Here is a 72,089-nt window from a genome sequence, read left to right on the forward strand (position 1 = left end):
CTAAGTTAGAAAACAGCCTGCTATGTCTCAAGGTTCCAAATCCTTGTTTTGTGACTGAACCTTTTCACAAGGCTGCTTATTTATTTATGCTCATTTCATTCTGAGAACAGATGCTTAGAATGAGAATGTGCCCGTGATGTACAGGCCACTGAACTTCACACCCAGTAGTCACCAAGGAAGCAAGTCAGTAGAATATGATATATAAAATCATTCTTCCATGGGAGCCAAAAATGAACATTCTGGGTATCAATAACACATGGTAGTGTTTTCTTCTATTCTATGAAGCAGAGCTCAGAAGGTGGGCTGGCCTCCATTTTTCCTTTAATTGCTAGGTATCTACTAATATCTGACTGTAATACAAATGTGGATGTCAGTTGGATGCTAAATAAATTAGCATTTGTGGCTTTGCAATCAGATTTTAACATGCATACAAAATAAAATTTAAAAAATTCATCCTCATCTCTAACCAGACAATAGAACAAGCTCAGAAAATTATAAACGTTTACTCTGCTCTCCCATTTTCATGTTTTTGGATTTTAGCTCCCTCTTGTTTTAAACACACTAGAGCTTTTTTTCCCTCTCTATTAACATTCTGTAATTGTTATAATTGCTTAAAATTACCACCATGCTGACTGATTTCTTTACTCACCATTGCTTTTGGTAACCTACATGTTCCTTCTGGATTATTGCTAAAGGATATCCTTTCATTCTTTCTGCAAGGTTCTGTGAATAGTAAACTCTCCTGGTTATCATATAACTCTAATGCCTTTATTTGACATGGAATTCTAGTGTAATAAATATTTTCCCTCAATACTTTGGAAATACTATTCTTCTGTGATAACTGGCCAAAAGTTTATCTTTCTTTCTAGGTGAGCTCTCTTTTCTCCTCGACTACTTTAACTTTTTTCTCTTTTCCTTTGTTGTTCTACACATGTATTACAAGGTGTCTAGATACTGATTTGTTTTTTATTAATTCTGCCCGAGACTCAGCACGCAATTTTAGTTTGTATTTTCTCCTTGACTCAAATGATAAGACTTTTTTTCTCTTTAATTTTCAGGATACAGGGTTTTTTTCTGATTATATTTTTAATATCTAGTTTTATTGCACTGGAACAAAAGTATTTTTTAATTTACCGAGGTTTTTGTGTACATTTTCTTCATAAACCAATACATCCTCATTTTTTCTTTCAAGACTGTTTTTATTTTTTAATTTTTTTTTTTATTTTTTCAAGACTGTTTAATGAGTACTTGAAAAGCAGGTATATTCTCCATTTTCAAAATGGAGTTTGATATATCTGAGTTATATCTGATTAATTATGTGTTTTTTGTTTTGTTTTGTTTTGTTTTGTTTTGACACAGAGTCTCTCGCTGTCACCTAGGCTGGAATGCAGTGGTGCAATCTCGGCTCACTGTGATCCGAGTGTGAATCATTTGGTTCAAGTGATTCTCCTGCCTCAGCCTCCCGAGTAGCTGGGACTACCAGCACCCACCACCACGCCCAGCTAATTTTTGTATTTTTAGTAGAGACAGGGCTTCACTATGTAGACCAGGCTGGTCTCAAACTCCTGGCCTCGTGATCCGCCCGCCTCAGCCTCCCAAAGTGCTGGGATTACAGGCGTGAGCCACCGTACCCGGCTATGTTTTGCTTTTGTATCATCAAAAAACAGCTGGGCCATACTGAAATTGGGTAACTTGAAGAGAGTTTAATACAAGGATAATTCACAAAGTTATTGTCAGAGTAGAAGGAAAGCACAAGGGTAACTGCACAAAAGCAGTAACTCAAATATTTGGGAGTGGGAGAGTATTACTACACCTAAGCATGAAGGTGGAGGAGACAGAGTGGTTACAGACCTTGAGATGGACAGAATGTATAAAAAGGGTCTCCTGACAGGCAGCAGAAGGTTGCAGCCAACCTGTAGTGACTAAAGAGAGGGGCAAATGGAAATAAATATCTTGATCTCATTCTTCTTCCATCCTCTCTTCTATTACTAATGCACCCCATTGACTGAACCTAACCAGAAGCCAGGGGCAAGGGAACCCAGTAATGTGGATAAAGAGTTCAGCTTCCCAGGGCACCAAAACAAGGTAGAAGAGGATAGAATATAGATCTGGAGGGTCAAATTGAAGATCCAGCACAGGTCTTCTATAGCCTTCCTGATTTTCTAATAATTTGATTTACTTTGGACAATGAGCATATTTCACGCTTCCCATTAATAGTGAGCTCCTACTTGTTTTCCCCTGTAGTTTTTGGTTAAAACTAGCTTCTGCAATATAATCTGTGCATATTCTCATTGTGATTTATACTCCTAGCTTTACAAAGTGATTTTGTCCCTAAATTATATTTGATATTAAGATCACGAATCCTCGTTCTTTTGGTTTGTATTTGCCTAGTGTGCATTTAACAATCCTTTTGTTTTAACTTTTTTGAATCACTCATTTTTATGTGTCTAAATTTACTTTATGAACCACCTAGAAGTCTTTTAACATATGAATTTAGTCCATTTAGATTTATTGACATGAAAAAATATATTGTTTTATTTTTGTTGCAATGATTAATCTTATCCTTCTGTATTTATAATTTTTATAGTCTTTCACTCTGTATAGTCTTCATATTTTTTGAAGGATCTATACTCTTATACCAGTGATACCTATAACTGCAATGTGTTTCATTTTTATGTAATTTTACATATATTACAGAATTATAAACATCACACAAATAAAACCTTATATTGTGCTTCTTTCAGTTAATGTGTCAGAATACCAGTAAAGGGCTCTATACCATGTGTCCACATAGTCTTAATAATTATATTAAAAATGCCTGCATAATATTAAATTGAAATGGTGTGACATAATAATTAACTTACTGGACTTTTGAGTTTAGTCTATTTTCTTTTTTCTTTTTTTAAAAGAAGTTGAGAAATTTATTGTGAAGAAAAGGTTAAAAAATAAGCATTTATGAAAAAGCAAGTAATACAAGACACAACAGAACTAAGGAATCATTTTGTAAAGTACCTAATGTGTAATGGCTTCTGCAATAAGTCCTGCATAGATTTTATCTTTACTTCATTAGAGAAATGCAAATCAAAACCACAATAAGTTTAGTCTATTTTCTATTAAAAATAAAGCTTTTGCCTCTGCTGAATTAAGACCTGGGGTAAACCTCTTGAGCTAATTTCATGGATAAACAAAATTTTCAGAGACGTCAACAGTCCCTGCCTCATGGGAGTATTAAGAATTCATGAACTGATGCATGAAAAGGCTCTAGCCTAGAGCTAAAAATTCATAGTTTCCAGTCCATCCCTGTTTCAGCACTCACCACAAGGGAAAGGCTGTGTTCAATGTCTGGTCTAAAAGCTCCAAAGCCGCAGGGATTGCCAATCTCATCAAAGAGGACTTAGTGTATAGAAGATGCTCATTAAAATGCTCTGAAAGCATTGTAGTGCTGAGAAAAGACAGATGTCTGAATCTTCACTGGTCCACAATATTTTTCCATGTGGACGCAAGTTATTGTCTACTCTCCTTTCATTTCAGCCTGAAGGATTCCCTTTAGTATTTCATTTTTCTTAACAGCTTTAATGGAGTATGATTCACATACTACACAACTTACCCATTTAGGGTGTACAATTCAGTTGTATTTCTGTATTCACAGATATGTTCAACCATCAGCACAGTTAATTTTACAACATTTTCATCACCTAAAAAAAAAACACTTTACCATTTACTCAACACTCACCTATTTCCGTACTTATTCCCCCATTCTAAGTAATGGTTAATCTACTTTATACCTCTATAGATTCTCCTATTTTGGACTTTCATATGAATGAAATCATATAATATGTGGTCCTTTATGATTAGCTTATTTCATTTAACATAATGTTTCTAAAGTTTCTCCATATTGTAGCAGTATCAGTACTTCATTCCTTTTTATGGCTGAATAGTAGGCTATTGTATGGATATGCCACCTCTTGTTTATCCATTCATCTGATGATAAACATTTGGATTGTTTCTACCTCTTGGCTGTTTGAATAGTGCTGCTACAAACATTCATGTACAAGTTTTTCTGTCACTATATGTTTTTATTTCTCTTGGGTATGTAGGAGTAGCATTGCTGGGTCATATGGCAACTCTATGTTTGATTATTTGAAAAATTACCAGACTGTTTTCCAAAGGGGCTGCACCATTCTACATTCGCATAAGCAGTGCATAAGGGCTCTGATTGCTCCACATCCTTGCCAATGTTTATTATCTGACTTACTGATTCTAGTCATCTGAGTGGGTGTGAAGTGGTATCCCATTGTGATTTTGATTTGCATTTCTTAAATAACCAATACTGTTAAGCATCTTTTCACAGGCTTATTGGCCATTTGTATATAATTCTTGGACTCTTTGGTATTTCTTACAAGACAGGTCTGCTAGAAATAAATTCACTGTTTTTATTTCCCTGGGAATGTCTTATCTTTTCTTTCATTTTTGAAGGGTAGTTTTGCCAGACATATAATTCTTGGTTAGCAGGCTTTTTCTTTCTGTGCTTTTAATATGTCATCCTATTACCTTCTGGCCTCTCAGGTTTCTGATAAGAAATCTTATTGAAGATCCTTTGTATATGATAAGTCATTTTTCTCTTGCTGCTTTCTAGATTCTCTGTCTTCCAACACTTTAATTATGATGTTCTTCTGTGTGGATATCTTTGACTTTATCCTAATTGGAGTTTGCTGAGCTTATTAGATATGTCAATTATTGTTTTTTCATCAAGTTTGGGAATTTTTTTGCTTATTATTTCTTCAAATATTATTTTTCCCTTTTCTCTCTCCTGTCCTTCTGGGATTCTCACTATGTGTATGCTGGTTTCAGATGCTCTGTTCATTCTTTTCTTTTTCTTTTCCTTTTTTTTTTTTTTTTTTTTTTTTTTTATGAGACAGGGTTTCACTCCATCCACCAGGCTGGAGTGCAGTGGTGCAATCTCAGCTTATTGCAGCCTCAACCTCCCAGGCTCAAGCAATCTTGCCCTCAGCCTTCTGACTAAATGGGACTATGGACACATGCCACCACACCCAGCTAATATTCCCATTTTTTGTAGAGATGGGGTTTTGCCACATTGTCCAGGCTGCTATCAAACTCCTGGGCTCGAGCAATCCTCCTGTCTTGGCCTCCCAAAATGCTGGGATTACAGGCATGAACCACTGTGCCAGGCCCACTTTTCTTTCTTCTTTCTTCTTTCTGTTTCTCAGACTGCATACTTTCAATTGGTCTGTCTTCAAATTTGCTGATTATTTTGTCTTCTCAAATCTACAATTTATCTCATCTAATGATTTTTTTATTTCAATGATTGTACTTTTCAACTCCAGAATTTCTATTTGCTTTTCTTTTTACAATTTCTGTCTTTTTATTAATATTTGCTACTTTGGTGTGATATTTTTGTACTTTCTGCTAGTTCTTTAGACATGACTTCCTTTAGTTCTTTGAATATATTAGAATAGCTGATGTAGAGCCTTTGTCTAGTGAGTGAAATATCTGTGCTTTCTCAGGGATGACTTCCATTGATTGCTTTTTTCCTGTGTGTGTGTCATATTTTCTTCCTTCCTTGCATGTCTCATATTGTTTGTGGTTGAAATCTGGATTTTGAAGGAACACAATGTGGCAACTCTGAAAATCAGATTCTTTTTCCTCCCTGGGGTTTGTTGTTGATTCTATTTATAGCTTTTTTTGATTGTTTAGTGACTTTTCTGAACTCTCCTTTAAAGTCTTTATCTTTGTCATATGTGGTCACCGGTGTCTCCACTTGGTTAATTTAGTAGTCAACTAATGAATGGACAAAAAGTTTCAGTCGGGCACAGTGACTCATGCTTGTAATCCTAGCACTTTGGGAGGCCGAGGCAGGCAGATCACCTGAGGCCAGGAGTTTAAGACCAGCCTGGCCAACATGGTGAAACCCTGTCTCTACTAAAACATAAAAATTAGCCAGGCACAATGGTGGGTGCCTGTAATCCCAGCTACTTGGGAGGCTGAGACAGGAGAATTACTTAAACCTGGGAGACAGTGGTTGCAGTGAAGTGAGATTGCGCCACTACACTCCAGCCTGGGTGGCTGCGTGAGACTCCATCTCAGGAAAAAAAAAAATTATTATTAAATATTTGGGACCAATAAATCTCTTCTAGTCTTTTCTGAGAAGCTCTGCTTATGTACTTGGATATACCTTCAACACTCAGCTAGGCAGTTTACAGTTCTGCATTAGCCTTTACTTTTGGCTTGTGCAGACCCTCAAGGTCAGCCAACAGTGAAAGTTTAGGGCTTTATTAGGACTTTCTTGAGGATATGCATAGCCCTGGGCATGCAAATAGCCTTAGGCATATGCCTGGCCTTCTGGATATTCAAAAATATATCAACTTTTTGAAAGCCCCTATGAAATCACACTCGTCAGCTGCTTCTTTCCAGCTTTCTTATTAGTCTATTTTTGCTTCCACTGTTATGTACTGCCTCAAGCAGCCAAGAAGTTAAGCAACTGCCTGTAATTTCTTTTTGATAAATATCCCCAGGGATAAGGCTATTCACTCTGGGGAATCTGTGAATCAGGTAAGATACAGACAGCTTGCAAGTATGGCCTTCCAGGAATCCAAGAGGCAGGCCACAAATGGACAATTCTTGGCTGAGACTTTGAATGAGCTTCATCCCTGTTCTCCTCTCTTCAGTAGCTGCCATTTTTCTCCATCAATGGAGAACGTTATTTTTCCATACTGCAAATCTTGAAAGCAGAGAATGAAACCAGGACAAGTTTAAATTCCCTAAAGCTCACTAATTTTTTTTTTACCAAGACCCAACCATTTTTCTTGAATAAACATTCCCCAGGTTGCTGAAAGTTTTTGGTTAATTTCTAGAGTCCTGAAAAAGCAGATTATGATCATTTTTGCCAGTTTTCTCATTGTTTTTATGGAAGAGAGAGCTTTTGGAAGTCCTACATTACCATTTTAGCTCTATAAGTGTAAATTTATATAATATTCTTAATCTTCGACTTCTTCAAAAGAATCTATTATTTGTTAAACCCGAGCAACGATAAAGTTATTCTTCTTCATCCTCCTTTTCTTGCTTTGCCTCTACTATTCAATTTTAGTTAATTATATTACATTTAGGTTTGCCATTTATAGTTAATCATGCTTATGCTTTTATGACTTCATTTGCAACTTTAAATTATCTCCTTGGACTCCCATCAATTACAAACAAAGCAATTAGATATGTGCAATACTTTCTACCTTTTTTTTCCCCTCTCTCAATCAATTTTGTGTAGTTATTTTAATTTGAGCTTCCTCAGAAGCAGACTATGAGATAATAATTCAAGCGTAATTGCTTTATTTGTGAAGGTCCAAAAAAACACCAGTAGGAAGGTAAAGAAATACACAGAAAGAAAGACAAAGCAATCAATAAAAGAAATATTAAACCAGCTATCTCTGTGAGTGACTGAATCTTAATCTTGTGATAAAATTCTGGGAAAGACTGTAACACATAGGCCTTAGAGGTATCTCTCCAACTGAGATAGCCAGGTGAGAGGAGGTCCCCAGAAAACTCTAACTGGCTTGCACACTGGGGTGGAGCTTTTGGAAGTTTGTGCCATTTGCAGCAGGGAGGAGCCTGGTACCTCCTCCTCCTGTGTGGAACCTGGGATACAAGCTGTGGGCAGGAAGTGTTCTAGCAGGAACTCTGGCCTTTCAGAGTCCCTGTTCCCCCTTTTTTTCCTTTACACCCAATAAAACCCTGTCTTACTCATCATTCAAATTGTCTGTGAGCCTGAATTTTCATGACCATGGGACAAAGAACCCCGTCATTAGCTGAACTAAGAAAAAGTCCTGCAACACAAGGATCAAGGAATCTAGCGTATTTATTCATCAACTCCAATCAATCATTTGTTGAGAGTTTCTCCTTGGGGGGATTTTAATTTCTTGGCACTTCTTGAATACTGCCCTCAGGAAAAAGATGCCTATATTGGTAGATGGAAATCAGCTATAATGAACTGAAATTGGAAGGCTGTATTGATACAAATGGGACACTGACAGTCTTCTACGTGTATGATTTCCCTGTTCTTATTATACATAACTTTTACACTCTTTTATACTTTATTCCCCATATGAGTTTTAGTCTTGATTCTACTATTAAATATATTTAAAATTTGCTGTGACTTCTTTCTCTAGGATTTCCTTGGTCATTTTTTTTGTCTTAAGATTGTCCTCCAGTAGTTTTCTCAGTAAGTATTCATGGCAAAGATATTCTCTGAGTTCTTGCATGATAAAAACTATTTGTCTTTATCTTCTTATACTTCAAACACAATTTGGTTGGATAGAATATTCTTAGCTCGTGTTTTTGCCAAAGTGCTGCAGGAAGTGAGCATCAGTAATGGTTTCCTGCATCTCTTGATTACTATACTAGATAGAATGATGCCTCCTAAAAATTAATGTTCACCCGATCCTCAGAATGTGGCCTTATTCAGAAATACAGTCTTTGCAGATGTAATTATGCTAAGATGAGCTCATATTGGATTAAAGTGGACCTTACCCCAGTGACTGATGTTAAGATGAGAAAAATGAGACATACACAGAGGGAAGATGATGTAAAGAGATACGAGGGAGAATACCATGTGAAAATGGAGACAGAGACTAGAGTTGTATGTACAAGCCAAGGGACATCAAGAATTGCAGGCAACCACCAGCAGCTAGGAGAGACTCACTGAACAGATTTTCCCACAGAATCTCCAGTAGGAACCAACCCTACTAATACCTCGACTTAAGACTTCTAGCTTCCAAAATTTTGAGAGAATACATTTCTGTTGTTTTAAACCCCCAGTCTGTGATACTTTGTTATATGAGACTTAGGAAATTATTACAACTATTAAATATAACTTCCTGATTCCTTGAATGCCAGTAGCAACTTTGCCTCACTGATTCCAAATAAAGCTTTAAAATTAATTTCTTCATTTACGATTACTTTATCTTCTGTAAGTGTGCATGCAGAGTTTATACCATGTATTGTATAAGCCTGAGATTCTAGTTTCTCTTGGGTAACTCTTTATTCACAGCCCCAGGTAGATGGCTAGCTTCCTTGCAACTTTCCAAGGTTGAGGGGTAGAAAACAGAACTTACACACACATGCACACACAAACCTAGTACAATATTCTCTCCAATTTGTGGGGTGAGTTTTCAATTGTGTTACCACTCCTGCAGCTAAACTTTCAGCAGCTCTTAAGAACAAAAATAATAAAATTAATAAATATGGAAAAGAAGAGGAAAGAAAAAATACAAAGAAAAAAGTCTAAGAAAACATTAATAACATCAAAAGTATACATTATTAATCAGAAGTGAAAAATAAAATGAATTAAAATAGATAGCTCTTTAAATTGAGAGGTTATTCCAATAAAGATTAATATTGACTACTAAAAAAGTGGAAAAGGGAGACATTTAAAATAAAAGCTTACAACTAGTCAGATTAAAAGTTTAAAACTGGAGACGAAGAGTCAAAAAATAAAAATATAAGAGGCAAAGATATAGAATTAGGATAAATGGTTAAAACTAATAAAACTAAATTAAATATTCATATGTTATGCGAGAGGGACTTCTAGATCAGGCAAGTGAGGACTTCTGCAAAACTATTCCTGCATAAATATAACTAAAATATTGGCAAAATTTATTAAAATAAATATTTTCACAACTCTGGAAATTAACCAAATGCTTGCAACAATTTGAGAAGCATTAATTCAAGAAAAATTTGCTGGACCTTGATAAGAATGACAGTCTTTGTTGCATTTTAGTTTTCCTTACTTCCATCCCCATCTCCTCAGTTCCACATAGTCATGAGAATGCGTAGCCTCACAACTATGGCAGCTGAGAAAACCAGCAGCCTTACTAGGGGGATTAAACTGAATTTGGAGCTCTTAAATGTCCTGTTCTCAGAACATCCAAACTATGTGACCCATTTTGCAGGTCTACCTAGAAAAGCTTAACAAAACAGCACTATAAACCAAGTAAACCTAACATTTTCTGTTCATTCTGAAACAGCAGAAAATACATTCTTCTAAGCCACACATGGAATGTTCTCCAGAATAGACTATATGTTAAGCTATAAAAGAAGCCTCAATAAATTTACAAGAATTGAAATCATATAAATTATGTTCTACAACCACAATAAATTAAATTATAAATCAATAATAGTAAGAAAATTTGAAAATCAACAAATATGTGGAAATTAAACAACATATTCCTAAATAATGAATGAAATGAAAAATAAATTATGAGTACAATTCTATAATAATTTGAGATGAACAAAAATGAAAAGCCAACATACCTAAATATCAAAGCAGTGCTTGGAGGGAAATATATATCCGTAAATGCCTGTACTAAAAAAGATCTCAAATCATAACCTAACATTCTGCTTTAAGAAATTCCAATGAGAGGAGGAAAAAGCCAAAAGCAAGGATAAAAATAATAATGATTAAAACACTTATGATTGGAATAAAAAATAGAAAACCAATAGAGAAAATCAACAAACCTCAAAGCACTCCAGCCTGGGCGACAGAGCGAGACTCCGTCTCAAAAAAAAAAAAAAAAAAAAAAAAACATATACAAATTAAACAATGTAATACATATCATTAATAGAATAAAACACACACACACACAACATTATAATCTCAGTAAATGCAAAAAGAAAAAAAAAGCATTTGAAAAAAACCCAGCATACTTTCATAATGAAAACACTCCTCAAAATAAGAATGGAAAGGAATTTCCTCACCCTGTCACAGATTATCTATGAAAAACTCAAAGCTGACATCATACTTAATGATGAGAAACTAAAAGCTTTGCCTCTAATATCAGGACTAAGACAAAGATGTATATGCTTGTTATTTCTATTCAAAATTGTACTGAAAGATCATGACAGATCAGTGAGAAAAAAATAAAAGACAACAAAATTTGAAAGAAACAAAATTATCTTTATCCACAGATGACATGATCTCATGTAAATGAAATCCTTACAAAAATCTACTATAACTAACAAAAGAATTCAGCTAAGTTGCAAGATGTAAGACCAACAGACAAAAATCAATTGTATTGCTATACACTGGAAATGAACAACTTGAAAAGGAAATTCAGAAAACAATTAATTTATAATAATAAATAAATACTTAGGAATAAATTGAACCAAGCAGTTGCAAGACATCTGTGATAAAAACTACACCACATTGCTGTAAGAAGTAAAAGAAGGCCTAAATAAATAGAAAGACATGCTATGCTCATGGATTCAAAAACTTAATATTGTTAAGATGGCAATACCACCCAAAGCAATCTACAGATTCAGTGCAATCCTTATCAAACTCCTGATAGCTTTTTTTTTTGAAAAATGGAAAAGCTAATCCTAAAATTCATATGAAATTGCAAGTAACCCCAAATAGCCAAAATGATTGTGAAAAAGAAAAAAAGTTGAAGGATTCACACTTATCAATTTCAAAACTTATTGCAAAACTGCAGTAATTAAAACAGTATGATACCGATGCAAAAATAGGCATATTGATCAAATGAATAGAATTGAGAGTTCAGAAATGAACTCATACATTTGTGTTCAGTTGATTCTCAACAAGGGTGCCAAAACCATTCAATTGAGAAAGAATAGTATCTTCAACAAATGGTGGTGGGATAATTGGATAGTTACACACAAAAGAATGGAGTTGGATTCTTACCTCACACCATACACAAAAATTAACTAAAAATGGATCATAGACCTAGATATAAGAGCTAAAACTGTGCAATTCTTAATAGAAAACATGGGAGAAAATCTTCATTCCCTTGAGTTAGGCAATGTTTTCTTAGATATAACACCAGAAACAACAACAAAAAGAAACTATAAATAAATTTGACTTCACGAAAATTAAAACATTTTGTGCTCCCAATGATATCAAGAAAGTAAAAAGACCATGTAAAAATTGAAAAACATTGTCAGGCATCACTTAACAACAGGGGTACATTCTGAGAAAAGCATCATTAAGAAATTTTGTCATTAAGTAAACATCACAGATCGTACTTATACAAACCTAGATGGTATAGCCTACTACATAGCTGGACTATATGGTATAGCCTATTGTTTCTAGGCTACAAACTTGTACGCCATGTGAATATACTGAATATTGTAGGTAACTGTAACCCAATGGTAAGTATTTGTGTATGTAAACATATCTGAACATAGAAAAGGTACGGTAAATGTGCTATAAATGATAAAAAATGGTACACCTGTATAATGCACTTACTATGAATACAGCTTACAGAACTGGAAGTTGCTCTGCATGAGTCAATCAGTGAGTGGTGAGTGAATGTGAAGGCCTAGGACATTACTGCACACTACTCTAGAATTTATAAACACTGTGCACTTAGACTACAGTAAATTTATAAAAACATTATTCTTTCTTAAATAATAAATTAACCTTAGCTTACTGTAACTTTTTACTTTATAAACTTTTAAATTTTAACGTTTTGACTCTTTTGTAATAATACATAGCCTAAAACACAAACGCATTGCATATCTGTACAAAGATATTTTTTCTTTTTATCCTTATTCTATAAGCTTTTTTCTAATTTTTAAATTTATTTATGTATTACTTTTAAAACTTTTTTGTTAAAAACTAAGATGCAAGCACACACATTAGCCTAGGCCTACACAGGGTCAGGATCATCAATATCACTATCTTCCACCTCCACATCTTGGTCCACTGGAAGGTCTTCAGGGGCAATAACACGCATGGAACTTTCATATCCTATGATAACAACACTTTCTTCTGAAACAACTCCTGAAGGAGCTGCCTGAGCCTGTTTTACAGTGCTGTGATTTGAATATGGTTTGTTTGGCCCCACCAAGTCTCATGTTGAAATGTGATCCCCAGTGTTGGAGGTGGAGCCTGGTGGGAGGTATTTAGGTCATGGAGGCAGATTCCTCATGAATGGTTTGCTGTCCACAGTAACGAGTGAGTTTTCACTCTATTAGTTCCCCTGAGAGCTGATTGTTCAGAAGGAGAATGACACCTTTCCCCTCTCTTGCTTCCTCTTACCATGTGACCTCTGTATGTAGGTTCCCCTTACCCTTCTGCCATGAGTGGTAACCGTCTAAGGCCTTCACCAGATGCAGATGCTAGTGCCAGGCTTCTTGTACAGCCTGAAAAACTGTGATGTAAATAAACCTTTTTTCTTTATAAATTACCCAGCCTCAGTTATTCCCTTATAGCAACAAGAATGGACTAAGACACACAGTTAAAATTTTCTTTTTAAGTAGAAGGAGCATACTCTAAAATAACAATAAAAAGTATAGTATGGTGAATACATAAATCAATAATATAGTTGTTTATTATCACTATTAAGAATTATGTACTGCAGAAAATTGTATGTGCTAGATTTTTACATGACTGGCAGTGCAATAGGTTTGTTTACACCAGTATCATCACAAACATGTGAAGTAATGCATTGTGCTAAGATATTATGATGGTTATGATGTTATGATGGCTATGACATCACTAAGCAATACGAATTTTTAAGCTCTTTTACAATCTTATGGGAACACTGTCATATACATGGTCTGCTATTGACTGAAATATTGTTATGTTGCATATGACTGTATTTGCTAATCTGATAAGAGGCTCGTACTCAGGATATATACAAAGAAGCCCTACAACTTTATAATAAAAAGTAAATAACCCACTTAAAAATGATCCAAGGACTTAAATAAACATTTCTCCAAATAATATATAAAAATGGACAATAAATGGACACATGAAAAGACACTCAATATAGCTAGTCATTAGTGAAATACAAATCAAAACCACAATAAGATACAATTTGATGCACTAATAGCATTAAAATAAAAAGCACAATTAATACAATGTATTGGTAATGATATCAATAAATTGGAACCTTCATACATTGCTGGTGGGAATGTGAACTGGTATAGATGTTTTGAAAAAGTTTAACAATCTTTAAAATATTAAACACAGAGTAACCATATGATCCAGCAATTCCACTCCTAAGTATTCACCTAAGGTAACTGAAAACATATCCATAAAAAACTGTTCACAAATGTGCATAGCAGCATTGTTCAAAATAGCCAAAAATTGAAAGCAAATGTCCATCAACATGTGAATGCATAAACAGATATGATACATCCATACAACAGATTGTTTGGCTATGAAAAGGAATAAAGTACTGATACATGCTGCAGTATGAGCAAATCTTGAAAACATTATACTCAATGAAATATCCAGTCAAAAAAGACTGTAGCTTGCATAATTCTATTTATATAAAATGTCCAGAATAGACAAATCCATAGAGGGATTATTGGTCACCTAATATTTAAGTGGTATGTTTACTGGGGGTAGGGGGAGGCAGAGATTGGAAATGACTGCTAATTAGTAGGAAGTTTATTTGGGGGGTGATTAAAATGTTCTAAAATTTGATTAGCTGTGATGGTTTCACAACTCTATGAATATACTAAAAGCACTGAATTGTATGCTATAAATGAGTGAATTTTATTGTATATGAATTGCATCTCCAAAAAGCTATTAAAATTAGATAGGCTAAAGTGATTAAGGATTAAACTGAAGAATTGAAAACCTAAAAATTTTACATGAAATACACAAACTATGAATAAAATGATTTATGGAAATGTTTTTAAGGGGAAATGAAAGCACAAGATTTAGGAATTATAGAGGAAGTAGAAACAAAGCAATGTCTGTTTCAAAGCAAAGAGCACACTTCCATAGCAAGATTTTTGGTGTCATCTGTTTCCTTAAATATTGGATTATCTGGTGTAGTGGCAAATTTTATCATTGCTATGAGTCAAGGAGAAGTGAGCACCATAACACTTGTCCCCACATTCACCTCAACTCAGATGCGAAGGCCCTTTTATTTACCATAATGACAGAGCATGTGATCTCTTAAATCAAACCATTGAATCCTCTGAAGATACTTAAGACTCAGCTACTAGCAGTGTTTCTGCAGTCTTACATACAATTTCTTTTAATACCCCTAGATGAAATTATTTGTACATTTATTTTTTATTCATTCTTTTATTTACATATTTGCTTCTATTCAGTAAAAATAATTGTTTAGTGCTGATTTTATCAAGGCAAATTATCTGTAATGTGGAGTAGCCAGCTAATTAACGTAGCTAAACGTTTACTGTCTTATCACATTAGACTTAGTTTTCCTCTAAATCATATATTCGCTACATTTTGTTCTGCTTCAAGAAGAATCTCCTTGAGATATGTTAGCAACACAATGATAATTGAACAGTTTTACTTTCTCATTCATCTATTAGCATCACACACCCCCAACCCCACTCCAACTTGGCACCAATACACAGATTTGAAAAATCTCTTTCATTATAACCCAGTTCCTCTAGTGATTGAACCCTTTGTACAAAACCCAAACATCTCCCAAATTTTTCCTCAGTCTTTCCCTAAATTGAAGTAAGCTCGACCCTGATTTCACTGTCCCTGGTTACTTTACAGCTCATTTGCATGCATCTGTTTTCATTATAGCATCACTAACATGGGGGAGAGAATCATAAGCAGGACAACAAAGCATGAGTTTTGAACAGCCTTAGCATTCACAGAAACTTTTCTGCTGCTTGACTGGGCTCCCACCATTTTCTGGTTTATCTTATCTTTTGATTGTAAGAACGTATATACATAATTGGCTCTTTGTCATATTCCTATAACTCAAGTATTGAAGTTCCCTTCTTATATTTTTCTTTTTCTTTTTTCTTTCTTTTTTTTTTTTTTGACATGGAGTTTTGTTCTTGTTGCCCAGGCTGGAGTGTGGTGGCATGATCTCGGCTCACCACAACTTCCGCCTCCTGGGTTGAAGGGATTCTCCTGCCTCAGCCTCCCCAGTAGCTGGGATTACAGGCTTGTGCCACCATGCCTGGCTAATTTTTGTATTTTTAGCAGAGACGGGGTTCCACCATGTTGGTCAGGCTCATCATGAACTTCTGACCTCAGGTGATCCACCTGCCTCGGCCTCCCAAAGTGCTGGGATTACAGGCGTGAGCCACCTTGCGGCCCCCTCTTATATATTTTTGGGTAGGTAAATTAGTATTGACCTAAAAAATATTCCCCTTTATACTCATACTATTGTCTTTTGCTTTTTACAAAACCTCTCATTAAAGAAAAACTATGATTTTATAATCTTTATAAGTTATAGCTGATCAAATTATTATTATTTTTATTACTCTAAAATAATACAGTATCTTCTGCGTTTTACCAAATGTCATATACTAAAGAATCTCAGATAATAACGTGGGAGTTTCACAAATTGAACCATAATTATCTAAGCTATTCAAATATATACTTTTTAAACAAAAGTGACAATCACTATGCTAAGCAGTAGACCAAGTACAAACAATAGAACATGTTTCCTAAACTCCACTAGCTCATAATCTTTATGAAATAGTGCAGTCAGTCCTCTAGCAACAACATGAACAAAGTAGTCGAGAAGCATGAAGGAAATTGTGCCAAGAGGAGACAAGATATCTTCATGAGGAGGTTCATAATTCATCACTATAGCCCTCTAGTAAATTACAAAAATTATATCAAAAAAATGAAAACATTATTATTTTAATCATGTAGGATCTAAGTGGTTAAAAAGATACATTTCAATCTACTTTCTCTAAGGTGTCTTCTTTCCCTCTTTCTCTTTACCCTTGACTATATCGTATTTAATAACAAATATTACTGTTCTGCCAAGCATTATTGAATGAGTGCAGAACATGTGTGATTCTCTTTCCATCATTGAATTTTGAGGGCCTCTTACCTGGGTAGACACCAGTGTATATGAACTGCATTAGCTGGATGGTTGATCCTTCAAGCAGCAAGCCATGAACAATGGGCCTAAAGGGCCGTTTGACAGGTCCCGGCCACCTCTGTGTCTAGGGATTAATCTCTGGTGGATTGACAGGCAATATAAATGATATGAAATATATAGCTGATATTTTCTTCCAGAAAAGGATTTTTCCCCATCCCCCTACAACATTTGTGAAAATTCCATTCAGAAGTCAATTGCAGAAGTACTCCAAGTGGTTGCCAGGCATTTTTCCAGGGACCTATGGGAGACCCTGATCTTTGGCACTTGTCTCAGATGTAGATACCCACAAGAAATAATGGCTTGGTGACCAGTCTTTGATCAAACCTACCTCACTTGCCTTGCGGATAATCAGGATATGTCTGGATAAATGAAAGAAGCCTTTTCCTATTACATACGTTTGTAGTGCCCAAATGCCTGTCTTGCTTTTTTACTACACAATTAGAAGTAGTATATTAAGGGTTTTGCAGAGTAAAAGTTTAAGATTATATGATGTCAAACATGTACATCCTTTTGGAGCATCTGTTTCAGAAGATCTCTTGTGCCTCAGCACTGCACCCCCCAACAGACACACATAAAAGCACATTCCTTGCTATTCTATGTCCTTGTAAGCATATCCCAGTAAAGGATGGGGAAGAAATAATCTATCACTGGAAATTTTTTTCCAGCTTTGCTACTGAGCATGCTGGTGGGGAAAATAAAGCTTTAGTTAATACTCTTGCAGTAATCCCTTCCCTTTCTCTACATGAGTATTTATTTTGTTAACTCTGATTTTCAAGTGTGACAGCCCAGTGACAACACTGCATTCTGTACAACTTCCTTCCCTCCATCTTTCAATCTTAACCAACTTTAAGCCAGAAATATTCCACTGCATCCTGGGGTGAACGCCATACTGCTCCCACCCTCTTACGGTCGTAATAATATAAGAGCCACTTAGATACCATGAGAATCATTTAAAATAAGAAAAGACTCAATAAATAATCATATTTCTTACATTTCCCTTGGCATGATGTTTTTTTTTCTATAAGGGAACCTCAGTAATGAATTCTTATTTCTTCTCTTCCTTGAGCTGCTGCTATTCTAGGCAAAAGTAGCTGCTACTACTGACCTGGCGTTAAAGATCTGAGTGATAGATTACTACAAAATAGACCCCAATGAATCATACTAACCCTGAATTCATGGATTTATTCAGTCCCATCTAACCCTTTTTTTTCCGAGACGGAATCTCGTGCTGTTGCCCAGGCTGGAGTGTAGTGGCATGATCTCAGCTCACTGCAACCTCTGCCTCCTGGGGTCAAGCGATTCCCCTGCTTCAGCCTCCCAAGAAGCCGGGATAACAGGTGTGCACCACCACGCCGGGCTAATTTGTGTATTTTTAGTAGAGACAGGGTTTCACCATGTTGGCCAGGCTGGTCTCGAGCTCCTGACCTCAAATGATCCACCCACTTCGGCCTCCCCAAGTGCTGGGATTACAGGCGTGAGCCACTGCATCCAGCCAGTCCCATCTAACATTGAATGAAAACTGGCCTTATAATTTGCTTGGTCCAGTAGAATGTGATAGAAGTCATGCTGTACAAGCTCTGAACTAAGGCCCAATGAGGTCTTACATCTTTTGCTCTTGCTTTCTTAGAAACCTGAGACAACTATGCTGCAAAAAGTCTAGAATTAAAAATCATGTGGAGGGAAATGTCCAGCCCTCTCAGCTATTCCAGCAGAACTCAGACTCCACTGGCTTCTTCTGCTGAATACAGCTGTATGAGTGATTCCAGGCAAAATTCACAGAAAAACCACTCAACCAACCCATGGAATCATGAGAAATAATAAATTGTTGTTTATGTCCTTGACTACTGGTGTTTGAAATGCTTGTTCTTCGGTGCCAAAAGAAATAGCATTTGAACAGAAATTTAATTTCTTCAGCAAGGCCATTTTTACTTTCTGCAGAAAGGGTACACTCGCCAGCAGTTTTGCTATGAGAGTACAATGAACAAAGGAGACAGGGTCATTTATAACTTGACGCGTCCACCTTACTGCTGTGTCCAGTTTCCATTGGCTGGAATGGGACCTCACATTCTGTATTTGTCTTGATTGGCTAGCAACGTAGAACTTTTTAAAAGAGGCAAAGGCAGAGGAGAACAAAGGAACGAGGAAATAGCTTGTGGAATGCTGAGAAAGGTAAAAACATTTTCAAATAGGGAACAGGAACAGGCTATGACCTAATGCTTGCTTGGACTAGTATAAGCATGCCAGGGCAAATATTCAGACTAAATTGTGGGAGCTAAGAACATAAAGTACATTGATTTATTTATTACGGCTAGCAGATATTTAAGAATGTTAGCACAGGTCTTTGAATAAATTTTGCTTCTAAGAGAAGTGACTATTTATTCCTAATTAGATGGGAAGGAAAGTCTCTGTGAAGAGGAATTTCTACTTTACTTTTTACATTGGGGTGACTTGTTCTGCAGTAATAGATAACTGATACAGCTATTGTTTATAAAGATTTCAGATGCTGGGAGCTGACTTCCCTTAGAAGGTGGAACTGCATGGGCTCACAGTCACAAGGTTTCTACATGCACCCAAGGTTACAAACAGAGCTGGAGCCAAGTTTTTCATCTGAGCCTGAAAGGCAAGGTTTTACAGTGATGAATGTTTTTTTTGTTCCAGTTTGTATTAGTATGTAGAGAGTCTGAAAATGCAGCAGAAGACATGACCTGCTTTTTAAGGGCTACTGGCAAAATACCTAGTGAGAAAAGGAGAATACAAAAAACCTTTGCAACTCTAGGTAACTCTGTCCATGTTTGATTATTTCATTTTCCAATAGCAATGTCCCAGCTGTGTACCAATGTCTTTGCAGCTTATATCTGGGCTAAAACAGGAAGTCTTCCTGATTTCTCTCCTCTATCATTTTCTTATCCAACTTTGTTGGTTTTCCTGCCCAATTTATTATTGACAATGTCTCAGGTGAAGTATTTCAGTGCTTACAGTGTTGTTTATACTATTTATCACACTGGGAACCAGTGATAAGACTCTCTTTTTTTACTTTTTATTTTTTTTGATATGGAGTCTCGCTTTTACTCTGTCGCTCAGGCTGGAGTGCAGTGGAGCTATCCAGGCTCACTACAACCTCTGATTCCTGGGTTCAAGCCATTCTCCTGCCTCAGCCTCCCAAGCAGCTGGGATTACACGTACTCACCACCATGCCTGACTAATTTTTGTATTTTTAATAGAGACAGAGTTTCACCATGTTGGCCAGGCTGGTCTCAAACTCCTAACCTCAAGTGATTCACCTGTCTCGGCCTCCCAAAGTACTGGGATTATGGGCATGAGCCACTGCACCCGGCCAAGACTTCCATTTTAGAAACACAATCACTGAAATGAGGGCCTTCCCATGTAGAGAATCAGAATAGTGTCATGACACAACATATAGATTCTGGAGCCACATAGCTTGGTTTTCAAATGGGTCTGGAAGTAACCATGTGACCTAAGACAGTTTACTTAACCTCTCTTTGCTTCATATTTCTTATCTGGGAAATGGAGATAACGAATTTTATAACTACCTTGGAACTATTATAAATGTAAGTGTAAACGTGGCACTTAGTAGCTATAGAAACTTGGCTGCTAGTATTATCTTGATTATTAAGAACTTAATATAATAGAGGGCAAGAGATGTAGACCCAAGTCTTTGACAAATTAAATGCTTGACTTTGGGCAAATTAGTATCTCTCTGGGCCTCAGTTTCTTTATCTGTGAAATGAGTAAGAACCCTTTCAGCTCTAACATTCTAACAATCTATGAAAAGTGTGAGAGAAGTCTAACTTTGACCTCTCAGACAATGATCACTGAGATTAAGATATTCATTTTCCTTATCCAGAATGGGTCAGAGAAGTCTTGAAGCATAGTGTGGTCTTACACATAAATCAAGGCCTCGTTTTGTTCAGAAATGTGGATCCAATTTTAAATTGCATTTTTTTTACCTGGGCTGTGATGAATAGGAATGGTAGAAATTTAGGATTAAATAACCATCCAGAAAGGGAGGAACCACATACATACTTTTTTACTGATTTAGGAGGAATTTCAGAAGGATATTCTGAGATCAAGGAGGCCAGTACACTCAAGTAGAGGGGAAGGACGGTCAAAAAACCATGTGCATCACTAGCCAGCAGGAAAGATGGAGGAGAGGTGTTTTAATAAGACCTGAACCTGCCAGAAGAGCTACTTAATCATAGGATCAGAAAGGATACCCCTTTTCTTCCTGTGAGTTGCCTCGCATCTGTCCTCATGCCTCATAAGCAACATAATGAAATAGACATTTGTAATTGGCCCTTTGTAGTTTCGCCACACCTGTAAACCAAAGTTAGAAAAACGCTGTTGTTATACAAGAAAGGCCACTATTTTTCTTTCCTGCTTTAAACTAACCTTCACTTCTACTCTAACCCCAAGCTCAAAGATTAGATTCATATCAAGAATTATCTATCTAGGCCAGGCACGGTGGCTCACAAAGACTCTCCTTTGACCAACTTTAATCTGGCTCCTGTAAACCCTCTGCTCAACTAGGCCTGGGTGACAAGAGCAAAACTCCGTGAAAAAAAAAAAAAAAAAAAAAAAAAAAAAAAAAAAAAAACACAGAAGTATCTATCTATCTGTCTATCTATCTACCTATCTGTCTGTCTGTCTGTCTGTCTTTGTATCATTTATATTTTCAGAGCTTTTGCTGCAAATGAATTCTTCACATGTAAAAGCTCTGGTTCTTTATGAGCCTCCACTATTACACAAGGAAAGAATCACACATTCGTGGGTAAACATACACAGACACACACTCTCCTATTAATGGTCTTAAAGGCCTAGTTTTACCCTACTACAGAACTATTAAGAATCATATATGACACATGCTAGTTTTGACCTAAAAGATAGCATTACTGCAGAATAAGAATAATCAAAAGAACTCCCTCCTTTCAATATTCTTTTTCTTTTACAACCAAAGGACTCTCAAAGCCCTCCTTTTGCTAACGATGGTAAATGACCACACACAGGTTCTTCTTGTCCCTCAAGAAACCTTATTAAAATGATAACAAAACTATTGAAAAAAGGATGAACCAATAAGAATGAAAAAATGGAAATGCAAGTTATTATCAGACAAGGGATTTCAACAATTTCTAGAATATGGAAAGAGAATATAAAAATAATAACAGATAAAGCAAACAGGAGAAAATCAAAGCCTAGACTGCATACACAGGAATCGATTGCAGTGGGTAAGAGAAAAGGAGTAACTGATTTGGAAGAGACCTAGGAAAGAGTTCAACATGGGAGTTCGCAGGCATAAAAGGTGCAAGAGTTAAAAGTAATGATAAAATGAAATCTATACATGGAATTATTGGCTTCCACAGTCAGTCTCCAACATATGCAGGCAAAACAGCAAACAATATATTGTACATTTTTCGTCTTTTATCATATTGAAAGGAAGGGCTATCCAAATAAAAGAAATCAAATTATTGGGGATAAGTTAGGGCATCAGCAATGGATTAGGGTGCCCTGGAAGACAGCCTCCTCGTTCTGAAATTTGGAAGTCCCAGCATGACACTCATCTGCCTGACTGCATTCTACCTGATCCCTTTAATGTAAATTTAATGACTAACAAACCTCAGCCATTTGCAAAACATTCTTTTTTATTATTATTTTTAGAGACAGGGTCTCACCCTGCCGCCCAGATTGCAGTGCAGTGGTGCCATCAGTAGCTCACTGCAGCTTTGCACTCTTGGGCTCAAATGAGTCTCCTGCCTCAACCTCCTGAGTCGCTGACACTACAGGCGCATGATACTGCACCCAGCTAATTTTTTATTTTCATTTTTTGTAGAGATCGTGTCTTGCTTTGTTGCCCAGGCTGGTCTTGAACCCTTGACCTCAAGCAATCTTTCCACCTCAGCCTCCCAAAGCGCTGGGATTACAGGTGTGAGCCACCACATCCAGCCTGCAAAATATTCTTGGCCAGTATATTTGTCAGTGTTCTCCAGAGAAACAGAACCAACAGGATGTGAATATATGTGAATAGGATGTGCATACGTGTATACACGTGCGTGTGTGCATAAAGAGATTTATTATAAGGAATTAGTTCTAGGAATTATAGATGGCTAGTGATTATGTGAGGCTCTTATTATGGAGTAATTATGGAGGCTAACAAGTTCCAAGATCTTCAGGGTCAGTTGGCAAGCCGGAGACCCGGAACTACTGGTGTCGTTCCAGTGAGTCTGAAGGCCAGAACCAAGAGAGTCAATAGTCCAAAAGTCATCAGGCTCAAGGCACAAGAGCTGATGTTTCAGACCGAGTCTAAAGACTGAAAAAAAAAAACCAATGTACAGCTCAAGTAGTAAAGCAGGAGATGTTCTCTCTTGCTCAGCCTTTCATTCTATTCAGCTTTTCAACTGATCAGGTGGGACCCACCCACATTAGGGAGGGCAATCTGCTTTACTCACTCCAATTCAAATGTTAATCTCATCCACAACCACCCTCACGGACACACTCAGAATGTCTGACCAAATATCCAAGCACCTCATAACCCAGTCAGGTGACTGATACATAAAATTAACATTGCAGTCAGCCTTCCTGTAAATGTTAATTCTTGTATTTGAAATAAAAGCCAAGAATCTTCAGACATTAGAAAGGAAATCTAATCATGAATGCAAAAGATTAAGTTCGAGAACTAGCTTCTAGAGAGAGAGAATTTTAGGAGCAGATGAAAACTCAAAAGCACAGTGCACAGAGTTTTGTGGTGATACTGTATACATAAAATAAGAAGACAATGCAACGATAAAGAAATGATCCAAGATCAATAAAGATCTCTTTGGAATTAAAAATATGATTACTGGAATATCAAGTTCAAAAAAAAGTTGGTACATAAAGTTCAGAAAATTTCCCAGAATATTCACCCCAAAAGGTAAAGTGAATAAAATCATGAAAGAAAATATTAGAGATACAGAAAATGAGGAGTGAGAATTAACTTAAACCTAACATAGTCATCTAAATTTACTGTCAGAAGACAATGGAACAATCTTTCTAAGTATCACTAAGAAATTATTTTCTTAATAATTACAGGCAGTGGCTCATGCCTGTTCTAGCACCTTGAAAGACTAGGTCAGGAAGATTGTTTAGCCCAGGAGTTGTAGATCACCTGGGCATCATAGTGAGACTCCGTCTCTACAAAAAAAAAATTAAAAATTAGCCAGGCGTGGTGGCACATGCCTGTTGTCCTAGCTACTCAGGAGACGGAGGTAGAAGGATTGCTTGAGCACAGGAGGTCGAGGCTGCAGTGAGCCATGATTGCACCACTGCATTCCAACCTGAGCTATTTGAGCAAGATCCTGTCTCAAAAAAAAAATTAAAAAAAAAAAAAAAAAGGTTTTTACCTAGAATTCTATTCCAGCCAAATCATCATAATATAACAGTTAATAACTAACATAAATTTTATAATTTAAAAAATCATGTAAAATGCATAATGCTGAAATATTTCTTGTCTACTGCATCCATTCACAGAACTACCTCCCCCTAAAACCAAAAAAAAAAAAAAAAAAAATCTTCTGTCATTATGGTGTGCATGCTTTTAGTTTTTTTCTATATAAAGTATAAATAAATAATATTCAGTTTTGTTTTGTTTTATTTTTAACATAAATAGCAGTTTGACTTTTCAACTTAACAGCATATCTATATTTTTTCTATGTATATTCCTAGGGACCCACATCATTGTTTTTACTGCTATGTCATATTCCAGAGCACAAATGCACGACGACTTACTTAATCGCTCATTTATTAGTGGAGAGCTAGACGCTTTCCATGTTTGTTTTTTGGTTTGTTTGTTTTGGATAAACAACGCTACAGTGATCATAATTATACAAGCCTCCTAGTGCCCGAGGCTCTACCTTTCTGCAAAACATACACTGCTCTCTATTTTTTTCTTTGATCACCATAAACATTCTCAAGACCTCATTGTTTCCCTATTTTAGCTTTCTGGGAATGTGGAAACTTTGTTATGTTACACAGGGTTCCCTTCTCATCATCTTCTCTTTCCTTCTGTGTTGTGATGAGTAAGATTAAAGCGCCCTCTGACAGAAATCTCTAAACTCTCATTTTTATGATTTATTTCTGCAGGGAGACATTTACCCAGTGCTATGGAATTATGATTTTCTATCTCAGGGGACAAAGCTAGGACTAAACTCCCTGAGATTCTTTTTGCGACAAATACTTAAAGGTTAAAATCAAGCTGCTAAATCTTTACCTTTTGTGTCTGTTAGCTTTGAGTTATTTGGCAATGTGGGCTATCAGGATAAATTAGCTGTTGTAGCCATTACAACTATGAATTGGTCAACATTAAGTTCTAAACATCTATTCTAAAGAATTTCGGAGTATCCATAATCCTCCTTGCATTGCATCTTTCTTGCATAGTCTCTTTTGTAGAATTTTTTTCTATGTTTAGAGATTGCTCTTAAAGGAAAGTCACAAATAAATAAATGCATTCCGATGCCTAAATATTTCATCAATTATTTAAGGAAATGGCTAGTCGCTAACATGTATTGTAGTCTTAGATTTACTTACATGCAGTGTGTATTTAATCCTTAGTACAAATATTAAAGGTACAGAAGAGATAACTAAAGCACAGAAAAAAAAACTAACTTTCTCCTACTGTCACAACTTGTAAGTGGGGGAAACAACCTCACTATATTCACATGACCTCATTTGGTTCAATCAGCATTGTTATAGACGGAACTGTGTTTTCTCAAAATTCATATGTTGACACCTTAACCTCCAGTGTAACTGAATTTGGAGGTAGGGCCTTTAAGGAGGTAGTTAAGGTTAAATGAGGTCATGAAGGTGGAGTTCTAATCCATAAGATTGGTGTCCTTATATAAAGAGGAGAGAGCTCTCCACGTGCTTGCAGAGAAAAGGCCATGTAAGTCCACAGCAAGAAGGCAGACATTTGCAAGCCAGGAAGACAGGCTTTGCCAGAAACTTGATCTTGGACTTCCAGCCTCCAGAACCTTGACAAATACATTTCTGTTGTTTAAGCCACTTAGTCTGTAGTATTCTTTTATGGTGGCCCAAGCTGACTAATACAAGCATGATCTCAATTCAAGTACTAACTGGGCCTCTCTTTCACAGTCTACTCTTAAGCCAGTCATTTCTGTTTCCTAGATCTGTTTTCTCTTCTGTGAAATAAAGTTTGGAACAAATTATCTCATAGTTCTAAATTTTTATATTTCATTTGTTGAATACCTGCTCAACAATCTTAGTGCTGACATTAAGTAATTAAGAATTAATAAATGAGAAATTTAATATGCTCTAATTCCAACACATAAATATTTTTTAAAAAAATTTTTAAGTGAGCCATAGATGGCTGACAACCCTCCAAAATGATACATTAAAATATGTTCGTTCATTAGAAATTTTTTCTAAATGTCTACTATGGGTCAAAGAGTCTGCAAAGCAGAGCAAAACAAAAATAGATGCATGCCTTGCCTTCCTAGAGCTGAAAATCTAATACAAGAGAGAGACGGATAGGCTGAATAATAGCCCCAAAATGTCCAAGTCTTAATCTCTGAAACCTGTGCCTGTGTTACTTTACATGACAAAGGGACTTTGCAGATGTGATTAAGTTAAAGATTTTTAGATAGATTATCCTGCATTCTCTGGGTGAACTCAATGTAAATGCATGTGTCCTGTAAGAGTAAGGTAGAGAGAAATAATTCTAAAGAACAAGAACACAATGTGATAACTGAAGCAAGATTCTACACTGCTAGCTCTAAAGATGGAGGAATGGACCATGAACCAAGAAATGAAAGTTCTAGAATAGAAGGCAGGGAAATAGGATTTCCTCTGGAGTCTCGACAGAGAGTGCAGCCCTGCGGCCACCTTGATTTCAGCCCAGTGACAGTTCAGACCTTTGATGTCCAGAACTATGAAAGAACAAATTTGTGTTATTTTAAGACATCAAGTTGGTGATCACTTGTTATAGTAGTATAAATTCACCATCATAGATGTCTGGTAGTGATCTCTGCTCCCACTATTCAATGTGCTGACAGGTGCCCATGGCACACTGTATGTTTTTCCCCACATGTTGAACTATATGCTTACCATGAGTCCAACTGTGTTTGTTCCCAAATATGTTGACTCCAGAATATCCACAGTAGGGAATTTCTCAAATAAGAAGAATGGTTAGTGGCAGGCAAAAAGGAAAAAAAAAAAAAAAAGACAAATGTCCACTCTAAATTGAAAGGAAAATGCATGGCATCATGACACATACACCATGGGGACCTGAGGTTGTTAGGGGAACTGGAGAAAGTTTCCCTGAGGAAGTGAGACCAAGCTGGGATTTGAGGGAAGAACGAAAATCATCTACCCTGAGGGTAAGGCAGGAGGGAATACAGCCAGCTGATGGATCAGAAAGAAAGCCAGTGTGGTTAGAACAGGGGAACTCCAAGAGAAGCATGAACACGATAAGAAAGGAAAGCCATGGGCCAGGCCATACAAGGCTGTGTAGACCCTGTGAGGATTGTGGTCTTCATCTTATGAATTGTCGAACCCTTCTGTGGCAGGCCAGTTCTCCCTGACAGTCGCACAGACAAGCCTCCATAGCACTCCAGTTATACAGGCAAACTTCCACAGTGCTTGCCTTAACATTACGTTAATAATTAAACTTAGGGAAATCAATGTCTGGACATCAAAGCCAGAAATGAAACATATGTTCCATAAGGGCCTTGCTCTGGCTTCTCCTGAAACCTGGGGCAACTCAAGGTAATGGAGACAGCCTTACATTCCTTGTACCAGGACCCGTCTCGGGTCTACGAAACCTGGAATGAGTCAAGATAACAAAGACAGCCCTACATTCCTTGTACCAAGACCCATCTTGGGTAGAATAAATTTACTGGGGGTTTGAAGCAACTCTCTGGACTCAAAACGTGGGTAAAATAGAAGTAATCACCCGGTACCAGGGCCCACATTAAGTAGATTTAGGAGACATTTCTTAATTACCCTGGTACCGGGGCCCTCATGGATTAAGTAGATTTAGAGAACATTCCTAGCTTCTGACCTTTTACTTAAAACAAAATTAATCACCTATAGACTTAGGCAAATATGGTACTGCACACAGGCGTATAATCTAAACATATATAAGCACTGTAAAAAACTTCAGCACCCTGAGTTAGTCTGGCTAATTATTGCCAACATTTTCTCTGTATTTGGTTACAGAAATAAACTCTCTTCTTTCCCAGTCCATCTGCATCTCATTATTGGGCCATGAGAACATGCAGCTGGACGTGGTTCAGTCCTGGAACACTTCTACTGTTTGAGGTGGTTGGGGAAGAGGAGACTTGGCTAACATGGTCAGACTTGCATTTTAAAAGTCACACTCAGACTCTTTGATGGATAACTAATTAGAAGGGAAACATGAATGCAAGGAGATCAGTTAGGAGGCTGTATAAGTTGGAGATGTGATAGCTTGGACTGGACAAACAGACTGTGGTAGAAATGAAGATGATAGACAAGCTCATTATATTTTGGAGGTAAAAATCTAAAGGACTTAATGATCGCAAGAGTTGATAGAGTATGGGGATGAGGAAGAGGAAGGTTATCAAGGGTGACTCCAAGCTTTGTTGTTTGTTTTATTTATTTTGCTTGATTTTGTACCACCAGAAGGACTATGATGACATTCACTGAAATACAGCACAATGTAAAAAGACCAGGAAGGAGTTATCAAGAATTTGGCTTTGGAATTGTTAACTTTGAAAATCTTTAAAACATGAAAGTACAGTTGTAAAATAAGAGGCTATATAGGTGGGTCATAGAGCCTTGAGCATGGATAGGATGACCTAGGAGCAGAGTAAAGAGGAAAAGAGAGGAGAGCCCATTGTTGAGCTTTGAAGAAGTTTCCAAAAATTGCCAATTGGTTCAAGAAACATACAGGTGAAGAATGGGTGCTGGAAGGAACAGTAGCAATCTGATTTTTACGGTTTATGGTTTTATTTGTTTGTTAGTTTCTTTGATTGTTTATTTCAGGTTTGTATACAGACCTAACTGGTTTCTTTAATTGTTTATTTCAGGTTTGTGTACAGACCTAACTGGAAAGACTAGAGAGAAAGAGCTAAAGGCCAAGTTTATTGATATCTTACAATCTATAGTAATGAAGGATGAATAAATGCTTAGAGGACAATAACACGACTAAAAATTCATGTTATTTTAGAGAGATTCTAAGTTATGACTACTAAATTATACATAAAAAATGCATGCCTTATAACCACACAATCACACTCTGACAGATTTGAAATGTTTGCTTTTCTGTCATAAATAAGCCTCTGTGCAGTAACTTTTCTTCATATCAGTTTCTACTACATATATACATATTAATTTAATGACAGTTGAATACTAAGATCACTCAGCATAATAGATGGCAATGGCAATGAGAGAGCTGAAATAATCTGTCAATTAAAGAATATATGTTTCAGAAGTACTTAACTATGGAAACTATAATGACTCAAAATGAGCTCGTTAAAATGAAACAGAAAATGAATTCTTAACAGCTCTTCTTGGGCCAATGAGAGGGCAAAAGATCAGTCCACCACTCTGGACTGATCTGGCCAAATAGATTCAAGGCTAGATTGCAAGAAAATGCAATTGTTAATCAATATTCTCTCTTCTATGTTCTTCTCCATCAAGCTTTCTGGCACTGAAGTTCTAGCCAAAATAAGAGTTTAAAAGCAAACTATAGTACTGGACAAATGAGAGCAGAAAAATTGAGTCCACAGGTTGCTTAGACTTCTCTTCAATAGAGGAGTGTAAAGAATTTATAGTAAAACATTCTAACATAAATACTTTCATGCTGAGAATATATATTTTATTATTGCAAGTAATAATACTAGTCAACCTTGTTCACCAATTCCTATGTGCCAGGTGCTGAGCTAGTGTTCCGCACATTATTTCAGTTGATCTTTTCCACAGCTCTATCAGGAAGACATTAGCATTTATTATTTTTCTACATGGGGAAACCAAGGCTCAAGGTAGTTAAGTAATTTATCTGGGTTCATAAAGATTCCTAGTCACAGAAAAGAGGACAGAACCTGGTCTTTTCCATCCTTACTGTTTTCTTCATTAGATTCATGCCAGAAGTTATTGCCCCTTCATTAACTCCAAGTAGTATCAAAATGAGATCACCTGATATGACCCACACACATAAGGCAATGTTTCGAAAATAGGCCTTTTATTTAACTGCCAAAGTCCACAGTATTTTTCAAAATGATTTGCATCTTAAAAGGTGTAGAGTTGCGTACAAACAAGTTCAAAGCTTGAGTGAATCTTTGTAACTAATTCCCCTGAAGCAAAGAAGTCTCTGTTCTCCTGCTTTGCCTAACAACTTCAAAATTCCAGATGTCCTAGATCATCTGAAAATCACATGACTTGATGATTTTTGTCCCCAGATAGAGACAAAGGCCGTGGAAGAGTTCACATAAGGGTCAACAGTGCAGTAGCACAAAATATGACCAAGTGTCTTTCTCTCCTGATTCACAAAATGAATACTCAGATTCCTCCTACTTCCAGGGGATAGTACTGCACTAAGGATAAGTGTCCTCACAGTGTGTATTTGTGTGTGTGTGTGTGTGCGTGCGTGTGTGTGTGAGACAATGAAAGAGATCTGACCTAACTAACTCTATCTTGCTTCTAACCTCCAAGCTGTTCTGGCTTATTCCTGGGCGTAGGCCAAACTACCTTGGGAAGGAACTTAGTTTATAGTTTGAAACAAAGATGATAATAGCCCTTTCCCAAAAGAAACCCCCTTCTTGCCTGGGGACTAGACTGCCAGTGTAGGACTAACAAATTAGCCAAAAGATTAGAAATTATGGTTTAGGAGTCACGCAGTTGGAGGCTACAAGATTCAGACGCTTCCCAAATTTCTCCTGGGGATAACATCACTATTATAAAGCCTAAGATCAGTGCTTGAGATATTTTGCAGACCCCGCACTTGAAGGATCAGCTGGCACCACCCAGATAGATAAACTCGCTCATTTGATCTTGTGCTGCCACACAGGAACTGACTCTGCGCAAGAGGACAGCTTGGACTCACTATGATTTCACCTCCGAACCAATCAATCGTCACTTCTGACTCACTGGTGGCACCCCCACCCACCACATTATCCTTAAAACCTCTGGTCCCCAAGTGCTGGGGAGACTGATTTGAATAACAATAAAACTGGTCTCCCACACAGCCAGCTGTGTGGCTTACTCTTTCTCTATTACAATTCCCCTGTCTTGATAAATCAGCTCTGTCTAGGTAGGGGGCAAGGTGAGCCCACTGGGCAGTTACACTATTACTGTCAAGATCTATATACATGTCCCCTAGATCCTGGTACTAAGACAGGGTACTAGATCCTGGTCCTGACATTGAGTTGTCAGATGGTTGAAGTTTCTATACTATCTTAAGGTTACAGAAAGAATACAGGAGTGGGCTTGTGAGGGCGTTGGGGGGTGGCATCAGGCATGGGGCAGGTGGCTTCACAAGCTATGGGAGAGTGAAAGATGGAAAGCACAGAAAGCCAAGGTTGTCTTGGAATGCAGATAAAGGTCTTAGAATGCAGATAAAGACCTCTCAGGTACTCTCAGAGCTGCTCTCAGAAAAAATAGATGGTGGTAGCCCATGGTAAAGTTTATCTGTCAAACCTTAAAAGTGTCAGACTTCAGTCCCCTTTCCCTATGAGTTCATCTTTCCTAGATTCAGATAAGGAGGGCCTCAGAGAAAGCCTGCCTGTTTACTTCACTAATGTAGATTTTTCTCTACAGATGTAAATCTCCACCACAAAAGACAGCTTTTTCAGAGCTATTGTTGTGTTTGCAACTCCTCTGAACAACCATCTCAAAATATGCCAAAGAGGTATATTTTGTGGCGAAATATTCTGGTTTCCTTCACCGCTTTTTATCAGGGGAGAGAATAAATCACATGATAGAATTTAATAAATTACATGATAGAATTTAATAAATTAGGCTGCGTGAGGTGGCTCATGCCTGTAATTCCAGCACTTTGGGAGGCTGAGGCAGGTGGTTCCCTTGAGGTTAGGAGTTCCAGACCAGCCTGGCCAACATGGTGAAAACACATCTCTACCAAAAATACAAAAATTAGCTGGTCATGGTAGCCGGCACCTGTAAGCCGAGCTACTCAGGAGGCTAAGGCAGGAGAATCACTTGAACCCGGGAAGGCAGAGGTTGCAGTGAGCTGAGATCATGACACTGTGCTCCAGCCTGGGCAACAGAGCGAGACCCTATCTCAAAAAAAAAAGGAATTGGTTATAGAGTGTTTTCCAGTTATTTTTTTTAAATTAATCTCCTAAGGATAATCTTAGTACATTAAAAAGGCAAATAATACATGTATCCATTTTATGACATTGCTAGCATCAATAAGAACCATTTTGCTACAAGATCAGTCACCAAAATCAAACAAAAATTTAGGCACAGACACAATTCTCCTAACTAATATGTTCATTCTTACCAGAAGATGTCAAGAGCAAACATTTAACAAATGTACGGCGTGCCTTAGCCCTTCCCTTCACAGCCTGTCCTGATTTTCCCACCCTATCTCCACTTGTTCTGACACTGACTGGCTGAAGTTGATTCATTAAATAAATATTTATCAGGCACTTACTATGTATCAGGCACCATTATAGGATCTTGGTATACATCTGATACAAAGACCTTGATTTTCATTGAAACTTTCATTTTAGTGCCCTGAGAAAACACTTTGATTGGTGTTCATCTTCCTCTTAACAAAAGTAGTTTGTGAATCATAAAAGTGGAATGAAAGCCCAAGGAAATTATTTTTAAGCTGATTTAAATATTAAATTAAAAAAACTTGATAGTATTTTTCAAATAGACCTTCTATAGTTGCCCACAAAACATTAAAAAAAAAAAAAACAAAATTGCAGAGCAATAGATATATCTTGTTTAAAAATTGTTTCAAACAATTAAAAAAAAAAACTCCATCAAGAAGTACATACACTAAACACAGGATTGAAGGGAATACATAGAATTGATCACTTTTTTCTTTGCACAGATATTTTTTGCTTAAATTTGTTGACTGATAATGTATTATTTCTGTAAATGTTTTAAAATCCAATACAGATTTATTTAAGGCTTAATTTGACCTACTTTCAAATCATGTGGTTCATTCCTTTTTGTTAGTGTGTTTATTTGTTTTGGTTCTATTTGCACTTTCCAGAGGATATGAGAGTAAAAGTACTCTTAGAATATGTGTTTCTGAAAGATAGAATTTGTAGGACTAGGACATTCAGCAATTCTCTTTGTTATGGTCTATATCTCACTGGATGATATATGTATGATAGGAAACAGAAAAGGAATTTTAAATGAGAAAAAGAGACAGTGCAGGTTTGTTTTTTTTTTCAAATGTAAAGATACTTCTAGAAATGTCAGTTAAAATAATATAGGTCATTTAAATGTCCTTCAGAAGCAAATCATGGTTCAATTTTAGTAAAAGCACTATGTAGTCAAGATGTACTCAAAAAGCAATAGTCCATAAGATGACAATACTTTTTATGTGCATTACTGGTCTCACCTCAGTCTCCCATCCCACCTAAAACTATCCTTCTTCTATACCCTGCATTTGAAAATCACTGAAAAAAGAACACAGTTAAACCCATAATTTAAAAAAAAAAAAAAAGTTTAAAATCAAATGCTGGTGACATACTGATTAAAATACATATCAAAGTGTATACACATGCACCAATATAATACTTTGTATGTATTGTAGATTGGTGATACATTCAAGTATTTGGTAGTATTAGTCTCCTCTCATCACACTTTCTTATCAGAATTTTCCTGACTGCTTTTGATAGCTACAGAAGGCAGAAAAATCCTAGGCAGACAGGGACAGGTCCCCGGTAAAACCTGACCCTCAAGCCAAAGACAGTTTAAAGCCTTAAAGACAAGCTGCAAGTCCTGGGTAAATTCTCAGACTGGATTGAGAACCTTTCTTCCCATTTGGCATGCTTTCCTCTAATTGATCCCCACTCTTCACCTGTTTTACATATACCTACCTTTCCCTAATTGGCTTTTTACATTGTTGTGCCCACCTTTATTTTAACCTTTTTAGCATACTCACAAACCAATCAGCACACACTCCCCATTCTGAGCCCATAAAAGGCCCAGACCCATTCATACTGGGGGAGAAATCACCCAACTTCAGGTGGGGGACCACCCTCACACTGACAGCTGTTTCATCACTCAATAAAATTCTTCTCCATTCTCCTCACCCTTCAACTTTTAGCATATTCTCATTCTTCTTGGACATGGGACAAGAGCCTGGGACCCACTGAACGTGGTTACAGAGAAAGCTGTAACACCATGGCCCTCTCCCCTCTGCTGGTGGAGGGCAGCCACCCCATAAGACAGAAGCAGCAGCGGGGCTGAGCCAGCCCTAGAGCCATGGGCTGGAGCAGGGCAAGGGGCTGACAAAGCTGTTAACAAGCCTCTGTCTGTTGGGCTGTGGACAGCAGGACTAAAAGAGCCAATTAGCATGCTGCAACACCCCCTTGGGGCTTTGGGGTCCTGGGCACCCCTTCCTGGGTGCCACATTCCCTTGTCTGGATACTGGAGTCCACCACAGGAGTGGCTTGTAATACGCCTGGCCCAGCCTCAAGCACTGCACAGAGCCTGCTTCTGTACTGGTGCTTGAAATGACAGGATAGACCCCATACTTGCTCACTTACACACCCCCTCCCACTAGGATCTGAGTGCATAGTTGCAGCAGTTACAGGATCTGCACCAGAGCACGGGCAGGTGTGGACTGGCGGGCTGAGTGGATGGGGTGTCTCCTGCGGTGAACCTGAGTCCAAGTAAGGTCTGGTTGGAGGTCTCCAGCTAACAAGTGACTGAGAAAAATCCTGGGTCACTTTCATTCGCTTATTTTTCAGCATAAACTTTAGGATCAGCTTCTCTGGTTATCCTCCCAAAAATCTGTTAATGTTTTTATTATGTTAAATTAATTAAGAAGAATTGACATCTTGATGATATTGAGTGTCCTTATCCAAGAACATAGTGTACTTTTCCATTTGTTGAAATTTTCATTTGGATTTCTTAAGAGTATTTTAAAGTTATTTTACATGATTCCTACATATTCCTTTTCAAGTTTATTCTCATGTACGTTATATTTTGTTGCTATCAATATTGGCATGTGAGAGACAGTTCAATGCAACAGAATGGAATGTCCATATAGTGTAAATATACAGAAAAAAATTGTGGCATTTTAACTTAATTAGAGAAAACATAATTCATTTAAAAAATTTTAACAATCGGATGACATCTTGAAATGCTTTAAAAGTTAAATACATACATTACAAATGCATCAGAATAAATTCAAAATAGATCAAATAAATAAATTACTATAAAATAATTAATTACCAATTGATAATAATAGACTACATTATAAAAATTGAAATAGAAAACCATTTTTTAAAAAGACAACTAGGGAAAATTTCTTGCAATTCACATCACAGACAAAGAGCTAATAATATATCAATATTAGCCTAATAAATAAATAGTTTCCTCAAATCAATAAAATATAGATGAATAACTTAATAAAATTAGCAGCAGATATAATAGGTAGTTCACTATAATAAAATAACATTTAAATAAATAAGATGTTCAGCCTCCCTTACAAGAGTGAAATTATATTAAAGGAATTATATTAATATAATTAAGATTATATTAAAGGAATTGTATTAATATAATTAAGTTATATTAATAATCATATTTAAGTATATTTCACCCCAAAATATACTTTTGTGACATATTTTGAGGGCCTACAGACAGAAATAGCCCTGAAAAGTTGCCTTTTGTGGAGTAGATTTCCATCTGTAGAGAAAAGTTTATATTAATGAAATAAACAGCCAGGTTTTCTCTGTGCCTCTTCCACTTATCTTAGCAGATCTAGGAGAGCTGAACTAAACATAGGCTTTCATCTGTTCTTTCTGAGAGCTGTTACTTGTGAGTTTTCAACTATATAATAAAGCCCTTATGCCTTTCTCTCTCTCTGTCTCTCCCATAACCTGTCTTGCTATGTGACAAGCCCTTATTCTTCCTGTAACCTCAAGATGTAATAAAGGCATCGACTGGTCTCTCTTCCAAGATGGCCAAATAGGAACAGCTCTGGTCTGCAGCTCCCAGTGAGATTGACACAAAAGATGGGTGAGTTCTGCATTTCCAACTGAAGTACCTCGTTCATCTTGTTGAGACTGGTTGGACAGTGAGTGCGGCCCACAGAGAGCAAGCCACAGCAGGGCAGGGCATTGCCTCACTCAGGAAGTGCAAAGGGTCAGGGGATTTCCCATTCCTAGCCAAGGGAAGCCATGAGAGACTGTACCAGGAGGAACGGTACACCCCTGCCCGAATACTGCACTTTTCCTATGGTCTTCACAACCAGCAGACTAGGAGATTCCCTTCAGGGCCTGGCTTGGTGGGTCCACAGAGTCCACATGCCCACAGAGTCCAGCAAGCTAAGATCTATTGGCTTGAAATTCTCACTGCTAGCACAACAGTCTGAGACCGACCTGGAATACTGGAGCTTGGTGGGGAGAGGGGTGTCCACCATTGCTGAGACTTGAGTAGGCGGTTTTATGCTCATAGTGTAAACAAAGCTGCCAGGAAGCTCGAACTGGGCAGAGCCCACCGAGATCCACTGCGTCTCTAAATTCCACCTCTGTGGGCAGGGCATAACTGAACAAAAGGCAGCAGCCCCAGTCAGGGACTTATAGATAAAACCCTCATCTCTCTGGGGCAGAGCACCTGGGGGTGGGGGCAGCTTTGGGTACAGCTTCTGCAGACTTAAATGTCCCTGCCTAACAGCACTGAAGAGAGCAGTGGTTCTCCCAGTACAGCGTTCAAGCTCTGATAATGGACAGACTGCCTCCTCAAGTGGGTCCCTGACTCCCATGTAGCCTGCCTGGGAGACACCTCCCAGGAGGAGCTGACAGACATGTCATACAGGAGAGCTCTGGCTGGCATCTGGCAGGTGCCCCTCTGGGACGAAACTTCCAGAGGAAGGATCAGGCAGCAATATTTGCTTTTCTGCAGCCTCTGCTGGTGATACACAGGAAAACAAGGTCTGGAATGGACCTCCAACAAACTCCAACAGACCTGCAGCTGAGGGTCTTGACTGTTAGAAAGAAAACTAACAAACAGAAAGGAATAGCATCAACATCAACAAAAAGGACATCCACACCAAAACCTCATCCATAGGTCACCAACATCAAAGACCAAAGGTAGATAAAATCACAAAGATGGGGAGAAACCACAGCAGAAAAGCTGAAAATTCCAAAAACCAAAAAGCCTCTTCTCCTTCAAAGGATCACAACTCCTTGCCAGCAAGCGAACAAAACTGGACAGATAATGAGTTTGAGGAGTTGATAGAAGTAGGCTTCAGAAGGTGAGTAATAACAAACTTCTCCGAGCTAAAGGAGCATGTTCTAACCTATCACAAGGAAGCTAAATGCCTTGAAAAAAGGTTAAAGGAATGGCTAACTAGAATAACTAGCATAGAGAAGAACATAAATGACCTGATGGAGTTGAAAAATACAGCATGAGACCCTCATGAAGCATACACAAGCTTCAATAGCCAATTTGATCAAGCTGAAGAAAGGATATCAGTGATTGAAGATCAACTTAATGAAATAAAGCGTGAAGACAAGATTAGAGAAAAAAAGAGTGAAAAGAAAAAAAGCCTCCAAGAAATATGGGACTATGTGAAAAGACCAAATATACATTTGATTGGTGTACCTGAAAGTGACAGAGAGAATGAAACCAAGTTAGAAAACACTCTTCAGGATATTATCCAAGAGAACTTCCCCAACCTAGCAATGCAGGCCAACATTCAAATCCAGGAAATACAGAGACCACCACAAAGATATTCCTCAAGAAGAGCAACCCGAAGAAACATAATTGTCAGATACACCAAGACTGAAATGAAGGAAAACATGTTAAGGGCAGCCAGAGAGAAAGGTCGGGTTACCCACAAAGGGAAGCCTATCAGACTAACAGCAGATCTCTCGGCAGAAACCCTGCAAGCCAGAAGAGAGTGGGGGCCAATATTCAACATTCTTAAAGAAAAAAATTTTCAATGCAAAATTTCATATCCAGCTAAACTAAGCTTCATAAGTGAGGGAGAAATAAAATCCTTTACAGACAAGCAAATGCTGAGAGATTTTGGTACCACTAGGCTTGCCTTACAAGAGCTCCTGAAGGAAGAACTAAACATGGAAAGGAACAACTGGTACCAGCCACTGCAAAAACATGCCAAATTATAAAGACCATCAATGCTATGAAGAAACTGCATCAACTAATGGGCAAAATAACCAGCTAGCATCATAATGACAAGATCAAATTCACACATAACAATATTAACCTTAAAAGTAAATGGGCTAAATGCCCCAGTTCAAAGACACAGACTGGCAAATTGGATAAAGAGTCAAGACCCATTGGTGTCCTATATTCAGGAGAACCATCTTACGTGCAAAGACACACATAGGCTCAAAAGAAAGCAATGGAGGAAGATCTACCAAGCAAATGGAAAGCAAAAAAAAAAAAAACAAAAAAAAAACCAGGGGTTGCATACCTAGTCTCTGATAAAACAGACTTTAAACCAACAAAGATCAAAAGAGACAAAGAAGGCCATTACAGGGCCGGGCGCGGTGGCTCAAGCCTGTAATCCCAGCACTTTGGGAGGCCAAGACGGGCGGATCACGAGGTCAGGAGATCGAGACCATCTTGGCTAACACGGTGAAACCCCGTCTCTAAAAAAAATACAAAATATTAGCCGGGCGAGGTCACGGGCGCCTGTAGTCCCAGCTACTTGGGAGGCTGAGGCAGGAGAATGGCGTGAACCCGGGAGGCGGAGCTTGCAGTGAGCTGAGATCCGGCCACTGCACTCCAGCCTGGGCGACAGAGCGAGACTCTGTCTCAAAAAAAAAAAAAAAAAAAAAAGAAGGCCATTACAAAATGGTAATGGGATCAATTCAATAAGAAGAGCTAACTATCCTAAATATATATGCACCCAACACAGGAGCACCCAGATTCATAAAGCAAGTCCTTAGAGACTTACAAAGAGACTTAGACTCCCATACAATAATAATGGGAGACTTCAACACTCCACTGTCAACAACAGACAGATCAACGAGACAGAAAGTTAACAAGGATATCCAGGAATTGAACTCATCTCTGCAGCAAGCAGACCTAATAGACATCTATAGAACTCTCCACCCCAAATCAACAGAATATACATTCTTCTCAGCACCACATCGCACTTATTCCAAAATTGACCACATAATTGGAAGTAAAGCACTCCTCAGCAAATGTAAAAGAATAGAAATTATAACAAACTGTCTCTCAGACCACAGTGCAATCAAACTAGAACTCAGGACTAAGAAACTCAATCAAAACCGCTCAACTACATGGAAACTGAACAACCTGCTCCTGAATGACTACTGGGTACATAACAAAATGAAGGCAGAAATAAAGATGTTCTTTGAAACCAATGAGAACAAAGATACAACATACCAGAATCTCTGGGACACATTTAAAGCAGTGTGTAGAGGGAAATTTATAGCACTAAATGCCCACAAGAGAAAGCAGGAAAGATCTAAAATTGACACTCTAACATCACAATTAAAGGAACTAGAGAAGCAAGAGAAAACACATTCGAAAGCTAGCAGAAGGCAAGAAATAACTAAGATCAGAGCAGAACTGAAGGAGATAGAGACACAAAAAACCCTCCAAAAAATCAGTGAATCCAGGAGTTGGTTTTTTGAAAAGATCAACAAAATTGACAGACCACTAGCAAGACTAATAAAGAAGAAAAGAGAGAAGAATCAAATAGATGCAATAAAAAATGATAAAGGGGATATCACCACCGACCCCAGAGAAATACAAACTACCATCAGAGAATACTATAAACACCTCTACGCAAATAAACTAGAAAATCTAGAAGAAATGGATAATTTCCTGGACACTTACACTCTTCCAAGACTAAACCAGGAAGAAGTTGAATCCCTGAATAGACCAATAGCAGGCTCTGAAATTGAGGCAATAATTAATAGCCTACCAACCAAAAAAAGTCCAGGACCAGATGGATTCACAGCTGAATTCTACCAGAGGTACAAGGAGGAGCTGGTACCATTCCTTCTGAAACTATTCCAATCAATAGAAAAAGAGGGAATCCTTCCTAGCTCATTTTATAAGGCCAACATCATCCTGATACCAAAGCCTGACAGAGACACAAGAAAAAAAAAAAGAGAATTTTAGACCAATATCCCTGATGGACATCAATGTAAAAATCCTCAATAAAATACTGGCAAACCGAATCCAGCAGCACATCAAAAAGCTTATCCACTATGATCAAGTGGGCTTCATCCCTGGGATGCAAGGCTGGTTCAACATATGCAAATCAATAAATGGAATCCAGCATATAAACAGAACCAAAAACAAAAACCACATGATTATCTCAATGGATGCAGAAAGGCCATTGACAAAATTCAACAGCCCTTTATGTTAAAAACTCTCAATAAATTAGGTATTCATGGGATGTATCTCAAAATAATAAGAGCTATTTATGACAAACCCACAGCCAATATCATGCTGAATGGGCAAAAACTGGAAGTGTTCCCCTTGAAAACTGGCACAAGACAGGGATGCCCTCTCTCACCACTCCTATTCAACATAGTGTTGAATAGGCCAGGGCAATCAGGCAAGAGAAAGAAATAAAGGGCATTCAATTAGGAAAAGAAGAAGTCAAATTGTCCCTCTTTGCAGATGACATGATTGTATATTTAGAAAACCCCATCGTCTCAGCCCAAAATCTCCTTAAGCTGACAAGCAACTTTAGCAAAGTCTCAGGATACAAAATAAATGTGCAAAAATCACAAGCATTCTTATACACCAATAACAGACAAACAGAGAGCCAAATCATGAATGAACTCCCATTCACAATTGCTTCAAAGAGAATAAAATACCTAGGAATCCAGCTTACAAGGGATGTGAAGGACCTCTTCAAGGAGAACCACAAACCACTGTTCAATGAAATAAAAGAGGACACAAACAAATGGAAGAACATTCCATACACATGGACAGGAAGAATCAATATTGTGAAAATAGCCATACTGACTAAGGTACTTTATAGATTCAATGCCCTCCCCATTAAGCCACCAATGACTTTCTTCACAGAATTGGAAAAAACTACCTTAATGTTCATATGGAACCAAAAAAGAGCCCTCATTTCCAAGACAATCCTAAGCCAAAAGAACAAAGCTGGAGGCATCACACTACCTGACTACAAACTATACTACACGGCAACAGTAACCAAAACAGCATGGTACTTGTACCAAAACAGAGATATAGACCAATGGAACAGAACAGAGTCCTCAGAAATAATACCACACATTTACAACCATCTGATCTTTGACAAACCTGACAAAAACAAGAAATAGGGAAAGGATTCCCTATTTAATAAATGGTACTGGGAAAACTGCCTAGGCATAAATAGGAAGCTGAAACTGGATCCCTTCCTTACACCTTATACAAAAATTAATTCAAGATGGATTACAGACTTAAATGTTGGACCGAAAATCATAAAAACCCTAGAAGAAAACCTAGGCAATACCATTCAGGACATAGGCATGGGAAAGGACTTCATGTCTAAAACACCAAAAGCAATGACAACGAAAGCCAAAATTGACAAATGGGATCTAATTAAACTAAAGAGCTTCTACACAGCAAAAGAAACTACCATCAGAGTGAACAGGCAACCTACAGAATGGGAGAAAATTTTTGCAATCTACTCATCTGACAAAGGGCTAATATCCAGAACCTACAAAGAACCCAAACAAATTTACAAGAAAAAAACAAACGACCCCATCAAAAAGTGGGCAAAGGATATGAACAGCCAATTCTTAAAAGAAGACATTTATGCAGCCAACGGACACATGAAAAAATGCTCATCATCACTAGCCATCAGAGAAATGAAAATCAAAACCACAATGAGATACCATCTCACACGACTTAGAATGGAATCATTAAAAAGTCAGGAAACAACTGGTGCTGCAGAGGATGTGGAGAAATAGGAACACTTTTACACTGTTGGTGGGACTGTAAACTAGTTCAACCACTGTGGAAGACGGTGTGGTGATTCCTCAAGGATCTAGAACTAGAAATACCATTTGACTCAGCCATCACATTACTAGGTATACATCCAAAGGATTATAAATCATGCTGCTATAAAGACACATGCACACATACATTTATTGAGGCACCATTCACAATAGTAAAGGCTTGGAACCAACCCAAATGTCCATCAATGACAGACTGGATTAAGAAAATGTGGCACATATACACCATGGAATAGTGCAGCCATAAAAAAGGATGAGTTCATGTCCTTTGTAGGGACATGGATGCAGCTGGAAACAATCATTCTCAGCAAACTGTTGCAACAACAGAAAACCAAACACCACATGTTCTCACTCATAGGTGGAAACTGAACAATGAGAACACTTGGACACAGGAAGGGGATCATCACGCAGCAGGGCCTGTTGTGGGGTGGGAGAAGGAGGGAGGGATAGCATTAGGAGATATACCTAATGTAAGTGACAAGTTAATGGGTGCAGCACACCAACATGGCACATGTATACATATGTAACAAACCTGCACATTGTGCACATGTACCCTAGAACATAAAGTATCATTTAAAAAAAAAAGAAAAAAAGAAAAGGACTTCAACAAAATTCAACAGCCCTTCATGCTGAAAACTCTCAATAAACTAGGTATTGATGGAATTTATCTCAAAATAATAAGAGCTATTTATGACAAACCCACAGCCAATATCATATTGAATGGGCAAAAATTGGAAACATTCCCTCCAAAAACCAGCACAAGACAAGGATGCCCTCTCTCACCACTCCTATTCAACACAGTATTGGAAGTTCTGGTCAGGGAAATCAGACAAGAGAAAGAAATAAAGGGTATTCAATTTGGAAAAGGGGAAGTCAAACTGTTTCTGTATGCAGGTGACATGATTGTATATTTAGAAAACCCCATCATCTCAGCCCAAAATCTCATTAAGCTGATAAACAACTTCAGCAAAGTCTCAGGATACAAAAGCAATGTACAAAAATCACAAGCATTCCTATACACCAATAATAGACAGAGCCAAATCATGAGTGAACTCCCATTCATAATTGCTACAAAGAGAATAAAATACCTAGGAATCTAACTTACAAGGGATGTGAAGGACCTCTTCAAGGAGAACTACAAACCAGTGCTCAATGAAATAAAAGAGGACACAAACAAATGGAAGAACATTCCATGCTCATGGACAGGAAGAATCAATATTGTGAAAATGGCCATACTGCCCAAAGTAATTTATAGATTCAATGCTATCCCCATCAAGCTATCACTGACTTTCTTACAGAATTGGAAAAAACTACTTTAAATTTCACATGGAACCAAAAAAGAGCCCTCATAGCCAAGACAATCATAAGCAAAAAGAACAAAGCTGGAGGCATCACACTACCTGACTTCAAACTATACCACAAGGCTCCAGTAACCAAAACAGCATGGTACTGGTACCAAAACAGATATACAGACCAATGGAACAGAACAGAGCCCTCAGAAATAACACCACACATCCACAACCATCTGACCTTTGACCAATCTGACAAAAACAAGCAATGGGTAAAGGATTCCCTGTTTAATAAATGGTGCTGGGAAAACTGGCTAGCCATACGTAGAAAGCTGAAACTGGATCCCTTCCTCACAGCTTATACAAAAACTAACTTAAGATGCATTAAAGATTTAAATGTAACACCTAAAACCATAAAAAACCCTAGAAGAAAACCTCGGTAATACCATTCAGGACAAGGCATGGGCAAAGACTTCATGGCTAAAACACCAAAAGCAATGGTAACGAAAGCCAAAATAGATAAATGGGATCTGATTAAACTAAAGAGCTTCTGCACAGCAAAAGAAACTATCATCAGAATGAACAAGCAACATACAGAATGGGAGAAAATCTTTGCAATCTACCCATCTGACTAAGGGCTAATATCCAGAATCTACAAAGAACTTAAACAAATTTACAAGATAAAAACACCATCAAAAAGTGGGCAAAGGATATGAATAGACAATTTTCAAAAGAAGACATTTATGCAGCCAACAGACATATGAAAAAATGCTCATCATCACTGGTCATTAGAGAAATGCAAATCAAAACCACAATGAGATACCTTCTCACACCAGTTAGAATGGTGATCATTAAAAAGTCAGGAAACAACAAATGCTGGAGAGGATGTGGAGAAATAGGAATGCTTTTACATTATTGGTGGGAGTAAATTAGTTCAACCATTATGGAAGAGAGTGTGGTGATTCCTCAAGAAGCTAGAACTAGAAACACCATTTGACCCAGCCATCCCATTACTGGGTATATACCCAAAGGATTGTAAATCATGTTACTATGAAGACACATGCACACGTATGCTTACTCCAGCACCATTCATAATAGCAAAGGCTTGGAACCAACCCAAATGTCCATTAATAATAGACTGGATAAAGAAAATGTGGCACATATACACCATAGAATACTATGCAGCTGTAAAAAAGGATGAGTTCATGTCCTTTGCAGGGACATGGATGAAGCTGGAAACCATCATTTTCAGCAAACTATCACAAGGACAGAAAACCAAACACTGCATGTTCTCACTCATAAGTGGGAGTTGAACAATGAGAACACATGGACACAGGGAGGGGAACATCACACACCTGGGTCTGTTGGGGGGTGGGGGGCTGCGGGAGGGATAGTATTAGGAGAAATACCTAACAAAACTGCATGTTACAAGCACATGTACTCCAGAATGTAAAGTATAATTTAAAAAATAAAACAAATTATCAACCATCTGGCCCTTTCATTTTTTGTTTGTTTGTTTTTTGGCTCACTGCAAGCTCCGCCTCCCAGGTTCACGCCATTGTCCTGCCTTAGCCTCTGGAGTAGTTGGGCCTACAGGTGCCCATCACCATGCCCGACTAATTTTTTGTATTTTTAGTAGAGACAGGGTTTCACTGTGTTAGCCAGGATGATCTCGATCTCCTGACCTCGTGATCCGCCTGCCTCGGCCTCCCAAAGTGCTGGGATTACAGGCGTGAGCCACCATGCCTGGCCCCATCTGGCCCTTTCTTTGAATTTTTATATGTTGTATGACCCTTATGCACATGTGCATGTTAATAAATTTTGTATGCCTTTTCTTCTTCTTTTGCCTTTTGTCAGTTGACTTTCATTGAATGGTCAGAGAACAAAAGGACAGATTTCTCTTGGCCTCTACAGTTTTGGCACTATGAGCAGAGTAACTGAAACTGCTCTGTTCTTCTGGAAGCCACAGTCCAGGGAAGCCAGTATCTGACAAGCCAGCAGAAGGGTAAGAATTTCTTACCAGTCAGGTTCCTGAAAGTCTATCTGTAGAATCTGGTCAAGCTAATGGTAAAAATAACTGTGTATTTCTCCTTTTCTAAAATTAAGATTAATGTGAGAAAAACATTTATACAGACTAGTCTTACGTGTAGCAACTGAGGTGTATTTTTTGGTATGAACATTTATATTGTCTGATCCTTTTCCTCTTAGAAGTAGTCTTTATTTTTCCCTTTGTCACTGTCTTCTGTGTCATTCGTCATAGAGGCCCTTTCATCTTCTTTTATGTCGTTGAAAGCTTGACATGCAACCAAGAGGGAACATTCTCTTGGTCCCTTCCATCAGAGGGTGTGATTTTTGGGTAACATCCAATTGCCAGTCTGAAATGACTAAGAACCCCAAGACACATAAGATATTAAGGAGCACACTCTTTGTTCTGAAAGTGGTAAGCTCTCAGGAAAGTCTGTCATAATAGGAAGTCCAATCCAAAAGGGGCTTTTGTTGTCTCAACCTTTGATGCCTGATTAGTCCTGGGAAAGTCCAATCCAGGGGAAGGTCTACCTGATGTCACGGATTAATGGGTTCATGACTGGCAGCCCCCTACGAACTTGTGAAATACTGAAGACACCATCCTTAACCATCTATAACAACAAGATTCTTTTGCTGTCTTAACTTATATCTGGCAGTAAATTTTTCTTTGGGATCATGGGGGGTTGCATCTTCTGTGCCATTTTAAAAATACCACTTACATCCATGGTATTCTAAACCTGAGAAATTACCTCTGGGACTTTCCATTAAGAACACTCATTGACTTAAGTCACTTATGGAATAAATAAATTAGCTATATTAAAAAAAATGTTTTTGAGTGCTATTGTTTTAAACAGCTATCTTATAGGTAGCTGTGAAAAGATACAAAAGGAATACAGCCTTTAGAAAATCCCTTGACAATATCACAAAAAGGCAGAAATTACATTTAAAATGAAGTTTAAAATCCACTGTATGCTCTAACTGCCTGCTTTGAATTCCCTGGTGGAGTTACATAAAAAGCACTCCAGCCTGTAATCTAGTGGCTAGGATTCCAGTCTTTCACTGCTGTGGCCTGGGTTTCAATTCTCTGTCAGGGAATCAGTCTCTTGGAGATGTAAATCTTTTAAGCTGGGAGACAAAAAAATCATTTATAAGAATTAATTTGAATGATTTGTTTTGAATTTATATTTGTGTGACTCTTAGCTTTTGGCAGTACCCAGTTGTTACTGATCCTTTCACTTTCTACAGATAGCTTTTGTTTTTCTGGTTGTCTATAAGTCTCTTTTTTCTTCTAGGTGTCTTTGCAGGGGCTCTGTATTTGTTTAAAAAAAAAAACCGCTCTTTGCACTTCTTTGGAGATGTCTCATGTGTCGTTGGTTAAGTCATAAAAGGCTAATTGATTTTGGTTTTGAGTCACTTGGTAAATATCATTGGTTTAAAAGAAAGAAAAAAAACATGTTCAAAAGCCAGGAATATTGGCCGTTTGTCCCAACTAAAATCTGATCATGAGAGATTTGAAAATATTGTTTAAGAGCTCTATGTTCACAAATTGGCCTAATGAAAAGCTGATATTCAGACTATATATTGTCACACACACATATGTATATACTGCTCTGTACTCTTTTGGATACTACTTCTCCCATGGAAATTTTTTTAAATTGACTGAAACCTCTATTTATTTTTATTTTTGTATTCTTCTTAGACAGAGTCTGGTTCTATTGCCCAGGCACAAGTGCAGTGGCACAATCTTGGCTCACTGCAACCTTCACCTCTGGGGTTCAAGTGATTCTCATGCCTCACCCTCCCGAATAGCTGGGATTACGTGTGTGCACCACCACACCGGGCTAATTTTTGTATTTATAGTAGAGATGGGGTTTCACCATGTTGGCCAGGCTGGTCTCGAACTCCTGACCTCAAATGATCCGCCCACCTTGGCCTCCCAAACTGGTGGGATTATAGGCATGAGCTACTTCACCTGGCCTGAAACCTCTTTTTAACTGCATGTTCAGTGCCTCTGTTTGCTTCCTTTCTTGTTGGCATAATTGTTGCTCAAAACAAACAAACAAAAAACGTAAAATTTCATTGGCCTTTTTAGGAAGCTTTCCAGACTGGCTTCTCCAGGACTGCATTCATTTATTTGCCTTGGCTCCTTCTTTTGCCAACTTTGATATTTTGTACACTTTCCTTTAGTCGTTGATATGTTCCCCCTTCAAGTCTCTATTTCTTCAGTCAATGGATGAAAAATTACTGAAAGGACATATAAGAGTTCTGGTTATCACATAAAGGAATCTAAAAGAGACTTCTGGAGGTTCTGAGACTCCTTGAGGAACACAGCCAAAGTGCCACCGAACCTTTTGTGTGTCACCTGTCTTCCTCATGGAGACCTAAAGTTGTGAGTGGTTTCGGCTTTATTTATTAATAGGCTTTGCCCTGAATTCAGTAATACCATTAAGATACGGAAACTAAATTAAAAATCCACCTATCCAACTAAATTGATCTTGAAAGCACAACTTTCTGACATCTGGGTGGCTATTTTTAAACTGTCTGTCAAATAAATTTACATATATAAAAAAATTTTCACGTGCAAGAGAATCGCCCTCCCTGTAGCTCAACCACTAGAGGCTTTTACTATGAGAAAGGCATTGACTTAAACTTTACGTAATAAACCTTACCTTTGTTTAAGGTACTTTTCCTAGCTATCTTGCCTTAACTGGGCCTTTAACTATACCCTTCTTTGTCTTGGCATATAATAATGTTTAGATCTAAGTTTGACGTCTTTCATATATAAATTTCCTACCTTGTTTTACCCAAAAACCATCCCTTTAGAAGTGCAAATTTAGGGTTTCCAAGTGAGCAATTGCTTAGGGCAAGAAACAAGTAATTGGAAGATTGATCATCTGAATGGGAGAAAGAAACTGACAAAGAATCTTAATGAACACTACAAGATCTGCTTCTGGCTGTGTCTGTATGTCTGTATGTCTATGTGTGTTATGTATATGTGATATTTCTATGTAATCTGAGATAATCTTTGGTAAATAAAGCTAGTTTTAAAATTGTTGACAAAATAAGAATTTCTTCATAATTGTCAGTATCAAATATAATTCAGACATTTTTATCTGTGTCTACTGTCAGACAGGCTTATGCTGTCTCTACCACATTTTTTAATGTCATAAAACTGCTCGTTCTGTAATATTTTTTATACTTACTTAATGTGTCTATAAGCTAAAGCTATAAGGGCCGGCTGCTGTGCTCCCACAAAGCCTGGTACACATCTTACTGTGAGCTTATGTCTTTGGTTTTAAGCCTCTAGATTCTGAGGTCTAGACAGATGGCCATGGTAAGGCCTGAGGACGTATGCATGTCCTCAGTGCCTGGACCACCAGCTACAGGGCAGAGCTAAGCTCAATATAGTCCCATCCTCCCTGGCCCAGATGTGCCTCCTGGACATGCTGGGAAGGGTCAGATCTTGAATACATCCTCTTCACATCTCTGTTCCCTCTCCTGAGCATTACACCTGGTGTGCAAATTCAAGATCCAGATAAGCCCTGCCCTTCATAGCTATCCTAGGTGCCACATGGGTATTCAGGACCCAGCACAACTGGGGGAGACACTAGGAAGGGTAACTGTCATCATTTCAAAATTTTGTTCAGTAACTGATTTAAGATCTTCAAGTCAATGTTATTAACATGTAATTACTTAATATGTAACTAAGTAATAGATAATCATGAGTAATTACTTAATATGTAACTAAGTAATAGATAATCATTTCTAAGTAAGTTAACATACAGAAACATTGATGATTAAATATAAGTTTAGGCTTATATCCTTTGACATATTATTTTTATATGGCTAAAATCTAAATTGATATATGTGATTAAAGCTATTAAAGTGAGAGAAATAACTCTTTATGTAAAGTGTATAAGAAAAGCAAGTTATGTTTTTGGTAAGAAAAGTTATAAAGGCATGGGGATTTCTGCTAGTTGAGAAAAAAATAATTCTATCTCTTTTAGAGGTTGTTTAAAGGTTGTTTCAAAATGAAGAAAAAAGATATAGCTAAAACTAAATGAATATCAAAAATTGGGGAAAATTTTCAAAATCTTGTGTGGTTAAACTGACTAAAATTAAATATGTGTATTTTAAGTGTTTTTATATTGAGCCGTAATATCAAAAATACACTAACACACAACTAGAATTTAGTTTTTCTTTTCGAATAAGATTTTCATATAGTATTAATAAGAAATAATAAGATACTTTGGTTTACTTTTTGAATAATAAACAGGCTTATTTGATATGGTAAATTATACAGGAAGCATTGTCAAATAAGAAATTATGCTTAACTTTCCTTGTGATATATTTGTATAAATATGTTATTAATATAATGTGTTCCAAAATTATATGAGATTCCTATAATTCTGATATGCCTTGGTATATGTTCTCCACCGTAATTATTATTTATCTGTAATCTGGACTAAATCCTAAATTTTATTTCCCTCTAGTATCTGGCTATGAATCTCCAGACTAATGTTTCCCAATTTTCTCCCACTTTTCTGACTTAAAATCACTAGAAATTAAAATTGTTCTTTTCTTTAAATCCTATAAACTGAACTTAGACAAGTTTATATAAACTTAGGGAGAGATCACCACAGCAACCTACATATAAACAGATTTAATTCCCACTGATGCATCAACTACTCCAAATTTCACGGAAACACTTGATTTGAAGTACTATCCAGGAAAATCTGTCATATTGCTACTACTTGCCCACTTCAACTGAGGATCTTTCAGAAACTCTAGAAAAAACTAGTTTATAGACTACTCTAGACATCAATCTTTGTTTTTCTTCTGTTTCCACAGAAATACCTCTTATTGAAGATCTGTTTGTCTGCATTATAAATAGAGGCCTCCCTGTGAAAGTTCATCTGCAATATCACCTTCTGAAATGAGACACAGCTATTTAACAGAACTGACCTATTCGCAGGACTAAGACTGATTTGAGAAGATACGGGCTGCTTGTTCCAATCTGTGTTCTCCTTCCCAGATTGCCAATCTCACATTTCTTATCTGAATCTCTCTAAAACTACTCACTTGGGCTTTAATATGTGAAACTTTCTAAAAATAAAGTTTTAAATGGGGGACTAAAAAAACCAAAAATATTTTACCCCAAAATATACTTTTTTGACATATTTTGGGATAGCTATTCAGAGGGCCTGTAGACAGGAATAGCCCTGAAAAGCTGTCTTTTGTGGAGTAGATTTGCATCTGTAGAGAAAAATCTATATTAGTGAAATAAACAGCCAGACTTTTTCAGAGGTCCTCCCCTTTATCCAGATCTGGTAATGATTAGCTCGACCACAGGCTGCCACTTATTTTTTCTGAGAGCTGCTACCTGTGAGTCTTCATCTACATAACAAGGCTGCCATTACTCCTTGCCTTTCTTTCTCTCTCCCTCCCTTATCTTGTCTCCCTATGCTCCAAGCCCCTATTCTTCTGTAACCTCAAGATGGTATAATAGAGTCTACCATCTGGCCCTTTCTTCGAGCTTTCATATTTTATATGTTTCTCATGTACATATGTGCATGTTAATACATTTTGTAAGTCTTTTCTCCTATTAATCTTCATTTTGTCAGTTGATTTTCAGTGAACATTCAGAGAGTGAAGGGGAAGCTTTCTTTTGGTCACTACAATATCAACATTTTTTTATCCTCCAGTTTGACAAAAACTAAAACCTTTATAATAAACTGTGGTAGCAAGCTTGTGGAAAACAGACATTCTCATTCAGTGTTGTTAGGAGTTAAGTTTGTTAGAACTCTACATAAGGCAGTTTGTCAATATCTGTCAAAATTAAAAATGAATATAGCAATTGACTAAGCAATTCCAAGTATTCATGTAGAATGTTTCTAAGAATAAAATACTGAAAATAGTCCACATGTCTTTTATAAGGACTGTTTAAATGAATTAAAGTACATTTAATCAATTAAATGCACTGTAAATGTCACCCCCTAAAAAACATTTTATGCGCTAATATGCATTTATGTTCAAAAGAAATACACACACAGACACACAGGATTAATGTGCTACTCAGGGAGGGGAAATAGAGGGCTGAGAAACTGAGCTGGCAGAAAACCTTTTCACAGCCTTTCCTGAAAGTATGTTTGAGAGGAGACACAGGAACATCTGGAAATGGGGGATATGGACCAGAAACAAAAGCCATATTTTATCCCAAATGCCCACTCTGAGTGGGCATTTGTAATGGAGTTGAAGTACCTGAAGTGTCTCCAACTTGGAGACAAGAAACCTAGGGCAGGTTTGATGGCTGATAATTGATAACCTCTCATAAAAAAATGTAGATTTTCTCCTTTCCTTTTTAAATAATAGGATTACAACTAATAGATAGAGGCTACAAGAGAATAAAATGTTCAATATAAAGAAGGATTTCTAATCCTTAGAGCTCTTCAAAGATGTAATATGGTGACTTAGAGTGTGGAGTTGCCAATCACTGGGACTGTCAAGTCAAGATTAAGCAATGGGCACGTTACAAAGGAAATAAAAGCTTCAGTTGAAATACTGAACTAGATTAGCAATTCCCAATATTTTCTACACTTATGGAAGATGACATTCACATGTCTAATACATTCCAAGTGGCGTAACCAGACCTATGTGTAGTTCTCTGGCAGGAATCTACCTTTTTTTTTTTTTCTTTCACTAAGAATAGCATATCAGAAGCTAGATGTCAAGGATAGTAACATTATTAAGGGGATAACCTTGAATTATTTCAATGGAAAGATATAGATAAAATAGGCATAGAAATACACATAGAAGTGTACCATAGATACAGCTATCATAGAAACAGACTGGCAGGAAATCTTGGTTATTTAACTAGTATTGCTAACAATTTACCTGTGACATAATTAATCACAAAAACTAGGATATCTAAAAACTATAGGCAAAAATACCAAAACTAATCTTATACCTTGCTGCTACTCAAAATGTCTTCTACAGACCAGCAGGAGAGGCCTTACCTGGGAGCTTGTTAGACCTGTAGAATCTCAGCACCCACTCCAGACCTGCTGAGTCAGAATCCACATTTTAACAAGATCTCCAAATGATTCATAAGCATATCAAAGTTTGAGAAGCACTGGCCTAGATAAATGTTGAATTCCTTCTAAATGAAAATGTAGGTAAAAATGACAGGACCAGATATGATGTCAGCATCTGCAATAAAGCCTAACCATATATCCCTGCTTCCATGCCTCCACAATTCTGGATGACCTTTCATCCTGTAAGTATAGCTATACTAAAGGAGGCAAGCTATTTTCTGGAGAGCAGTTGCTACTCAGCATTCAGTTGCTGATAGATTGTTTCCACACAAAATTGCAATTCGTAACTCAGGATCTGCTCTAACTTTCAAGATTCCAAGCATTAGTTGTGACAGTTTTGATTTTGAGTTTTTATGCTCATACCCATTCTAATCCCCATGACTTTCGGCATATACCTAAAGATCTATTGGGAAAAGAAATTATAAAAATAAACTGGTACTATAATCTGAAAGATAACAGTGCTTTGAAACTTTTCATTATGTTGTCAAAAAAAGAAAAACGAAAATGGTGCTTTTAAGTGTTCAATACTTTATAGTGGCTTTCTAATACATCACCCCATGTCTGCAGTGTGATACCCAGTCTCAGTTTGCAGCAATGCATTACTTATACGTGCATATCATGCTAATGATTTTCATCTTGTCCTTGGCAACTAATCTGGAAATGACTTTTCTACAGATTCCTTGATAAAGAAACAATGAGAGGAAATTTTTTCTTTGTGGAAAGATTGTGTCACTAATGCAAGAAGCCTACTGAAAAGTAATACACCTCATGATATACTGAATCTCACTTCCCTCATGTCTCTCTGCTTTTCTCTGTTTTTCTTTAAAGGAAATTTTTCAAGATGCCTTTGAAAATGTTAGCAACCCAAGCCTAAATTTATAAACCCAATTTTTGTGGCTACTGTATTCTCTATGGTCCTTCATTGTTTTGGTTTACAGTCCATGCATCTCAGTTTCTTGCTCATACTCAGAAGGGAAAATATCATCTTAATAATAGTCATAAGTGTCCCAAGAGCCATTTCTCATTAGTTGATGACAGGCCTTGTCATACTCAATACTTTCACTTTCCCATAAAAAAGTAAAATGAAAAAAGAATTGGCTTTATTTCTGAAATACTTGGAAGTATAATGGCAGGGAGAAATGGGAAATGGACTAATTCATGGCATGACTTATCCTAATAAGACTTAACCAAACAATAGAGACAGAGATATATTGCCTGAGTCATGAAGCAATATTCTGTTTTGTTTCTTTTAAGCGCATATTTCTCAAAAAGCCAGATAAAATATACCATTTTGAGCACAATTTTCTAAAGAAACCATTTTCCATTGAGATAGGGGCTGATCTCCTTGAAAAGTAGTGTCCATCCACTACAGGAGGATTTTCTATTAGGGCTAAGGCACTCATCTGCTGCAACAACCCCAAACAATCACTGCCTGATGGATGCACCTGTATTGATCTCTGATATTCACTAATGAGAGCATTTATCAAGTCCCTACTGTGTGCATCAGGAGCTAGGGAGAAACAAAGGACATCAGAAACATGATCTCCACATATGAAGTACTTTTCACCTAGTGCTAATTGGAGTCTGGGAAAATTGGGCCATTAGAGCCACTGAGATTGGCTGTTAAATGAAACATTCTTGGACAAATACGGCCAGCCTTACCTTCAGGGGACCATCTATGAGATGAGATTTCATGGGTACCAGGAAAATTACACTGTCCAAAAGAATATATCCCACAACCACTATCAGGTGCCTAAAATACCACCACCCCAATGTTACACTGAGTATGTACAGACCGCCTATTGCCATGACAACCCCCTAGGGAAAATGATCACACTGAGCAGTATTAACATATTAGGACTACATCAGCATCTTCTCTTCAAACAGCATGTGAAGGGAAGAAGGTGGAAACATCAGGACACGGGGTCTCTCAATAAATCTTTAGGACACAAGAAGGAAGGAAAGAAAAAGGTCTTGAGGTCAGGCATGATGGCTCATGCTTGTAATCACAGCACTTTGGGAGGCCGAGACAGATAGATCAGTTGAGGTCAGGAGTTTGAGACCAGCCTGGCCAACATGGTGAAAACACCATCTCTACCAAAAACACAAAAGCTAGCCAGGTGTGGTGGTAGGCGGCTGTAGTCCCAGCTACTTGAGAGGCTGAGGCAGGAAGATCGCTTGAACCCAAGCGGCAGAGGTTGCAGTGAGCTGACATCACACCACTGCATTCCAGCCTGGGCAACAGAGACAGAGTCCATCTCAAAAAATAAAAAATAAAAAGGTCGGCTGGGTGTGGTGGCTCACACCTGTGATTACAGCACTTTGGGAGGCCAAGGCGGGCGGGTCACCTGAGGTCGGGAGTTTGAGACTAGCCTGACCAACATGGAGAAAACCCTTCTCTACTAAAAATACAAAATTAGCCTGACATGGTGGTGTATGCCTGTAATCCCAGCTACTCGGGAGGCTGAGGCAGGAGAGTCACTTGAAGCTTGGAGGTAGAGGTTGCAGTAAGCCGAGATCGCACCATTCCACTCCAGCCTGGGCAACAAGATTTAAATTCCATCTCAAAAAAAAAAGGCCTTGAATTTGATATCAGGATATATTATTAATATCTATCATCAAAGTCTACTGGCAGGTAAAATACTAGGAAGGGAGTCAAGTTAAACCTGACCCTCAGCACCTAGATGGAACAGTTCTTGGATCATGAATGTTTTTTAATGCATCTGGAGAATGTGAATTGAGATGCCAATAGCATTAGAGGAGACCGACTGTCACACATGTGTTGATGCGACAGTGCAGCGATAATGAAGTCCTGTAACCATTAGCAACAGGTAATTTAAGTCATGTGTATTGAGTAAGAAAAAGTTCAGCCACAAATATAGGAAAATAATAATGGCTGAATATGTCAGATAAAAGCTGTTTTTTGTTTCTGTTGTTTTTTTCACTTAAAAGAAGTCTGGAGCTAAGCAAAAGAGAGTTGGAATAGCAGCCCCACACTGTCATAAGGGACAAAGGCTCTTCATTCTTTCCTGTCATCCTATCTTGTGGTTCCCATGTTTTTTTGTTGTGTGATAATCCAAAAAGGCTGTTGGAGCTCCAGCCATTACATCCACACTCCTGGTGAGCATCAGGCAAATGAAAGGATGACAAAAGAGCATCTTTCTTGGCTAAGTTAGTTCCCTGTAAAAACAATTCTCAAAAGACCCAGATGAGACATTTTCTGGCTAGAACTTAGTGTCATGGTCATACCTAGATGCAAAGAAGACTTGAACATGCAACCATTTTTTCTGGATAGCAACACACAAAGCCATAAATTCGGATTCTGCTGCATGGAGAGGGGAGGGTGAAGAGTGGTGGGAAATTAACAGTCTCTCTATATTAAATTAAACCACATATATGAATATTTTTGTTTTCAGATGAACAAATTTACAGCAAGCCATTTATTCCATGTTCTTTTTTATAGTCTTCTATGGTAAAGTCAGCAATTATAATCATAACTATCACTCAAACAGATTTTCTAAATCTTTGAACATCAAAGGCTGAAAGCCATCCAAGAGCACATTCTGATAATCACTGTCTTAGCATTTTACAGTTCATGATTGCCTTTCTTATTTTGTCCCAGGTAACATATGTTAGGGGCAAGATATTATTATTCCATTTTATAGATGAGTAAACAAAGGTTCAGGGAGGTTATGACTGTTGCTTAAGGTAATTCAGTTTGGACATGGATCCAATCTACATGTGTTTGTTGCTTATTTGGCACTACTGAAGCTGCCTATAAGCCACTGCTGGACTCTGATCATTTTAAAAGAGGACAACCAAGCTTCCCTGCACAATCAAGTCCTCTCAGCTAAGAGAAATTTATTCTGCCTTTGAAGAAAAATATTCATGCAACTCTCGTTTGCATTGAGAAATTGCAGACAACAGTGGAGAATCAGTTTGAGTGAATACCAGGAAGCCTTCCCTGTCAACTTCTTTTACTGTTTTTTCTACATGTGCAATCACCTCAGGTAGTTAATGTGAATGTTTGATTAAACAGACTTATGGGCCCTTTCATGTAGATAGTTATAAAAGGAGTAGCCATTCTATTACTCCAGCATCTTAGGATCAATCCCAAAGACCATTTGCCTTCACCCATCCTCTGCCTGAAGTCCCCTTCCCCGGCTGTTCTCCCTGTGGAGGAATTTTTCTCCACCTCAGTGCCTAGTTCAAAATTCGAGATATATATATATATCTCCCTCCTGGTACCTATGGCAGAATGAATTCCTCTCTCTCGTACTTCTGCACTCAAACTTTCCAGAGAGTAAAGAGTATTGGCTCCAGCTGTGGACCTCCATTTGTCTGTGTCACCCGCCAGATGGGACAGGACCAGAATCCACTCCAGTGGTTCTCAATGTGGCCCTGGACCACCAGCAGCAGCATCACCTGGGAACTCATTAGAAATGAAAATTCTCCGGCCTACTTCAGACCTACTGAGTCAGCCACTCTGGGGGCGAAGCCAGCCATCTGTGTTTTCACACGTCCTCCAGAGGATTGTGATGTACCTTGAAGTTTGACAACCATTGTTCTACTCCCTTTGACTCCCTCCTTTCTGTCACAGTGTCTGAATGTCTGAATGGCTGCCATGAACTGTTTTGCTGGATCTGTTTAAACACAACCAACACATAGGCATGACTAAGACAGAACCAAACTCCATTGCTAGGTTTACCTCTGATTATTAGAGGTGAAATGTGTTAACCTCACTTACTGGACTGGTTGTCAGAAAAGAAGAAAACTCTGTCGAATTACATCAGCCAGAATAAATTGCCAGCTGACACTCCTTGCATGTGGTAGTCACAAATACTATAAATCATTGACTGGAATTTGGCGACAGCTTTCTGGCCCCACCTCCCTGCAGACAACATCTTGTTAGTGAGTCATGGGGATGCTAACAATATGTTTACTGCATCTTCTAAGAAATCTGACGATTCTCTGAGTTATTTTTCTTTTTGTGTGTGAAACATCATAAAAAAGACTTGCGGCGTTTCATTTCTTTTTCTATTGCACTCTCTTGCTGTTTTTATAATGCTCTTTCTAAAAAGTATAGATATATAATAACAAGAAAATTTGTTTTCAGAATAGAATGAATCACACATCAGCTTATATCTCTGTGTGTGTGTTATTCTTCCCAGCCATATTTGTACACATGGGAAATAATCTTGTCTCTAATGTCATCTTTAAAGGGCTGCCTCGAGGAATCTCAGTGTTGTTGGTAAAATTGAATTTTGCTGCCCTGGATCGCATAATTGTTTTCCTAATTTGACTACGGCTCAGCCAGAACTAGAAAACTCAATCAGCTGACCTATTGATCCTTTGCCTGAAAAACTTTTCCACTTGTGCCTTAAGCTGAACTTGCTCAAGTTGAACCTGTTATTTTAACTTGCTATTACACTTCATTTTAACGCTATTCAGAGAACATGAGGTTCAGGTTTTTAAATCTTCTGAAAGGGGTGGTTTTGCTACTTCAGTTGTGCTGGTACTACTGATGAATAGTGCAGGCGAAGGAGGCAGAGATGTGAAGGGGATTTTATCTAAACTAGTGTAGGTATTTGATTTGTATATGAGACAAGTGCTAGGACACTTGGTTCCCACCATTTCTTGAGGGGATGTGGAAGGAATAGAAAAATGCACTGCCATGGCAGTCCCTGAGGACCTTGACTTGAAGGCTGCTGTGCCAGTAAGCACCAGTGTGACCCTGGGCAAGTCACCATACGTCTCTGGTCTTCAGCCTTCTCAGCTAGGCAATAAGGAGTTTGTATGGCATGGCTTTTAGCATTTCCTTCTTAGCCAAAGTAATACTTTAATTAATGCCCATCTCCTCTCCCAGCAGCCCTTATGTAAAGATGGCAACAACTGATATATAAATATACTCTAGTTCCCTCACTTGTGGGTCGAGATGGGGCCATGAAGGTAACTCTCCTACACTGACTCCCGGAGCTTACCAACAGGTTAAGCTCTAGGTACCCACAGTAGTAACTGCTTTGATAAGATACTCTTTGCCTTTTCCCTTCCCTGTCTTACTTCTCCACTCCCCTACCTGTGTTTTCTGTAAGTCTCCTCCCAAGTAAACTACTTGCGTTGGAGTCCTTGTTCAGAGTATGCGTCTAAGAGAGATCTATTTGGTAGAATATCAGAAACTTGTGTTTGCAGTATGATAAAGAGTCTGGGCAAGAAACGTAGATGTAAAACCAAATAGCACTTTGATTTTGATTCTCCAAGTACTGTATACAATTCTTGGATGTACTGATGCATGACTTCAGATACCACATGGTTGAATGAGTATTAATCTCCACATCTGGCAGCGTGATTGCTCCCGGAAGAGTCCACTGCCTTCTCAGTGTTTTACTCACCTCTCACTAATGGCGCCCAGTGGGACATCTAGGATGCTTTCCTTGTTTCCTCTTGGTTGTTTCCTCTTGGTTTCATAGGTGTTCCTACCTTTGATTGAGAAATTTTTTGTTTCTAGCTGGGTTCTCCTTCTGAGAGAACTCTTATACTTACGGCATTTAGGGAATGTCTCCATAGAAGAAGAGATGTGATTCTCAGAGAAGAAACAAAGCTGTGGGAGTGATCTACTGCCATGATTAACAATAGCGTTCTGCCAATACATGGCTCCTGTGCAAACAGTTGAGAGTTAAAATTACATTTTACACATCAGTGATATGTGTTTTTATTTATTTAAAAAGCTGTCATGACAGAACAAAATGCATCTTTAGATGTATTTACCAAATATTAACACAATGAAGACTACTGAAGCATAACTCTATTGTTTTGTGGCTTTCAGATGAAGGTGAGACAGCCGAGTAAAAAAGGGATCCCCAGAGAACCTCTGACTGACCTGCGCTCTGGGAGGACAGGGTGGAGCCTTGGGAATTTCCCACTGTTTGCAGGGGGGTAGGAGCCTGGCCTTTCCCATTCCTGTGTGGTCACCTGGGACTCGATCTGTGAGATGGGAGTCTGTTAACAGGAACCCCTCTCGCGTTGTTGAGAGTTTTTTTCCCCTTTTGTCCAATACATTCTGTTTCCCCTTATCCTTCACAGTGTCTGTGTGCCTAACTTTCCCTGGTTGTGTGACAAGAACCCAGTTTTTTTCTACAACATTTTTGGCATCCAGACATGGGGCTTGAGGAAGGGTGAGTACTATGCAAACCAAAAATCTTTTTTCCTTTCACTTCTAAGCCTTTGTTTCCTTGGACCTCTTCTGAGGGTAGAGGAAACTGTGCACCCCAATGGCTGCAGGTGCCTATGGGATGGACCAGTGAATGGTGCCTCTCCCACTCTCCTCCTGGCCAGGGCTGGGATGCATGGCGAGGGAGTCTTCCCCTCCCCTGGCCAAGGGGTCCAACTCTTTTGGGCAGCAATTAAGTTTCTCTCCCTGGTGTAGGAACCTATTTGCATAAGAATAAGAGGTTCTTCCCCAGGAATCTTTTTCTTTTTTCTACCCTGTTAGCAGTTGACTTTTTTTTTTTTTTTTTTTTTTGAGACAGAGTCTTGTCCTGTTGCCCAGGCTGGAGTGCAATGGCACAATCTCAGCTCATTGCAACCTCCACCACCAGGGTTCAGGCAATTCTCCGGCTTTAACCTCCCAAATAGCTGGGATTACACGCACCTGCCACCATGCCAGGCTAATTTTTTGTATTTTTAACAAAGATGGGTTTTCGCCATGTTGGCCAGGCTGGTCTCAAACTCCTGACCTTAGGTGATCCACCTGCCTTGGTCTCTCAGAGTGCTGGAATTACAGGCATGAGCCACTGCACCTGGCCAACAGTTTACTTTTAAGGGAGGTTGTTTTTCTTTCCCCTTTGAAAGATGTTTTGCTGGGCCAGAAATGATGGCAATCACTGTTTATGTTCTCTGTAAAGTTTTATTTATGAAAAAAGATTTGTGGAGGGGCGGGAGCAAGATGGCCGAATAGGAACAGCGCCAGTCTCTCACTCCCAGCGCGAGCGACACAGAAGACGGGTGATTTCTGCATTTTCAACTGAGGTACTGGGTTCATCTCACTGGGGAGTGCCGGACGATCGGTGCTGGTCAGCTGCTGCAGCCCGACCAGCCAGAGCTGAAGCAGGGCGAGGCATCGCCTCACCTGGGAAGCGCAAGGGGGAAGGGAATCCCTTTTCCTAGCCAGGGGAACTGAGACACACAACACCTGGAAAATCGGGTAACTCCCACCCCAATACTGCGCTTTAAGCAAACAGGTACACCAGGAGATCATATCCCACACCTGGCCGGGAGGGTCCCACGCCCACGGAGCCTCCCTCATTGCTAGCACAGCAGTCTGTGATCTACCGGCAAGGCAGCAGCCAGGCTGGGGGAGGGGCGCCCGCCATTGCTGAGGCTTAAGTAGGTAAACAAAGCTGCTGGGAAGCTCGAACTGGGTGGAGCTCACAGCAGCTCAAGGAAACCTGCCTGTCTCTGTAGACTCCACCTCTGGGGACAGGGCACAGCTACACAACAACAACAACAACAACAACAACAAAAAAGCAGCAGAAACCTCTGCAGACGCAAACGACTCTGTCTGACAGCTTTGAAGAGAGCAGTGGATCTCCCAACACGGAGGTTGAGATCTGAGAAGGGACAGACTGCCTGCTCAAGTGGATCCCTGACCCCTGAGTAGCCTAACTGGGAGACATCCCCCACTAGGGGCAGTCTGACACCCCACACCTCACAGGGTGGAGTACACCCCTGGGAGGAAGCTTCCAAAGCAAGAATCAGACAGGTACACTCGCTGTTCAGAAATATTCTATCTTCTGCAGCCTCTGCTGCTGATACCCAGGCAAACAGGGTCTGGAGTGGACCTCAAGCAATCTCCAACAGACCTACAGCTGAGGGTCCTGACTGTTAGAAGGAAAACTATCAAACAGGAAGGACACCTACACCAAAACCCCATCAGTACATCACCATCATCAAAGACCAGAGGCAGATAAAACCACAAAGATGGGGAAAAAGCAGGGCAGAAAAGCTGGAAATTCAAAAAATAAGAGTGCATCTCCCCCGGCAAAGGAGCGCAGCTCATCGCCAGCAACAGATCAAAGCTGGACGGAGAATGACTTTGACGAGATGAGAGAAGAAGGCTTCAGTCCATCAAATTTCTCAGAGCTAAAGGAGGAATTACGTACCCAGCGCAAAGAAACTAAAAATCTTGAAAAAAAAGTGGAAGAATTGATGGCTAGAGTAATTAATGCAGAGAAGGTCATAAACGAAATGAAAGAGATGAAAACCATGACACAAGAAATACGTGACAAATGCACAAGCTTCAGTAACCGACTTGATCAACTGGAAGAAAGAGTATCAGCGATTGAGGATCAAATGAATGAAATGAAGCGAGAAGAGAAACCAAAAGAAAAAAGAAGAAAAAGAAATGAACAAAGCCTGCAAGAAGTATGGGATTATGTAAAACGACCAAATCTACGTCTGATTGGGGTGCCTGAAAGTGAGGGGGAAAATGGAACCAAGTTGGAAAACACTCTTCAGGATATCACCCAGGAGAACTTCCCCAACCTAGTAGGGCAGGCCAACATTCAAATCCAGGAAATACAGAGAACGCCACAAAGATACTCCTCGAGAAGAGCAACTCCAAGACACATAATTGCCAGATTCACCAAAGTTGAAATGAAGGAAAAAATCTTAAGGGCAGCCAGAGAGAAAGGTCGGGTTACCCACAAAGGGAAGCCCATCAGACTCACAGCAGATCTCTCGGCAGAAACTCTCCAAGCCAGAAGAAAGTGGGGGCCAATATTCAACATTCTTAAAGAAAAGAATTTTAAACCCAGAATTTCATATCCAGCCAAACTAAGTTTCATAAGTGAAGGAGAAATAAAATCCTTTACAGATAAGCAAATGCTTAGAGATTTTGTCACCACTAGGCCTGCCTTACAAGAGACCCTGAAGGAAGCACTCAACATGGAAAGGAACAACCGGTACCAGCCATTGCAAAAACATGCCAAAATGTAAAGACCATCGAGGCTAGGAAGAAACTGCATCAACTAACGAGCAAAATAACCAGTTAATATCATAATGGCAGGATCAAGTTCACACATAACAATATTAACCTTAAATGTAAATGGACTAAATGCTCCAATTAAAAGACACAGACTGGCAAACTGGATAAAGAGTCAAGACCCATCAGTCTGCTGTATTCAGGAGACCCATCTCACATGCAGAGACATACATAGGCTCAAAATAAAGGGATGGAGGAAGATTTACCAAGCAAATGGAGAACAAAAAAAAAGCAGGGGTTGCAATCCTAGTCTCTGATAAAACAGACTTTAAACCATCAAAGATCAAAAGAGACAAAGAAGGCCATTACATAATGGTAAAGGGATCAATTCAACAGGAAGAGCTAACTATCCTAAATACATATGCACCTAATACAGGAGCACCCAGATTCATAAAGCAAGTCCTTAGAGACTTACAAAGAGACTTAGACTCCCATACAATAATAATGGGAGACTTCAACACTCCACTGTCAACATTAGACAGATCAACGAGACAGAAAGTTAACAAGGATATCCAGGAATTGAACTCATCTCTGCAGCAAGCAGACCTAATAGACATCTATAGAACTCTCCACCCCAAATCAACAGAATATACATTCTTCTCAGCTCCACATCGTACTTACTCCAAAATTGACCACGTAATTGGAAGTAAAGCACTCCTCAGCAAATGTACAAGAACAGAAATTATAACAAACTGTCTCTCAGACCACAGTGCAATCAAACTAGAACTCAGGACTAAGAAACTCAATCAAAACCGCTCAACTACATGGAAACTGAACAACCTGCTCCTGAATGACTACTGGGTACATAACGAAATGAAGGCAGAAATAAAGATGTTCTTTGAAACCAATGAGAACAACGATACAACATACCAGAATCTCTGGGACACATTTAAAGCAGTGTGTAGAGGGAAATTTATAGCACTAAATGCCCACAAGAGAAAGCTGGAAACATCTAAAATTGACACTCTAACATCGCAATTAAAAGAACTAGAGAAGCAAGAGCAAACACATTCGAAAGCTAGCAGAAGGCAAGAAATAACTAAGATCAGAGCAGAACTGAAGGAGATAGAGACACAAAAAACCCTCCAAAAAATCAATGAATCCAGGAGTTGGTTTTTTGAAAAGATCAACAAAATTGACAGACCACTAGCAAGACTAATAAAGAAGAAAAGAGAGAAGAATCAAATCGACGCAATTAAAAATGATAAAGGGGATATCACCACTGTCCCCACAGAAATACAAACTACCATCAGAGAATACTATAAACACCTCTACGCAAATAAACTGGAAAATCTAGAAGAAATGGATAATTTCCTGGACACTTACAATCTTCCAAGACTAAACCAGGAAGAAGTTGAATCCCTGAATAGACCAATAGTAGGCTCTGAAATTGAGGCAATAATTAATAGCCTACCAACCAAAAAAAGTCCAGGACCAGATGGATTCACAGCTGAATTCTACCAGAGGTACAAGGAGGAGTTGGTACCATTCCTTCTGAAACTATTCCAATCAATAGAAAAAGAGGGAATCCTCCCTAACTCATTTTATGAGGCCAACATCATCCTGATACCAAAGCCTGGCAGAGACACAACAAAAAAAGAGAATTTTAGACCAATATCCCTGATGAACATCGATGCAAAAATCCTCAATAAAATACTGGCAAACCGGATTCAGCAACACATCAAAAAGCTTATCCACCATGATCAAGTGGGCTTCATCCCTGGGATGCAAGGCTGGTTCAACATTCGCAAATCAATAAACATAATCCAGCATATAAACAGAACCAAAGACAAGAACCACATGATTATCTCAATAGATGCAGAAAAGGCTTTTGACAAAATTCAACAGCCCTTCATGCTAAAAACGCTCAATAAATTCGGTATTGATGGAACGTACCTCAAAATAATAAGAGCTATTTATGACAAACCCACAGCCAATATCATACTGAATGGGCAAAAACTGGAAAAATTCCCTTTGAAAACTGGCACAAGACAGGGATGCCCTCTCTCACCACTCCTATTCAACATAGTGTTGGAGGTTCTGGCTAGGGCAATTAGGCAAGAGAAAGAAATCAAGGGTATTCAGTTGGGAAAAGAAGAAGTCAAATTGTCCCTCTTTGCAGATGACATGATTGTATATTTAGAAAACCCCATTGTCTCAGCCCAAAATCTCCTTAAGCTGATAAGCAACTTCAGCAAAGTCTCAGGATACAAAATTAATGTGCAAAAATCACAAGCATTCTTATACACCAGTAACAGACAAACAGAGAGCCAAATCATGAATGAACTTCCATTCACAATTGCTTCAAAGAGAATAAAATACCTAGGAATCCAATTGACAAGGGATGTAAAGGACCTCTTCAAGGAGAACTACAAACCACTGCTCAGTGAAATAAAAGAGGACACAAACAAATGGAAGAACATACCATGCTCATGGATAGGAAGAATGAATATCGTGAAAATGGCCATACTGCCCAAGGTAATTTATAGATTCAATGTCATCCCCATCAAGCTACCAATGAGTTTCTTCACAGAATTGGAAAAAACTGCTTTAAAGTTCATATGGAACCAAAAAAGAGCCCGCATCTCCAAGACAATCCTAAGTCAAAAGAACAAAGCTGGAGGCATCACGCTACCTGACTTCAAACTACACTACAAGGCTACAGTAACCAAAACAGCATGGTACTGGTACCAAAACAGAGATATAGACCAATGGAACAGAACAGAGTCCTCAGAAATAATACCACACATCTACAGCCATCTGATCTTTGACAAACCTGACAGAAACAAGAAATGGGGAAAGGATTCCCTATTTAATAAATGGTGCTGGGAAAATTGGCTAGCCATAAGTAGAAAGCTGAAACTGGATCCTTTCCTTACTCCTTATACAAAAATTAATTCAAGATGGATTAGAGACTTAAATGTTAGACCTAATACCATAAAAATCCTAGAGGAAAACCTAGGTAGTACCATTCAGGACATAGGCATGGGCAAAGACTTCATGTCTAAAACACCAAAAGCAACGGCAGCAAAAGCCAAAATTGACAAATGGGATCTAATTAAACTAAAGAGCTTCTGCACAGCAAAAGAAACTACCATCAGAGTGAACAGGCAACCTACAGAATGGGAGAAAATTTTTGCAATCTACTCATCTGACAAAGGGCTAATATCCAGAACCTACAAAGAACTCAATCAAATTTACAAGAAAAAAACAAACAACCCCATCAAAAAGTGGGCAAAGGATATGAACAGACATTTCTCAAAAGAAGACATTCATACAGCCAACAGACACATGAAAAAATGCTCATCATCACTGGCCATCAGAGAAATGCAAATCAAAACCACAATGAGATACCATCTCACACCAGTTAGAATGGCGATCATTAAAAAGTCAGGAAACAACAGGTGCTGGAGAGGATGTGGAGAAATAGGAACACTTTTACACTGTTGGTGGGATTGTAAACTAGTTCAACCATTATGGAAAACAGTATGGCGATTCCTCAAGGATCTAGAACTAGATGTACCATATGACCCAGCCATCCCATTACTGGGGATATACCCAAAGGATTATAAATTATGCTGCTATAAAGACACATGCACACGTATGTTTATTGCAGCACTATTCACAATAGCAAAGACTTGGAATCAACCCAAATGTCCATCAGTGACAGATTGGATCAAGAAAATGTGGCACATATACACCATGGAATACTATGCAGCCATAAAAAAGGATGAGTTTGTGTCCTTTGTAGGGACATGGATGCAGCTGGAAACCATCATTCTTAGCAAACTATCACAAGAACAGAAAACCAAACACCGCATGTTCTCACTCATAGGTGGGAACTGAACAATGAGATCACTTGGACTCAGGAAGGGGAACATCACACACTGGGGCCTATCATGGGGAGGGGGTAGGGGGGAGAGATTGCATTGGGAGTTATACCTGATGTAAATGACGAGTTGATGGGTGCAGCACACCAACATGGCACAAGTATACATATGTAACAAACCTGCACGTTATGCACATGTACCCTACAACTTAAAGTATAATAATAATAAATTAATTAAAAAAAAAAAAAAAGAAAAAAGATTTGTGAAGTTGGTCTTGAGTTGTAGCCAATCTGGTGTGGTTTGTGTGTCTTCTACATGTTCTGTAGCAAACTTTGTGGCTGGCCTCCATCTTGCTTTATATCCTTGGGAGTATGGCCTGTAACCATGTGGCAATGCCTTTCTTTTGTCCTCTGCCATTTTATAATGGCAGCCCAGGGTTCAATCTTGGCTTAGGGAGTGAGTCCTTTCTGGTTTGATATCTGTGTGACCTTTGCTATCTGTTGATTCTCTTCCCCTCCATAAACTGCCTTGGATTTTCCTTTCTCTGAGCCTTTAGTAAAGTTTGAAAGAGAGAAATATTGGCCACTTGGTGTGACTAAAGTCAGGTAATAAGGGAGTTAAAAGGACTTTTTTTCTTTTTTTTTTTTTTGTGAGATGGAGTCACACTCTGACGCCCAGGCTGGAGTGCAGTGGCGCAATCTCAGCTCAATGCAAGCTCTGCCTCCCGGGTTCACACCATTCTCCTGCCTCAGCCTCCCGAGTAGCTGGGACTACAGGCGCCTGCCACCACGCTCGACTAATTTTTTGCATTTTTAGTAGAGACGGGGTTTCACTGTGTTAGCCGGGATGGTCTCGATCTCCTGACCTTGTGATCTACCTGCCTTGGCCTCCCAAAGTGCTGGGATTACAGGCGTGAGCCACTGCGCCTGGCCAAAAGGACTTTCTTAAAGAGTGCTCAGCTTAATTAAAAGTAGATATCCAAGTTATAAGTGTATTTAAAAGGCCTTTATGTTTTTCTTTTCTTTGATCTTGTTTTGCTGGAAAAAGGGTTTTTTCCTCAATCGACTGAATTATTTTTCTCCATTTTGCCTTGCCACTCTCAATGCACACATCAGAGGGGAGAGACCTCAGTTTTCCTCATGGAACCTCAGGAATTAAAAGCAAATAGCTCTCAAAATCTGTTTTTGCTCCATCTATGCCTATTTATTAGGCCTTAGAAGCTGCATGTTTTCCTAGCCCTGTCTCTTAAAGGGTTCCACCCAGAGGTCAATAATCCAATTAGGAGATTGGTAAACAAAAGATTTTATGGTGACTGGGTTTTCTTCTTCCTGTCTGTGTAGTTATATATGTACTGTGTGTATGATGCCTATAAAAAGAGCTCTAATTAATTGACCTAAAGGAAGATAAGCTCTTGGATCAAACATTTTTTAAAGGGAAGATAAAAGCTGTGATACCTTTCAGTTCACATGACTTTAATCTTTGAGAAATAAAAACAGCCTTAAAGATTATTGGTAAAAAGCAGGTGTCATCAAAATATAAATAGGTGGACTAAATTATGCAGGTCAGATGCTAGCTTTGCTAAATATTTTAAGGTTAGAAACTGCTTTTGGGATTTTGTGAACTACTTGACTTGCCTGCTTCAAAACTGGTAAGGCCTGGGGACATATGGAATGAACCACACCTTTAATTAAGCTGGAAGGAGTCAAACCTTGGTACACCTAGCACATAATTAAAACAACTTACCCTGTTTTACATTTAAGTTAAAAATTGCTAGGCATTACCATTATAACATGTAATTGAAACTACTGGAAATAGATTTACATGTGAGGTGTATAAGAACAGTAAAATGTGTATTTAGTAAAAGATTATTAAAAAGGCATGGACATGTAAATTCTTGCCCAGGGGTAAATAATTCTTTTAAATTAGGTAAGATAAAGCTAAACGTTCAAACAAGTGGGGGAAGGATTGTAAAAATTATTCTTGCAAAAATTCTGTGTGTGAACACATTGACTGAATTCAAAGGGTATTATATGGTTTTTCTGTAAATTGAACATTGAAATAAAAACACAATAAAGTACTCTTAAGGCACTAATCTGGTCTTTAGCAAAATTGGTAAAGGGTTATAAAAGGTTTTTGCTTTTTTAAAATTTGCGAGTCATCATTTTGGCAAAATAAGTAATTCATGGTAATCTGGAATTCTATTTCATAACATCAAGTGTTCTACATTTCTAACACTTAACAGGCTTCTCGAAATTAGATTTCAGTTTCAAAATTGTCTTTCTTGATGTCTGACTTTTGGGTGCTTCAGAGGGCCCCTGGAGTATCCAAAAGAGAGGTAAACAGGATTATTTGACATGTTTAGGTACATGGGATTGCCAAAATGGTGTTCAATCTTCTTTAGGTTATATTTTGGTGAACAATACTAATATATATTCCAAAATTGTATGGGATTTCTAAACTATGATGTCTAAAGTATATGCTATCGATCATAATTAAGGTTATTATGTTAAGTTATTATAAACCAAACTTCTTTGTCAATTGGGTTTCTATCTGTTACTACCTTGGACACTTTGTTATTTACAAACAATTGCTATTTTGTTTTAATCCTTTTCAAAAGAGGGTTTATAATAAGCTATAGGATTCTGACAGGTGCTCTCAAAAATAGGTTTTTGATATCTTTGGAGATTGTGACATTGGAATAACGGAAAAATATACAGGATTCATGAAGAGCTCAAATGTTCATGAATATCAAGCAAAACAAGAGTCAACTAAATGGACTGAACTCAGAAAACTGAAGCAATCTTTCTGACCTTTGCTTGGAATATTGCTGATCATTGTTTTGTTTTTCAGAGTCAAGGAAACTTATTTTGAACTATTTATGGCCTTTAATAATTGAGTGAGGCATACTCTGAACAAAATTCGGAGCATGTTTGTTTCTCTCTGCCTGGTTCTTTTAGAATTTGGAAACTGTGAGTATTCTTAACTTATGGCAATATAGTTGTTTGCATCAGTGCAATAAGAATCCATTTTCTTTTGCAACAGGACACAATTGCAGAAACTTGTTGTTTTAGCAAGGGTTTGACTGGAAGAGTATGCTTCCCTTTAAGGAGTCAAACTCAACTTGCAGAGCTGATAAAAGTCCCTTGGGAAAACTGGCCTCATATCCTTGCCTACACAGTTCCTGTACAGGGTTCCTGACCTGTGGTCAGTAAAGGATGTCACTTTCTAACAGGCCCAGGAGCTCCAAGTTTGTCTTGGGACCTTAAGAGGAGAGGATCACCCGACTCACGGGTATCTAAGGATACAAACCCATGGCTGGGCACCACTTTAAAAGGTCTTATCTGAGATTCCTTGTGGAAACTCAAGTATGTAAAAATAGTTATTCTTGCTGCATTTTATGCACATAATGGTGTCAACTATAACGCTAAAGTCTATTTTGCAAAAAACTTAGTCCTATTTGTCATGATTTGTTTTTTAAACAAAAATGAGGACTGGAGAGAGAGAAATTATGCTTCAAAACTTATCATACATTTGTCATTACTAAACTCATTAGTCATTTTTAAGATTTCACCTACATTTTAGACTAACCTTGCTTATTCCTGTGAACCAACCAGCAAACTCTGGCTGCAGCTCAGAAAGAAGAAAAGGGATGAGTAATATAGAAATCTGGATCAATATTCTAGTTCTGAGCAATTATCCTGCAAATCCTGCCAGGTGATGGGACTAAATAGGTTGCCTATCACCCAGAGGTCTCTTTTTTGGGAGACTAAGACCAAGGGAATTAACCAAAGCCAAGCACCATGCACCCAAATCTTAGCAAGCATAACTATAGCCACCAGTTATCTGAGCATTTCACAATACATCCTTTTCTCTCCATTGTTGGAGGAGGATTCAATTCCACAGCTTCACCTTAGCATTTGGCTTATGATAAGGAGTCCATGCAACCTCCTGGAGGTACATTTTTGTCCCAAACTCAATTTCAAGCTTCTGGTCAAAGTCCTAGGAAAAAAAACTGCATCTGAGGGATCTGGAGGCAGATGATAATGGAAGTTAAAAAGCACAATGCAAGTGAGCAGGGCTAATTCCTGCCGATTCAGCCAAGCTTCCTGTTTCAAGGATAAAGGTCACACTAGTATCCATGGCATAAATGAGGTTGAGGTAATTCAAGGCTATTGACAGCAGGGGAGATAGGGTGTATGTGGGTAAGAGCAGACACTCCCACCCCCTGGGCTCTCCTGTTAACATGGGTGAAAACCACTTTAACACCCATGGGTAGCAGCCTGTCATAGTTGCTAGGACTAGAGGATACAAGGATGGAGGAAAGAAAGAGGAACAACTCACTTTCACTCCCTCACATACCCCAAGTATTTGCCAGGAAGAGAAAGGAACCAGAGATACCTGCGCCCCTCTTTCTAGATGAGTAGCAATTCATCTTCAGTCGGTACCCCTTTCAAATGTATCCTGAACCCCTGGGACTCCTCTGAAAAAAAACTTCTTTTTTTCATTTTTCCTTCTCTGTCCTCTCTTCATTGATAGGTAATTGTGTCTCTGTACTACAAGACACTCCCTGAGATGCATCCTCCAAAATGGGAAAAGTTAATTTGCCAGATCTTACACTGGTTGGCTTAGGATTGGGCTCAGGGGAAGGGAACCTGGAAGCCCAACATGCCAGCAAAAGGGTAGTTTACTACCAGTCGGGCTTTTGGCCTCCCTCTCCCTGTGCAAACCAGTAAAAGGCCTTGGGATTTTTAAGCCATCCTTACCACTCCCCTTGTTTTGTTTTGATACATGAATTTTAATAACCCGGTTTGTCTGTTCTTGCCCTCAGGCCATCAAACTCCAAAGAGTCATGCAATCGGAGCCTCTGATGATGGCTCCTTCTGCTGGGAAACCTTAGATAGGCCTTTGAGGGAACTCTGACTGCCGTTTTCCCCAAAACAGCGCCCCCTATCAGCAGAAAGCAGTTAAAATTGGTCTTCTTCCTTATCCTTATCCTAATGGCAGTTAGATGTACTTCTTTGGAGGGGGTAATGAGACAGCCAGGTGGGAAGGGGTTCCCAGAGAAACTCCAACCAGGCTGTGCACTGGGAGGATAGGGTGTAGCCTCAGTAAATTTGTGCCACTTGCAGTGCAGAGGAGCCTGGCCTCTCCTGTTCCTCTGTTGTAACCTGGGATTAAATCTGTGAGATGGGGGCCTGTTAACAGGAACCCCTCTCAATTTGCTGAGAGTTTTTTTCCCCCTTTTCACCCAATAAATTCCATTCCCACTCACCCTTCAAAGTGTCTGTATGCCTAACTTTTCTTGGTTGTGTGACAAAAAGGCAGTTTTTTCTACAACAAAGGTTCTCCCACTAGAAATATAGTGGATGGCAATATGGTTTGTATCTGTGTCCCCACCCAAATCTCATCTTGAATTGTCCTCCCATAATTCCCACATGTTGTGAGAGGGACCCAGTGGGAGATAATTTGAATCATGGGGGGGCTTTCCCCCATATTGTTCCTGTGGTAGTGAATAAGTCTCACGAGATCAGTTTTATCAGGGGTTTCCACTTTTGCATCTTTCTCATTTTCTCTTGCCGCTGCCATGTTCAAAGTGCCTTTCACCTCCTGCCATGATTCTGAGGCCTCCCCAGCCATGTGGAACTGTAAGGCCAATTAAACCTCTTTTTCTTCCCAGTCTTGGGTATGTCTTTATCAGCAGCATGAAAATGGACTAATACAGAGGACTACTAAATATCTGTTGAAAATAGAAATTTCTAG

This window comes from Theropithecus gelada, chromosome X (assembly GCF_003255815.1).
Source record: "Theropithecus gelada isolate Dixy chromosome X, Tgel_1.0, whole genome shotgun sequence".
Classification (NCBI taxonomy): Eukaryota; Metazoa; Chordata; class Mammalia; order Primates; family Cercopithecidae; genus Theropithecus; species Theropithecus gelada.